The following is a 70,729-nucleotide window of genomic DNA, read 5'->3' as shown; positions in this document are numbered from 1 at the left end:
TATCTTCTTTGGAGAAGTGTCTGTTCATGTCTTTTGCCCATTTCTTGACTGGAATTTTTGTGTTTTAGGTGTTGAGTTTGATAAGTTCTTTGTAGATTTTAGATACTAGCGCTTTATCTGATTAGACATTTGCAAATCTCTTCTCCCATTCTGTCGGTTGCCTTTGAGTTTTGTTGACTGTTTCCTTTGCTGTGCAAAAGCTTTTTATCTTGATGAAGTCCCAATAGTTCATTTTTGCTTTTGTTTCCCTTGTCTTTGGAGATGTGTCTAGAAAGAAGTTGCTGTGGCTGAGGTCAAAGAGGTTTTTGCCTGTGTTCTCCTCTGGGACTTTGATGGATTCCTGTCTCACATTTAGGTCTTTCATTCATGTTGAGTTTATTTTCCTGTGTGATGTAAGAAAGTGGTCCAGTTTCATTCTTCTGCATGTGGCTGTCCAATTTTCCTAACACCACTTGTTGAAGATACTGTCTTTTTTCCATTGAATATTCTTTCCTGCTTTGTCGAAGATGAGTTGACCCATAGAGTTGAGGGTCCATTTTGTTCCACCGATCTCTGTGTCTGTTTTTGTGCCAGTACCACAGTATCTTGATGACTACAGCTTTGTAATACAGCTTGAAGTCCAGAATTGTGATGCCACGAGCTTTTCCTTCCATTTCTATTTTTGGAAACAGCTTCAGTAGAATAGGTATTATTTCTTCCTTAAATGTTTGGTAGAATTCCCCTGGGAAGCCACCTGGTCCTGGACTCAGATTTTTTATTACTGCTTCAATTTCTTTGCTGGTTATGGGTCTGTTCAGGTTTTCTGTTTCTTCTTGTTTCAGTTTTGGTAGTTTATACGTCTCTAGGAATGCATCCATTTCTTCCAGATTGCCTAATTTTTTGGCATATAGTTGCTCATAATATGTTCTTAAATTTATTGTATTTCTTTGGTGTTAGTTGCAATCTTTCCTCTTTCATTCATGATTTTATTAATTAGGGTCCTTTCTCTTTTCTTAATTTTTAATTTAAATTCAATTTAATTAACATGTACTGTACTATTAGTTTCTAAGATAGAATTTAGTGATTCAACAGTTGCATATACTACCATGTGCTCATTACTTCAAGTGCCCTCCTTAATGCCCATTACCCAGTTACCTCATCCCAACAATCTCCCTTCCAGCAACCCTCAGTTTGTTTCCTAGAGTTAAGAGTCTAATGGTTTGTTTCCCTCTCTGTTTTCATCTTACTTTATTTTTCCTTCTCCTATGTTCATCTGATTTGTTTCTTAAATTCCACTTATGAGTGAAATCATATGGTATTTGTTTTTCTCTGACTGACTTACTTTGCTTAGCATAATACCTTCTAGTTCCATCCACGTTGTTGCAAATGGCAAGATTTCATTCTTTTTGATGGCTGAGTAATATTCCATTGTATATATATTCCACAGGAGATATCTTCTAAAAATCCCTAAATGCTTAGGTTGGAGCAAGATGGCGGAGGATTAGGAGACCTGGATTTCGTCTCGTCTCAGAAATTCAGCTGGCTAGGGATCAAACCATTCTGAACACCTACGAACTCAACAGGAGATTGAAGAAAAGAATAGCACCAACTCTCTGAACAGAAAAGCGACCACTTTCTGGAAGGTAGGACGTGCAGAGAAGTGAATCCAAGGCAATATTCGGGAGGATAGACAGCGGGGGAGGGGGACTCCATCGGCTGCTTCTGGCAAGTGATAGAGCTGCAGAGCACAAAATCGGAACTTTTAGAAGTTGGCTCCGCTGAGGGACATCACTCTAATGGCTAAGCGGGGGGTGGAACCCTCGCAGGACAGTGTGGTCTCAGGACCCTCGGGGTCACAGGAAGACTGGGAGTGCCTGAGTGTGGCAGAGCAACCAGGTATCAGAGCAGGGAAGCCAGCTGCAGAGATGGAGCCTAGGCGCGGGCTCGCAACTCAGGGTTGCCATAAACTGTGATCGGCGACACAGTCGGGCTACTGCTCCTCCAGCAGGGACCCAACAAGCGGCAGATCCAGGGAGACTCCCCTTCCTCCCCTGGGAGGAGCGGCACACCGCAGGGATCTGCTGGGTTTGGAGACTCCACCCTGAGTCGGGTGCCAGAGATAGAAACGCTCGGTCACAGGCCAGGTGAGCACAGAGTGCAGCAGGAGACCAGGGAGACAGGAATGGTTGACTGTTTTTCTCTGGGGGCGCACTGAGGACCGGAGCCCCGAGTTCTCGGCTCCTTTGGGGCGAAGATTGGGAGGCTGCCATTTTCACTCTCATCCTCCAAAGCTGTACGGAAAGCTTGCAGGGAACAAAAGCTCCCAAGAGCAAACCTGAGCAGATTACTTAGCCCAGACCGGCAACGGCAGGGCAATTCTGCCTCTGGCAAAGACATTTGGGAACCACAGCAACAGGCCCCTCCCTCAGAAGATCAGCAAGAACAGCCAGCCAAGACCAAGTTTACTGATCAATGAGAATGGCAGAACTCCAGAGCTAGGGGAATAACTGCACATAGAATTCATGGCTTTTTTACCATGATTCTTTAGTCTTTCAAAGTTATTTTTTTAAACTTTTTTTTTAGTTTTTCTTTTTCCCTTTTTCAACCAACATTTTATCAATCCCTTTTTTAAAAAACATTTTTATTTTTCATTTTTAGAGTCATATTCTATCCCTTCATAGTAGTTACCCTTATTTTTGGCACGTATATATGTTGTTCTCTCTTTAAAATTTTGAGATATAGTTTCTTCTAACAGATCAAAATATACAATAAATCTCTAGTGTATCTCTTTGTTCTAGTCTCCTGCCTGATCACATTCTCTCCCCTTTTTTCTTTTTCTTTCTTTCTTTCTTTCTTTCTTTCTTTCTTTCTTTCTTTCTTTCTTTCTTTCTTTTAAATCCTCTTTTCTTTTTTCAATCAACTTCTTATCAATTCATTTTATAACATTTTTTATAATTTTCATCTTTACAGTCATATTCCATCCCTTCATCGTATCAACCCTCATTTTGTACATATATAAGTCTTTCTTTCTTTCTTTCTTTCTTTCTTTAAAATTTTGGGAGGCACTTTCTTCTAACAGACCAAAATACACCCAAAATCTAGTGTGTGGCACTGATCTATGCACCAGCCGGATCATATTTGATCATATTCTGTTTTTTTTGTTTTGTTCTGTTTTTGTTTGTTTTTACCTTTTCCTTTTTCTTTTTTTTTTTCTCTTTCTTTTTTCTTTCTTTCCCTTTTTTTTTTCCCCCGGTTTCAGGTCTTTTCTGATTTGTTTAGAGTATATTTTCTGGGGACATTGTTACCCTGTTAGCATTTTGTTCTCTCATTTACCTATTCTCCTCTGGACAAAATGACAAGATGGAAAAAAATCACCTCAACAAAAAGAACAAGAGGTAGTACCGTCTGCCAGGGACCTAGGCTAATATCATTCTCAATGGGGAAAAACAGAGCTTTCCCACTAAAGTCAGGAATGCGGCAGGGATGTCCATTATCACCACTACTATTCAACATAGTATTAGAAGTCCTAGTCACAGCAATCAGACAACAAAAAGAAATCAAAGGCATCCAAATCGGCAAAGAAGAAGTCAAACTCTCACTCTTTGCAGATGATATGATACTTTATGTGGAAAACCCAAAAGACTCCACCCCAAAACTGCTAGAACTCATACAGGAATTCAGTAAAGTGGCAGGATATAAAATCAATGCACAGAAATCAGTGGCATTTCTATACACCAACAACAAGACAGAAGAGAGAGAAATTAAGGAGTCGATCCCATTTACAATTGCACCCAAAACCATAAGATACCTAGGAATAAATCTAACCAAAGAGACAAAGGATCTGTACTCAGAAAACTATAAAATACTCATGAAAGAAATTGAGGAAGACACAAAGAAATGGAAAAATGTTCCATGCTCATGGATTAGAAGAACAAACACTGTGAAGATGTCAGTGCTACCTAGAGCAATCTACACATTCAATGCAATCCCCATCAAAATACCATCCACTTTTTTCAAAGAAATGGAACAAATCATCCTAAAATTTGTATGGAACCAGAAAAGACCCCGAATAGCCAGAGGAATGTTGAAAAAGAAAACCAAAGCTGGTGGCATCACAATTCCGGACCTCCAGCTCTATTATAAAGCTGTCATCATCAAGACAGTATGGTACTGGCACAAAAACAGACACATAGATCAATGGAACAGAATCGAGAGCCCAGAAATGGACCCTAAACTCTATGGTCAAGTAATCTTTGACAAAGCAAGAAAGAATGTCCAATGGCAAAAAGACAGTCTCTTCAACAAATGGTGCTGGGAAAATTGGACAGCCACATGCAGAAGAATGAAACTGGACCATTTCCTTACACCACACACAAAATGGACTCAAAATGGTTGAAAGACCTAAATGTGAGACAGGAATCCATCAACATCCTAAAGGAGAACACAGGCAGCAACCTCTTTGACCTTATCTACAGCAACTTCTTCCTAGAAACATTGCCAAAATCAAGGGAAGCAAGGGCAAAAATGAACTATTGAGATTTCATCAAGATAAAAAGCTTTTGCACAGCAATAGAAACAGTCAACAATATCAAAAACAACCAACAGAATGGGAGAAGATATTTGCAAATGACATATCAGATAAAGGGCTAGTATCCAAAATAAAAAGAACTTATCAAACTCAATACCCAAAGAACAAATAATCCAATCAAGAAGTGGGCAGAGGACATGAACAGCATTTTTCCAAAGAAGACATCCAAATGGCCAACAGACACATGAAAAAGTGCTCAACATCGCTCGGCATCAGGGAAGTCCAAATCAAAACCTCAATGAGCTACCACCTCACACCCGTCAGAATGGCTAAAATTACCAAGTCAGGAAACGACAGATGTTGGTGGGGATGCGGAGAAAGGGGAACCCTCCTACACTGTTGGTGGAAATGCAAGCTGGTGCAACCACTCTGGAAAACAGTATGGAGGTTCCTCAAAAAGTTGAAAATAGAGCTACCCTACTCCTCAGCAATTGCACTACTGGGTATTTACCCCAAAGATTCAAATGTAGGGATCCGAAGGGGTACATGTACCTCGATGTTTATAGCAGCAATGTCCACAATAGCCAAACTGTGGAAAGAGCCAAGATGTCCATCGACAGAAGAATGGATAAAGAAGAGGTGATATATATATATATATACAATGGAATATTATGCAGCCATCAAAGGAATGAGATCTTGCCATTTGCAACGACGTGGATGGAACTGGAGGGTGTTATGCTGAGTGAAATAAGTCAATCAGAGAAAGACATGTATTGTATGACCACACTGATATGAGAAATTCTTAATCTCAGGAAACAAACTGAGGGTTGCTGGAGTGGGGGTGGGGTGGGAGGAATGGGGTGGCTGGGTGATAGACATTGGGTAGGGTATGTGCTGTGGTGAGCGCTGTGAATTGTGCAAACTGTTGAATCACAAATCTGTACCTCTGAAACAAATAATGCAATATATGTTAAGAAAAAAAAAAAGAAGAAGATAGCAGGAGGGGAAGAATGAAGGGGGGGAAATTGGTGGGGGAGATGAACCATGAGAGACGATGGGAGACGATGGACTCTGAAAAACAAACTGAGGATTCTAGAGGGGAGGGGGATGGGGGATGGGTTAGCCTTGTGATGGGTATTAAAGGGGCACGTTCTGCGTGGAGCACTGGGTGTTATGCACAAACAATGAATCATGGAACCCTACATCACAAACTAATGATGTAATGTATGGTGATTAACATAACAATAAAAAAATTTAAGAAAAAAAATCCCTAAATGCTTGGTCTTGGTAGGAGACATGTGCTAGCAGAGGATGGAACAGAAAAATGGGTATTTTTTTTCACTGATTTTATCCTGCTGGATTTATCTGAGTGGCCTCAACTGGAGTTAGTTCTCTTTTTGGTTCTTCTGATCTTCTATATGTTCACTTAGTTGGGAAACACAACCATCATTGCATTGTCCCACTTGGATCCACATCTCAGCCCTGCTGGCTTCTGCATCATGGTCCACTGGTTTTGCCAGCTCCTCATTTGAGACAGTGCTCATCTTCCTTTTACCACTTTGTGGGAGAAATAAAATAGACCCACCTCTTTTGTGAGGTCCCACTGATGTTCAAGCTTGCCTGTGTTGGCAACAATGTGTATGAGTCAGAGATATTCTTTTTCAGCATGATCTTTCTTTTCATACCTGTGGCGTTAAATCATCTCCTATGGTCGATTGTCAGGGCAGTCCTAAGATGAAAGTCAGCTGCAGGGCAGATGAAAGCATTTGGGATACGTGGGTCCCAGCTCACAGTGTTCTCCCTGTTCTATGGCATGACCATCTCTACCTTCCTCCAACCCAGCAACAACTAATCCCAGGAATAGGGCAAGTTCATTTCTCTCTTCTACACCATGGTCACTCCCATGGTCAACCCCATCATATATACATTAGAAAATGGATGAGATGGGAGGTAGGAAGAAGGATCTTTGGAGGACCATGACTTCAGATGACTGGGCAGGGAAGACCCTTTGATGGAAGACTTTGAATGCCAGAGCTGTTAAGATGTTTGTGTCTTGCATATGTCATCCAAACTTTCCCTTGACAACTCTCAAGGGAATTTCCTTACCTCATTGTTTTATGCAAATGAGTGTTCAAAATCTAAGTTCATGGATTCATGTAGCCTCCCCAGATGGTAACTTTGTTACAACTGATGAGCCCATATTGACCCATCATAACCCGGGGTTCACCCCGATGGTTCACTCTTGGTGCTGACATTCTGTGGGTTTGGACAAATGAATGATTATCTGGACTCACTGGTTCCCTGAACTCTAAAGTCCTAGTCAATTGTTTAATTGATGCCTACATTTATGTGTCTAGTAAACATCTCAAATTTCACCCAGACGATGCTGCATGCCACCACCCAAGCCCTCTCAGAGGCTTCCCATCTCCTCAGTGTGACACCATCCTTCTGGTTTCCTAGAACAACACCATGGACACATGCCACACTGCTCTTCTTCAGAGCCCACACTGGTCAACATGAAAATCTCTTTTGCTTTGTCATCAAATACATCAGAAATCTGAGGACTTCTCCCTACAACCTTGGATGCTACTACCCTGATGCTGGCCACCAAGGTCTAAGTGCAATGGACTCACACCAGTCTCCTTGCTTCCTCGAGGGCCTTCTTTAAGATGTAGGTCAGATAATTTAACTCCTCTGTTCCAGCAGGCTGATGATTTTCCATGGCTTGCTGAAAAATGTAGAGTTGGGATAATCCCCTTTGGGCCCTTGCCCCAATACTGAGGCCTGTTTCCTGCCTGATGGCATTTGTGCCTCTGTCTTTCCTGGCCCTGCTGCAGACACCGTCCCCACAGGAGTCTCAAGGGACATTTCCTTCCCCTCTTCTCTGAGTGCTCTCTGCCTAGCTATCACCAAGCCTTTCTCCCTGGCTCCAAGCCTGGCTCAAATGACCTTCCTGTGCAACCTACCTGACCCCTTACCATCCCACTTTGGACCTGCTTCACCACACTCATATCCATGGGACATGCTGTCTCTCTCAGTTCATCCTTTCCTGTCTCCTGTCATCAGACCTTTCATCACATGTCCTCAGCATCTTGAGCTGTGCCTGACACGTTCAGACTATGGGGAAATCTATTTTCCAAGAAGTAAATTCAAGAAGAGGGATCAACAATAAATCAGCCCCCAGCACTACCCCCAGTGACCTCCTTGAGTGATGTCTGCTACCCCCAGGCTTCTTTCAGGCCCTTGACAGAGTGGCACTGGATGAAATCCCACTTGTTGACTATTCTCCTATCACACCATGTTGACTGTCACTTGCTCACTGACATAACTTTTAGCAAACATTCAAACTGGCAGCTCTGGGCAGAGTGTCATGCAGCTGTGTGGCCACAGCCACATTTAATCTTCACCCCAAGGGCCTCCTGAACCAGGGACTGTGAATAAGCCTGTCTACATATGAGAACGCTGAGGCTTAGTGAAGAGTTGTGACATGTCCAAGATCACCCAGCTGGCTGGTGGTCTGGTTCTAAAGCCTGTTCTGCCCTTCCCACACAGAACAGTACCTGCCAAACTCAACTGAATTCAGACACCCAGGAACCAGTGCTCTATCTCTTTAGGCAGCTCATCTCAATTCTAGGCACAAGATTCTGTGAGTAGATCTATAGGTAGGGTCAGTCAGAGAAAGGGAGCCACTAGGAGACAGATATTAAGAGATCTGTTGCAGGGGCTTGGCTTGTGGAATGTTGGGGTGGCTGGGAGTCAGAAATCCCTAGGGCAAGCTGTGAGGCCACTGACTGGAGCTCTCAGGCAGGAACTGAACCTCTAACTCTGCATAGGTGTTTCTTGGGTTTTCTGTCTCTGGAGAACCCTGGTTAATATAACTGTTCCTGTTGCTCAACATCCTCATTAACACTTGCTATGGTCAGTCTAATTTTAGCCATTCTTGTATGGGTGTGATGGTATCTCATTGTGGTTTTAATTTGTATTTTCCAGAAAATAAAACTGTTGAGCAACCTTTCCTGTTCTTATTGGCCATCAGTAAATCTTTTGTGAAGTATTCGTTTTAAAATACTGTCTTTTTATGGTTGAAGTGTAGGAATTCTTCGTTGACAAGTCTTTGTCAGTGTGTGTATTGTAAATCTTCCAATTCTGTGGCTTTCCTTTTCATTTTCTTAATGGTCATGAGATCAGCAGGAATGTCACATTTTATGAGGTACCACTGAATCCTTTTAAATGGTCAGTGCACTTTGTGTCCTACCCCAAGATCGACATTTTCTGCATTTTCTTCCAGAAACTAATTTTCAGCTATGATTCATCTCAAATTTCTAAATTCTATTTTTAATTCTACTAGTGTATTTATAAACTATTTTGGATTTTCTATGTGTACAAGCCTATTATCTGTGAATAGTCACATTTCCCCACCCCTTCAATCCTTATACTTTTTGTTTTGCTTGCCTTATAACACTTGGTAGATTCTCTAATACAGTGTTAAAGAGAGTAGCAACGTTTGAAGATTTTAATATACCTTTCTCAATATCTGAAAGAAAAAGCAGACAAATATGTTCCAATATGTGACCTAACTGACATATTTGGAACATTACATAGTAAGTGTGGAATATGTTCTTTTCAAGTGGTCATAGAATATTTACGCAAATAGACAATATGTTGGGCTATGAACCAGGTCTACAAATTTTAAAAACCTGAAATTAACTAGATTATATTCTTAGACCACAGGGGAATTGAGCCATAGTTATAACGAAAAGAAAACCAGAAGTCCCTCAATGTTTAAAAATTAAATGTAACTTTGCTACATATACTAAGGGTCAGAGAGGGAATCACAATGGAAATTCTCAACCATTCACACATCAGGGCTCACAGAAAATGGCACTTTATCTGTGAAGAGCACTACAATAAGTTAGACAGGAGTTGAGCCCTAAGTCAGAGTTCTACCTACCCCAGCCCAACTGGGCAGCTTTGGCCTGTGGTCCCACCCACCCCAACCCCACAGGAGGCAGTGGTGAGCTACAGTTGGCCACAGAGGCAGGATGCCGTGATTGTGCAGCTTGCTGCCACAGGAGACAGTCATGAGCTGTAGTTGAGAGAGACACAGGAAGTTGCGGCAGTACAACTTGGCACCATTGGGAGGTAGAGGTGAGATGTAGTAGGGAGAGATGCCAGAAGTTGTGACAGAGCAGCTTGCTGACATAGGCGGCAGTGGTAAGCTACACTCGGCCACTGAAAGGTAGTCGTAACAGTGCAGCTTGCCCCAACTGGAGGCAGTTGTGAACTGCAGTAGGGCACTGAAAAGGAAGTCGTGACAGTGCAGATTGGGGCCACTGGAGGCAGTGGTGAGCTACAGTGCAAGAGACAATGGAAGACGTGCCAGTGCAGCTTGCTCTACAGGAAGCAGGGGTGAGCTGCACTCGGCCAGTGTAGGAAGTGGTGACAGTGTAGCTTGCTGCTGTAGGAGCAGTAGTGAGCTGTCATCCATCACAACGGCAGTGAGGTGTGACAGTGTACCTCCCTTCCATAAGAGGCAGTGGTGAGCTGCAGTGTGAGAGACGCTGGAAGACCTACCAGTGCATATTGCCTTCACTGGAGGCAGTGGTGAGCTGCAGAGTGAGAAACGCTGGTAGACAGGGCAGTGCAGTTTGCTGCCACAGGAGGCAGTGGTAAGCTGCAGTCAGAGAGAGGCTGGAAGACGTCTCAGTAGAGCTTGCTGCCACTGGAAGCATTGCAGAGCTGCTGTGCGAGAGAAGGCGGAAGACGAGACACTGCAGTTTTCTGCCACTGGAGGCAGTACTGAGCAGTGTGAGAGACGCTGGATGATGTGGCAGTGCAGTTTGCCACCACTGGAGGCAGTGAGGAGGTGCATTTTGAGAAACACTGGAAGTGCCAGGGCAGCTCGCCACCATTGGAGGCAGTGGTGTGCTGCAGTGCAGAGACTCTGGAAGACACGCAGTGCAGACCTTCACTCTGACTCTGACCTTGACTTTGACCTGGAACCCACTCTCACCCTGAACCTGAATTAGACCCAACTCTCACAGTAATCCAGACCCTGATGTTCAAACCGAGTCATAATTTGACATTTACTCTGACCATTTACCTAAAACTGACCCTGACATTAACCCTGAAGCACTGATTATGACCTTGACCCTGCCCACCCTGATGCTTACCTTCACACTACCCTTGACCTTTGGGGTGACCTTGACCCTCACCCCCACCCTGACCCTACACCTAACCTCAACAGGATTCTGACCCTAACCCTCACCTCCACGCTGAATTCATCCCTGCATTTGACCTTCACCTTCACTCGTGCATGGGTTGTCTATGGCTGGCATGATGAACTACCATCAATGTAGCAGCTTAAAGTAGCTGAAGTGTATTTGTCACAGTTTTATAGGCCATAAGTTGAAACTAGGTCTTGCTGAATTAAAATCAAGGTTTCAGCAGAGCCACATACCTTTCTAGCAGGAAGGGATTGTGAGCCATGGAATGCAGGAGTCATTCACAAGGTGGAAAAGGCCTAGAGGGATTCTCCCTGAAGCCTCCACACACAGCCCTGCCCACCCATACTAGACTTCTGAGAGGCATAGCTGTAAGATAATAAGTTTCTGTTGTTTTAAGCTACTAAGTTTGTGTAAATTTGTTCAAACTTCAGTTGAAAATTAATACAGTACTCAATCTCTAGGTTAGGGTTAGGGGTTAAGGGTTAGGGTTAGGGGTTAGCTTGGGTTAATTTATTTGCCTTTTAACAAAAGATGTCAATGCTTAAATAAGACATTTTTTCTTAGACCATTTCATCGTGAGGAAAAGTAAGCATGTATCCCAAAAAGTTAGGGAGAAGAACTGAAGGTCCCAAACAACACCTAAGTCAAAACATCTCGACATTTATGTGTTGTCTTTAAAGTTAATAAGAAATGTACTTGCTCTGTTGTTCTTCTCACAGATGAATTTGCTCTCCCTTTCATTCTGGTCTTGGCTCAAATGCCACCTTCTCAGAGGGGCTCCTTAATGGGCCTCTCTGAATATGATGGCCCCTTTAGCCCACACTGTTCTCTTTTTAGCCAGCATTCCTTCCTACTGTTGATCCATTTATTATATCCCATGCTGTTTGCAAGTTCCCAGGTGGAACTAGAGCTATACATTTGCACAAAGTAGATACTCAATAAATATTTGTTAATTAAACCAGTTTTACTCTGTGATATGTATAGCTTTCTTTTTAATTAAAAATATCATTGTTTTATCAGTGAATTTTTGACCTTTTTCAGAATGTATTTGGAGAAATCCATTGCTCCATGAATATACATCTGTCAGTGCTGTGGCTTTATCATGTCGTGTGTCATCCTACCTTGAGCTGTCAGGAGTGTTCATGACCTGTGTATGAAGCTCAGCTTCAAACCTTAGGAGTGAGTTTTGTGAAGGCTCTGGGGGGCATTTGAGGGGCTCTTCCTGCTGGACACCACCATGTCATCTGGGGCCAGAAGTGAAGTGTGAACCCACCTCTTTTGCTCTGCTTTTTCCATCTTCCTCTACCCTCTGTCAGCATGTGGGTTTCCCACCAACCATATCTCTGCAGACAAACTCTGATATGGCCTATGGCTTGGGACTCCACTGACCTCACAAAATCTTATTATAACCAGTGTAAGAGGTTTCTGTGACACTGACATGATCTTCGTTCCCAGAATATGCCACATGAAGAGTCACATGAGAGCCTGGGGGTCCAGAGATGTTAAATGGGTGATTGTGGCTCTAGCTAAAGCCACTCTGGGGGATCATGCTGGAGGCCATCTCAGATCTCAATCTGGCTCTGTCACCAATTTCCAATACAATTTAGTTGAGTCACTTAATCTGAGCTTCAGGCTCATCATTTCTAAAATTAGGAAATGTTTTTAGATTAATTTATTTATTCAAGAACTATGTAATGAACTCCTATTAAGTGCTAGGCAGTCTCCCAGATTGATTCTATCTTAGGAATTCTGACTCCCACCCTCCCTGCTCACACTGACTTCCCCCATTTGACACAATGGCTGTTCCATGGGAATTCCGTAGGGCAACATTGGACCAGCAAGTGTCTTCAGGGTGTGCCCTCAGGCCGTTTGATGTGGCTGAGGGGCCATGAGCAATTCTGAACCCAAACCCAAGGTTTTGGCTAATTTGCCTTGTGCTGTCTTACTTGCATGAAAACAGCAGTGCCTGGATCAGGCCTTCAGGGCAACAGCTGCAGGATGAGCCGGCTTAGTGAAGACCTTGCCCAGGACACTAGCCGCATGACACTGTGAGGGTATTCCTAGTCCCCACTTAAGTCATGCACTGCAACAAGTGATTATACATCAGGGTGGATGATGCAAAGTATAGTGCACCGAGAACATGACAAAAACCATTAAATGACAGAATAGTATATAGGTAAACATACTATATACTGTGTAAGTGAAGGGAAAAGTAAACAATGGGGTCAGAAAGAGGAATGGGGGTTCCCAGAAGCGGGCTGGAGTAGTCAGGGCATGGGGGGGTGTCTCACGGAGGAAGTGACCAGGAGACTTGTTACTGGTTACAACACTGCAGCGTCAGGGCTTGAGCTCTGCCTGACCCGCAGCCCCCAGGGGCACTGGGGGCATTCTAGCTCCAGAGGATCTGCAGACGGCAGATCAGCCTGAGCCTAGCCTCCGTGGGCTGCCTTCTTTGCTCCTGGGTGTGGCTCTTTTTCTGCCCCTTGAGGCTGTTGATTCTTATTTTGTTTTCCTCTGAACTGCACTATTTTGTGTGGGTTCAATACTGTTAGTTGACACAAATTCTTTGTGAAAATAAGTGGAATATAAATCATACTTGTTTCCTAATTAGATCTGAACATATTCAATAGTCATAGCCTTTTCCCAGGCCCCTAGGTCTTCATCCGCTCGCCAACTCCGAGATTTTTTAAAACATATTATATTTTTAACAGTTTCAGAGAATTAGTTTGGTTTTTAAAAAATTCAGCAAAGTCACACTTTTGATAATCTATAGAATGATCTGTAAACATTGAATGAGCAAGGTTTTACAGGATGAAGGAAGAATTGGCTTTGTGGCCAGGTTTGCCCTAACGTTTACTCACTGTTTCCCCCGTGTGGCCACTCTCCAGATAGCATGTGTCAGAATGTGTGACAACCTATCAAATTCAAGGGAGAGTAAGAATAGGTTGGTCCCTGGATTCCCTAGCTCCTAAAAACCATCATATAATTTATAAACCATATTCTAAATCGAGTATATCTTAAGTAGATATTAGGGTTAGGTTCAGGGTCAAGTTGCATACATTAATTATGTACAGCTTTTTGTATGTCTGTCATACATCCGTAAAGTGTTTCTAAAAAATAAAACGGGAGAGAATATAGTCACTCAAAGCACTGAGCACCTTTCCTGTCACAGCAAATATGTAACTAAACATCATTATTGTTTAACCTTAGCCTGTAGGAGCTGTTCCTACAGGTACTTGGCAGGTAGCATCTGTGGCCAACTGCCCATCTCCCTGCTGCACCCACACCCAGCTCAGCACTTCCTGTGCTAGGCTCAAGGGCAGCCCAGAGAGACCAGGTCCTGTCAGGCATGGCTTCCTTCCAACAGGTAGAGAAGGTGGCCAACTCAGACACATGACATCTTTTCGCCTCCCCTTTTTGTCACCCTGGTCCTTAACCTTTAGCTCCTGTGAGAACCTGGGTTTGCAGGTTCCTGTTGACATTTCAAAGTGTGCAGATCTGTGTTGCCTTTGTTCCCTGTCAGTGGGTAGGAGATAAAAGCAGGAAAAGTCATCATATTGTGAAAGCCACAAAAATAAATATCAAGAGTGCTTTGCGCCCGGTACCTCAGACTGGAAAGAAATGGCAAACTACAGACCTCATGTCATACACAACCAGCTTTAGGGGCTCATATAAGCATGTAAAATGAAATTGTACTGAAAGAAATCTCATTACTAAACTTTTGCCTTACAGAAGACAGTTCAGCGACAGCCCCCCAACCCTGCCCTGTCATTTCCTGTCTGGCCAATGCCCGGTCACACTGACACGTGTAGCCACACAAGGACACAACGGTGATCATCCTTCTGGAGCATTCCTGGTCCCACTGCCCCCTGCTCTGGCCAAGCCTGCACACCCCCAGTCCTCCTGAGCATCCCCTGTAGTGGCGCTTGTCACACCATGCTGTCATGTGTTGTCTCTCGATCTGTCCTTTGCTAGGAGTAGATCTCTCCCACAGCTGCCTGGCTGGATGACAGGTGAGTGGTGTCGGGATCTTTTGTCCTGGGATAGCAGGTACCCTTCAAAACCCTGATGGGCAGGGTGGGTCTCTGTCCCTCTGTGTGCCCCCAGCCTCGGTGGAGCATAGTGCCCAGGACAAAGGTTTTGAGAGTCTTCCCAGATGAAGTTTGTTCTGTGAAGGTGGATTCTTTCTGATACCATTATGTAACCACATAACGTGGCCATCCCTGTGAGACAGAAACCATGCCACTGTATTGTATTCTACTTGCATACCGTGGCTAACAAAGAGTAAACACATGCTCACATTCACACGTTCACACTTACACCTCCGTTTCTGAGCATCACGACCATGTAAACTGCAGTGAATTCCCATTGGGCTGCAGACATGTAGATGTGCCATTAAAGGTAGAAATAGAGGAGGGTGGATATGGAGTTCTGGCTAAAATGATGGAAGTCCTTACCTGTGGGGGTGAAGAAAATCAGATTTTACCCAGAAGGCGCTACATTCTAGTCAAAGGCGTGACATGATAATATTATCTTTTAGAACGGGGATCAGCACAGAGTTTTCTGTAAAGTCTTCTCTAAAGATTTGCTGTTAGGCATTGCAATCCACGTGGTCTCTCTGACGATGACTCCACTCTTGCACCGTGGCTTGAAAGGACCCACAGACCATCCATAACTAATGTTCCAGCCACACTGTATTTACAGAATACAGGGGGAGGCCACATTTGGCCCATGGGTGGCAGTTTCCCACACCCCAGATTTGCAACCTGATGGACGATGGGGGAGAGGGCTCTTATTTTCAAAGGGCAGCGTGGGCATACACTGGGATCTATCCTGCCTGACCCCGGCCCCTAAACTTGAAAGGAAAGATGATAGTGAGACTGGCCAACAATTAAGGCATCAGGAACTCCCCCACATTTATCTGAATGCCTAGAGCTTCCCACAAGATGTTTGTCTGTGGTTGAAGTACACGTAGGTATTGTTTGGCTGAATATGTCCCCATTGCCTAGTGGGTGTATCTTGTGGGGTATATACCACGCAGACAGTCATCTTTTTCAGGCCAAGACCATGAGCACATGTATGGTTCTCATGAGTCAGGAGAGGACCTAGCACGTGTGGGCTTCAGGATGAGTTTGATTCAGCCCACAGCAATGTTTTCGAGCCCCTGGCTTCCTGGGCCCTCTGTGGTGCTGGCACTGGCCTGGCCTAGGCCACTTCTACAGTCGTGATGGAAAAGCCCCTGTACTGGGTGGTCCACCCCATGCTTTGCTCTGCAGGCTGAGACCCAAGTTTCCTGCCACCTCACTGGCTGGGACCAGGTCACATGCCCATGGACGAGCCAATCCCTGGAGCCAGGGAGTGGGGCCGTGGAGATTGGTACAGGTTGTTAGGTCCTCTGTTGTAATGACTTTTCTAATTGCTGTGGTGGCAATGTCTTCTGTGATGCATCTGTTGATAAAATGAGTGTTGATTTCTGGTAGTGAGTGGGTCCAAGGTGCTGGCTTAGTACCTAGCACCTCAGTCCCTGCACCTCGGTACTACTCTACTATTCTGCAGAGACAATGGCTGAGAATGAGCAAAGTTGATAGAAACTGGTCGGGAATGCACAAGGTAGGGGTGTGTGTTGAGGGGGGTATGGGGATTGGGGATGATAGCTCTGGCCAACCTGTATCTACAGTTTACCCAGGTTCAAGAAGGTGCGAGGAATCCGTGGTGTTTCATAGTCAATAATGTAGATGAAGAATATGCCTTTTTGCATGGAGTATGGCAAGACTTGTTCCAAGTATATTCTAGTTGGTACAGAAGTCAGGGAGAACAGCACCCCCATCTGCTAGGATAGGCGTGAGAGGCTGAGTGCTCTCAAGAAGGTGTCTAGCTTTCGCAGGGCTCACTGTGAGCCTGCACGCAGGACTGACGAGGACAGTTAAAGGTTTTGTTCTAAGGGTGGAGTATTGGAAGACTGTGGCGCACCTTGTAATCCTGGGGAGAGCACAGATCCTGAGTTGACTGTGGAGTGACTTCGTGAGAGTGGTGGTGATCTGCAGCCTCCAGCTAACCAGATGCCTGTCCTTTATTAAGTTGTGGGTGTGGTTTCTGTGACTTTGTCCTAATGGCTGGGATTTCCAAGGAGTGGGATTTTTATGTCAGAGTGGGCAAGTCCTGTGCTGCTGCTGAGAAGTGTGTCTCTAGTGGTTGGAGTGTGTATTACAAGCCCATAGGTAAATGGCGGGGTGGTTACAGTGGTCGGCAGGCTATTGTTATTGATGATTTTTTTTTAAAGATTTTATTTTTATTTATTTGACAGAGAGAGAGAGACAGCCAGAGAGGGAACACAAGCAGGAGGAGCAGGAGAGGGAGAAGCAGGCTTCCCGCAGAGCGGGGAGCCTGATGCGGGGTTCGATCCCAGGACCCTGGGATCATGACCTGAGCCGAAGGCAGCCGCTTAACGACTGAGCCACCCAGGCGCCCCATTATTGATGATTTTTATGGATGGATTCCATAGGATGAGATGTTAGATCTTATGGCTAAGGATCCTCATTAAGTGCCCATAAAGAGTGCTTTTTCTGAGTTTAATAGTAGATATATTTTTATTACCTCTAATAGCCCTCCTTCTTGGTATCCCAATGAACAGTGTATTACAATGTTGCCTGCATTTTATCCGTGTGTTGATGAGTGTTTGAGAGCGGAAAATGTTGGCAATGCCTCTACAAATTGTACACTGGAACATCCAAAGAATAAAATTTTATTTTTGACAACAAAATAGGAAGTATCCTCCTGTGATTCTTAGTTTAAACCGGGGGGGGGGTGTCCTTTTTTGTGGTATCGGTAATGAGTACTGTAGTCCTTCCTAGGGAACATTATCAGACTCTATTGGGAACTTGGTCTTTGTTGTTGTGGAAGAATCAGGAGTCGACAAATTATTTGTCTCCTCTTTCATTTTCCATGAACATTTCCACAGTATTTGGTTTCACACCTCTACCATTGTGAAATCATCCCAAATTTGGCACCAGCTCACCCTTCTTTGCAAAGGGTATGTTTAAACCAAGAGAAAAGCAGCTTCTGGGTGACTGGGAGACTCTAGGATCAGAATGCTGTTGGTAGGCAGTTACTGGGACCCTAAATTCTGAACAAGCTCCTGACACCCAGACTAAATAGATTTCAGATTTAGAAATTTCAGATAGAAATTTTGTGTCCATAATGACAACTGAAGAACATGTGTGATCCCTAAACCTAACTCTAACCCCTAACTTTAACCCTAAAACCTAACATGACCCTAAACCCCAAACTGGAACCCTGAATCTCAAACCTGAAATTGAACCCCACACCCGAACTCTGAACCCAAGCCCTGAATCCAAGACCTGAACCACGAACCCAAACCCTGAACCAGAACTCTGAGTCATGAGCCCTGAACCCAAACCCCACCAAGAACCCAAACCCCAAATTTGACCTTGAACTTTATCTCCTAAGCCCTAAGGCTTAAACCCTAAATCATAAGCCTAAGCCCTAAACTCTAACTCTAACCATTACCCTCACCCTCACCCTCACCCTGACCCTGATCCTAAACCCAAACCCTGATCTAGAACTCTGACCCAAAACTGAGCCTGAACCTAGACCCAAACCTTTAACCACACTTTATGAATTCACAATTGATGGACATTTGCATGGTTTCTACCTTTTGATTATTGTGAACACTGTTCGGGTTGGGGGCTAGGGTTAGGGTCCTGGGTTAGGGTCAGGGCCAGGCTTGGGATCAAGTTTGGGTCAGAATCATGTTCAGTCAGGGCCAGGGTCATGTTCAGTGGCACTGTTTGAGTCAGGGACTGTTGTCATCCATATTGTTTCCAAGTATTTGTTCCTTGGCTATTTTTGGAGAAGTTTTGGGGATATTGGGCTCCATTCAGCTTGAATTTTCAGAATTTAGTGGCTTCAGCTGGACCCAGGGAGCGAGCAGGTGCTTCCACTGAACGCTGAGCTCACCTTGTCCTGCACTGCCTCCCCCGCCTGCAGAGGGCGCACGACCCCAGCTCCCGCCCGGAGCCCAGAGCCCGGCCTGCGCAGCCGCCGTGACAGGGGCGGGCCTCCTCAGAACCTGAGGTGGAGGCTTCTGGGGGACGTGGGGCCGCGTCCACGCTGACAGGAGCCCGGCCTCCTCAGGACCCGCTCTGGAGGACGTGGGGTCGCGTCCACACTGACAGGAGCCCGGCCTCCTCAGGCCCCGCCGCGGGAGGAGAAGGTGAGGAGAAGCCGTCTGAGCGGGGACCGCGGAGGGGGCCCGAGCTCACAGGACGCAGCGGAGGAAGGGCGGGTGCGCAGACCGTGGGGTGTCCGTGGCTCTGTGTGCGGTGACGTGGGGTCCCCGCGGTGCCGTGCGCGGGGCTGTCGGGGCTCCGCTCTCCGGCCTCGGATCCGCTCGGCGGCCCCCGCGTCCGTGTCCACGCGCACCCGGAGTCGGTTCCTGGGCTGCTCCCGCGGTCTGCGGTCCGGGCCGGCCGCCCGCCGCTGTGCTCCGGCTCCCCCGCCTCGGCCCCGCGGCTCCTCCCCGCGTCCACACCCGCGTCAGGGCTGTGGGTTCCGTGTCTGCGAAGACCCCGCTGGAGGCCCGTAGCGGCGGCGCGGACTCTGCGGACGGCGGGGGGAGAGTAGACATGTCCGCAGCGTGCGCTCTGCCCTGAGCGCAGGGCGTCTTCCCGGCGTGTCTCCCTCGACGTCCGCGTCCGTGTCTCACGGGGTCGGAGAGCAGGTGTGTCGGCTCCTGGGGACGTGTGCTGCTCGGTGTGTGGTTCTTCTCGATGCGGCTGTGAAGGAGCCTGTGCTCCGCGGGTCTCGTCCTGACGGTGTGTGAGGAGCGCCTGGAAGTGCACCGGATTTTTGTCTCTCGGTTTTGCTCCTTGCCAACTTACCGAGTTTATCCGTCCTGTTGACCTTAAACTGAAAGTGCCGGTCGTTTTACCGGCAAAATGGGTTTCTTTGGGAAGAGCAGAGACTTGCCGTCGGGACAAGCCAGCTCCGGCCACATCGCGGACGAGAAAGGAAGGAGAGGAACAGCATGTCGTGGGGAAGGAGGAGGAAGCGGGGGGCGCTGTTCCGACGGGAAGTCCGCGGAGAGAAGCAGGCTTCGGGGTGACGGCGGCTCGCCCCCCTGAGCTGCAGGGAGCGTGGAGTTCCTGGAGGAGCGGACACCTGCGTCCTCCGCTCCGGGGCCTGCGACTGATGGGTGTCTGCTGTGGAGGCTTCCGACCCCGGGCCTGTGACTGACGGCTTTCCCGTCACTGACCCTGAGCGGCGGGCTCCCCCCTCCGGCCTCCCCCGCTGGCGTCCCCAGTCCCCTCTCCTGAGGTGCCCGTCTTGCATTTTCACAGTTCTAACCAGGTTTTGGGGGAGGGTTGTGGAAAATGGGAATTCCAGATCCCACTGCTTCTGCTGCACCCGAGACACGGGGGCTGCTGATTGAATCCTCCCGCGAGTCTCTCGCTACCACGTGGCCTCCTTCAAGGGCCAGTGGCCTCTCCGCGGTGGGGGAACCGGGTCTGGGAGGGCGCGGCCTCCGTCACAGTCTGGTGTCGTCTCTGCTTCCGTGACCTGGTGCCGACGTGGTGGTTTGAAGAGTCGTGGACTCTGCGGTGATTTCAGAGTGCGGTCAACCTGTCACCGCAGCGCAAATACACTTTATCTCCACCACTCACCCCCAGCTGTCGTCTCCTTACCACATTTACCACTTCACACGGGGTGCTTCAGGGCGTGTTACCCCAAAGAGGGACACTGTCCCGCGGAACCACCACATACCCGTAAATGAGGAAACCATTACACTCTCCACATTATAACCCAGACCACAGGCCCACTTCCACTGCCACCCCCTGCCCCACATCCGAAATGTCCTTTTCCATTCAGATCCAGTTTTCTTTTTCTGGAACTGCTCCGAGACTTTCCCTTATTTTCACAACCCTGATGGGTTTAAGGATTTAAGGATGGATTTCGAGCCATTTACAGACGGCGCTAATCTGAGTGGCATTTTCTGTCTGGCTTCTGTCACTTGGGCTGTTTTCAGTGTCCATCCACGTGGTGACATGCATCAGTCCTTCATTCACTTTTCCACCGTGACTAAACATAAATAACCTTTACCATCTGAAACATTTCAGGTACACAACGCTCTGGCCTTAGCTGAGTTCCCACGGTTGTACCTCATTCTCCAGAACATGTTCATTCTCCCCGAGGGAGACTCTGTGCATTAAACACCCAACTCCCTGTGATTTCTCTGCAGAAGGGTCATCCAAGTCCTTTGTCTATTTTAAAATTAGGTGGTCTTTTTGTTGAGGAGTTGTAAAAGCTCTTTACATATTCTGGACAACAGACTCTTACTAGATACATCATGTACAAATATTTCCTTCTGGGGGCTGTCTTTTCACTTTCAGGATAGTCACTTCTGATGTACAAAGATTTGTAATTTTTTTTTTTTTTTTACATTTTTTTAAGAGCGAGGGAGAGAGAGTGTGTGAGCGGTCGGGGGCAGAGGGAGAGGGAGAGAGACTCTCAAGCAGGCCCTACACTCAGCGTGGAGCCTGACATGGGGCTTGATATCATGACCCTGAGGTCATGATCTGAGCCAAAATTAAGTTAGATGCTTAACTGACTGAGCCACCCAGGCGTGCTGAAAAGATTTTTAATTTTGAGGATCTTATTTTATCTATTTTTTCTTTCTTTTCTTATGCTTTGGTGTCAGAGCTAAAAGCATTGCTAAATCCAAGGTTATGAAGATTTATCCCATTTATTTCTTCTAGAGTTTATAATTTTACCTCTTACATTTAAGCCTTTACTTATTTTGAGCTAATGTTTCTATGTTGTATGAGGTAAGGGTCCAGTGTCATTCCTCTGCACATGGATAACCAATTGTCCCCCATTGTAATGTTGTCCACCCTTGTCAAAATTCAGTGGACCATAGAAGAAGGGGTTTATTTCTGGTCTCAGTTAAATCCCACTGATCTGTATGCATACCTTTTGAAAAGGGTATGCATAACAATAAAAATCGTTATTTATTTAAAAAATTTTTTAATTTAAATTCAATTAATTAACATATGTATTATTTACTTCAGGGTGAATGCATACCTTTACGACAGTATCACAACGTTTTCTTTACTGTTGCTTTGTATTAGATTTGAACTTTGGAAGTATGATCTTTCACCTTTGATTTTCTTTTTTAAGATTGTTCTGGCTATCTTGTGGTCCCTTGAAATTCCATATGACTGTTAGGATTAGCTTGTGCATTTCTTCCCAAAGATTTGTGAATTTTCTTGGGAACACATTGAATTTCCACATCGCCTTGTGTTCTACTGCCATCATATCAATTGTATGTCTTTTCAGCACCATGGGGTGTCTTCAGAATTATTTAGGTTTCCCTTACTTTCTTTCAGCAATGTTTTGTAACTTTCAGTGTACAAGATGTGCACCTTGATTATATCTATTCCTAAATATTTGGTTAATGTTGATGTTCCCTAAAATGGAATTGTTTTCTTAAATTCCTTTTTGGATGATTCATTGCTAGTGTATACAAATTAGAGAGATTTTTGTGTATTGATATTTTGTCCTGTCACTGTGCTGAATTAGGTAACTGGCTGTAATCATTTTTTGTTGATTCTTTAGGAAGCTCCATGTAAGATGATGTCATCTCTGGTCTCTGAATAGATAGAGTTCTAGTGTTTCCTTTCACATGTGGATGCCTTCTTTCTTGGCTTATTCTTCTGGGTAGAACGTTCAGTCCGATATTGAGCAACAGGTGAAAACCAGCATCTTGTCCTTGTTCCTGATTTCAGAGTAGAGCTGTCCATCTTCAGACTTAAGCATGGTGTTTGCTAGAGATTTAATGAGAAAATTACTCCTTATTCCTGCTTTCATGAGTATTTGTATCAGCAACAGACATTGGACTTTGGTTAGAACATTTTCTGCATCAATTAATATGACCACATGATTTATTAAAAATTCATTGTGCTGTATAACATTGCTTGTTTCACTCTATTGAATAACCTTTGAGGTGTTTGTGCAGAGCCACTTGCTTAGGGTGCACAGTCTATTTATGAACTTTTGGTTTTGCAATCCTTCTGATCTGGCTTCTTACATCTATTTTAAGAAAGGTACAGGAATGTATTTTGCTGATTTTGTCGGGTTGGTAATAGTGGTTAGGGTTAGGCGTTAGGGATTAGGGTTAGTGTTAGGGTCTCCCTGTCCTCTGCTGCACAGAACCCATTCTCCTCTGGTAACTAGAGTGATATTTTCGGAACATAACCTTTGGGCCTCTCTGTGGTCGGCTCCCCTCCTGCCCGTCCTCTCCAGCCGCACCTCTTCTACCACAGCCACCCTTCTGTGGGCCACCCAAGTGTGTGGTAGTCCCACATGTGCCCTGGGCTTGACTACAATGTGCCTTTGCTTTTGCTGTGCCCTCTGCCAGGATCACCCTTCTATCCCCCTGCTTCATATCTGGCTTGTTCCCCCATTGGCTGGGTCTGGGCTTGCCCTCTGGTGACCTGACTCATGTCTGCTGGTTGAGCGTGCTTATCCCCTATTTAAATGTAGTGCCCGCCTTCCCTGTGTGAGCGATTTACTAACCTGCCGGGTATGGGGCAGGCACAGGGAAGTAGCCTTAGCGCCTATGCAAAAAAATCAGTCTCAGAGGGGCTCACCACACTTGCTGATAATGGGGGAGCTGCTGTCCTCACAGGGGGGAGCAGGTAGTACTCTTAAAGGGGGACCAGCCATGGGACGTGGTTGGATAAGACTTTGAACCCTTTGGGGCTGGGGAGATGTAGACCTGGACCTGGAAGCTTACACCCTTGGATTCAAGCCTGGGGCCTAAGCAAGCCCCCTCTTCTTCCTGGTGTCGTCTTTTGCCTTCCCTGTCCAAGGGCTGGACCTGATTCCTGATGTGGCAGAGTTTGAGGGTGACCCCTCCTAGGAATACCAGTGGCTTACTGAGCACCTTGTCAGCAGGATGCCCAGCAGCCTTCCAGGGACGACCCTACAGGAAGTGGAGACAGGTCTGTGGGGGCCAGCGGCAGCCCACTCAAAGCAAAGTGGGACAGGTGTCCGGCCCTGCTGATTCTACCCACTCTGTAAGACATAGAAATGAGGGCTGTGCCCAAAGGTGCTTCCCTCCTGGAAGGTGGGGATGGGATCTGCAGGGGGGGCGGCCAGTGGAGGGCACCTGCAGGGTTTGCCCAGGAGCTCAGCACAGGGGGAGTGTTCCTGGCTCCAGCATGCTGACTGTGGGGCTGCATGGGTTTCCAGCCTCCAAAGCCTCAGGCTCCCCTTTGGAAGACGGGGTGCTGATGGCCCCCATCTCTGGGAACAGACATTAGGGAGGCCCTGCTGGCAGATTCCCTCAGGAAGGTCAGGAGGTGGCTGTTGCTTAAAGCAGCCCAGGGCCCACCCCCTTGAAGAAGGTGCACATGTCCATGGCCCCCAACTCTGGGGTCCTGCTGCCAGCCTCTGGCAGTGACCCTCTTCCTGCCCTGCCCACTGCCCCTGTGGATACGTGGTCTTCCTGGAGCTATTCCTGCAGACAGCAGAGAAGCACCTCATGGTGGGGCACGGGGTCAACTACTAGGTTTTCACCAATCAGCCGGCTGCCAGGCCCCGTGTGCCCCTCCAGGGAGGCCGGAGGGTGGTGGTCCTCATGGTGGACACAGGGTCACTTACTACGTCTTCACCGACCAGCTGGTTGCTGTGTCCCGTGGGCCACTCTGGGAGGGCCGGAGGGTGGTGGTCGTCGAGGTCCGCGGCGTCCTGCTCTGGCAAGATGTGTCCATGCGGCACATAGCGATGATCAGCTGCTTCTGCGAGCAGCGCTTCCTCTGTGACGTGGAAGACCTGGTGTGCGTGGACGTGGATGCGGGAATGAAGTTCTGGGACCATGTGGGCATGGAGATCCTGTCCCCCCTCTTTGGCACCCCACACCCTGGTTTCTACTGGGCAGCCCATGAGGACTTTAGCTACGAGCGCTGGCCACAGTCCCAGACCCGCATCCCCAGGGACCAGGGCAACTTTTACTACATGGGGGCCTTTTTTGGGGAATTGGCGGTGGAGTTTCCCCGACTGACCTCAGCCTGTCACCAGGCGATGGTGGTCAACTGGGCCAGTGGGATTGAGGCTGTGTGGCCCGATAAGAACCACCTGAACAGGTACCTGCTGGACCACAGGGCCACCAAGGTGCTGTCCCCGGAGGACCTGTGGGACCCCCGGCTGCTGGGCTGGCCCCCCCATCATTCCCTGGGTCATGAAGAAGCTGAGATCCATGGCTGTGCCCAAGAATCACCAGGACATCTGGAAGTCACGAGGGGCTGCCCCCGTCTCCATCAGGGGGTGCTGCCTTGAGCGGAGCTGTCAGAGCAGATTCCTACTTCTGTCCCCTTGAGGGAAACTGTGGAGCCCAGCACTGCTTGCACGGGCATGCCAACGCCCCAGGCACCCCTGTGCACAGGAGGCCTGCCTGGGGGCACACGTTCCTCTCTTTGTGGTCACTACATTTTGATCATTTCGGGGTCATTTGCAACTGTGAACGGCTCCAGTTTTATGTCAGAGGTTTTTCTGTGTCAATGCTGAGTAACCATCTTTAAAAAGAACAATTGAGGGAAAAGGTTTTCTCTCTGGTTCTAAACAGACATTGCCTGTTGGGGCTGGGAGCAGCCCTGTAGCAGCCATGGAGCCAGAACAGGTGCTGGCCGGGTCTTCCCTCCCAGTCCTTACACCTCACCGCAGCCATGGGGCTTCAGGGTCAGGGTGCGCCGAGTCACCTCTCAGACCCCCCAGTGCCCTCACCACCAGAGGCCTTGGCTGTGGCCACGAGCTCGGCCTCCAGGAGCGTGGAGCCCTCTGGGCTATATAAGGTTCCTGCCTTGGTTTTAAATGGCTATTTCTGGGCGCCTGGGTGGCTCAGTTGGTTAAGCGATGGCCTTCGGCTCAGGTCATGATCCTGGAGTCCCAGGATCGAGTCCCACATCGGGCTCCCTGCTCAGCAGGGAGTCTGCTTCTACCTCTGACCCTCTTCCCTCTCGTGCTCTCTGTCTCTCATTCCCTCTCTCTCAAATAAATAAATAAAATCTTAAAAAAAAATAAATGGCTATTTCTATGCTGGTGTTTGTGAAATGTGGGCACTCGCTCTGTCTGGATGCGTGTCCCCTTGGGATTCCTCAGTGCCCACCAGTGGGTTTGCACTTGTGCACTTTCTCTGGACCAGCTGCCTGCACTGTGTCTTAGCAAGCACTTACTGAGCTCAGTCACCCAACAAGGGGCAGAGCATGAGAGCGAGAACTAAGATACAGGCTCCCGGCTCCTGGGCCCTCCAGGGATTTGTGACGGCCCCGACGTCCTGACTCACTTCTTTTGTATTGTGGTATAATGGACATACAGTTGATACCATAAAGCGCGTTTCAGTGGCAATAAGTATATTCCCTGTTCTGCACCGGCTACTTCCGGTCCATTGCCACAATGTTTTCATCATCCCCAACTGAACCTCTACCCACGAGACCCTAACCCCCCATTCCCCTTCCCCAGCCCCGGCACCCAGCAGCTCCTTCCACCTCTGTGATGGGAGTGCTCTCCATCCCTCCCAAGTGGGGTCCTTCGGTGTCGGTCCTTTAGGGACTGGCTTATTTCACATGGCATAATGGCCTCAAGGTCTGTCCCTGTGAGCCTGAACCTGACCCCGCTTTTCCCCCAAAAGTGTGGCTCAGCCCTCTCCTGTCTGAGCCGAACCTCCTCAGTCCCCTCTGCTCCCCTCACCTTCCTCCTCAGCCTGAAGATGATCCCAGCCAGTCTGCAGCTTTGAAGACCTGTTCAGTCCGGATGCCAGGCACATACCTCGGGGGCCTCGGGCCTCACCTATACCCCATCTGTCCACGTCAGGTGCCTGCCCCCCTCCCCCAGCTGACCACCTGCACCTCCCGCAGGTGTCCCCATCTCAGGAGAAGGAAACACCAAGTCCAGACCCTTGGAGTCCTCTGGGACTTCTTGCTTGCTACCAACTTTCCCAGTAGTGAAGTGGCTACTGGAGGACATTCAATGTCCAAAACATTTAAAGGCATACGTGAGTCTCTGCTGCCTAAGGCAATGGATAACAGTTGGGGCAAATAGAAACCAAGCAGAATCACTGGAAGAAAGGCCGAGGAATGAGGAGCTTTAGGGAAGAAGGTTGTGGAAGCTCTGACTGCCCCTACCTGACCTTCAGATGCTCCTCAGTTACTCCTGTGCCTCTGGTATCTTCCTGGAACCCTGACATGGCTGTTTTCAGACAGCTCGTCCAGCAGCACCCTCAGTTTCTGGGAGGTGTATTTGCTGGAATCCACAGTGTGTCCTGCTGCCCCACCGGGATCGCGTTTTGAAGGTGCATCGTCCGGGCCATCTGAGGAGCCAAGACTGTGGGTCTGTGACCTGGAGGGATTCTGAGCAGAACTGGTGGGATGGGAGAGGTGCAAGGCCCAGAGGCAGGTCTCAAGAAAGCCGACTCGGGTCCCCGGCATCCTACCGTTTTTGAATCAAAGCCCTGAGATCTTTAAAATGCCAGCAATGTTACAGCATGGGCCAGAAAAGGAAATGTCCCTGTGCACCCAACCCCACCTAAACTATTGGACATTTCTTGTCACTTGAGCTGAGGTCAAAGGACTGGGTGTCGGGGCTTGAGGTGGGTCCTGGGCCAGACTTTGTATTTGGGGGACAAAGGCCATCCAGACAAGCTTGTGCTGAGCCTGAGGAGGGGGTCTGTGTGGAGACCCCAGCTGCAGGCACTGCTGTCCACGGAGGCCCCCTCAGCCTGCCCCAGTGCACCTGCTGCTGGGGGAGAGCCTGCCCCCTCCTCTCTGCCTGAGGGCTCTCTCCTGCACCAGGTGCCTCCTCCCCTGTCGGCCACTGCCATCCTGCAAGCTGGGAGGGTGGCTACCCCGAGATCCTCCAGCTGCTGGGGGAGCACCTGCCCCGTCCTCTCTGCCTGAGGGTTCTCTCCTGCATCAGGTGCACCTCCTCTCCTGCCAGTCACTGTCAGCCTACAGCCTCAGAGGGTGGATACCCTGACACCCTCCAGCCCTGGGGACAGAGCTGGTGTGGGTGAGATGTGGTCTCCCAGCAGGCCTGAGCGCCAAGTCCCCACAGTGCTCACTCTCCTCCTGCAGGCTCACTGTGCCACATCCTCCCTCAGTCTCCCTGGGCCCAAGTCTTCCTCTGCTCATGGACCATCCTTGACCCAGGCTCCACACGCTGGGACTGGGAGCAGGTCGTCTGGACCTTCTGGACTCTCACTTCCGTGCCCGTGACATGGGTAGAGTCCGGCCTCACAGACTGCTCAGAGGAGACCCAGCACAGGAAGATGCAGGCCACTGCAAGGGAGATGGCAAGTGACCCCAGAGGGAGCACACAGTCCTTGCAAAAAGCACCAGGCTCACGGGACCCAGCATGGGATGTGGGCGTCAGGCCAGGGGGCACAGGGAGTCCTGGTGGGGGTGGCCCTGGTTGGGAGGCCACGGAAGGGTCCCAGAAGAGGCAGGAGACAAGGAAGACGACAGGACAGAGCTTCCCAAGGAGGTTGATGAAAGGATCAGAGAATCGCAGAGACCCTTGGGAAAACTCAGAGGCCCTGGAGATGTTGGCTGAAACGTGTCATTTGGTCAGAAAAGTTGGGTCACAACACCCCAGTCGACACTGGATGATTTACTCTTTGTTGGTTCTAGGAATCAGTAGGTACCTGCCATTAGAACTCACATCGCATGGAGTCTAGGATATACTTACTTTTCATCACTTTTCAGGACTAGATTTTTCTAGAGGAAGTGCTAAGCATGGGTCTCTCCATTCTTTGTGCAACTGGCCTGTGTTTTCAGGAGCAGATTCCTGGTGCTCATCACCAGTGCTAGCCCTGAGGACTGCCCCCGTCACCTCCCACAGTGGACGTGACCATGTGGGTTGGGGGGTGCTCACTGATGAAGCCCCAGTGCTCAGTACACAGCAGGGACCCCAGATCCTCTGCTGAATGAGGGAGGAAGGAGGGAGGGAGGGAGGGGGAGGGAGGGGAGGGTTGGAGGTGGGGAATGAATGAGGGAGAGAATGAATGAGGGAGGGAGTAAAACCACAGAAGCTGGGTCCATAAATCAGGAGTCCTTAGTTGGGGTGAAGTCCGAGGGCATCACAGCCTGGGCCCTGGATGGTGGCTCAGGGCACGTCCATCTGTCCTCCCAGTGCTGACCTTCCTTCTCCTTGGACCCGCTGTCATCCTGGATCCTCTCCCCCTCCTCAAACAATTCCCAATGTTCCCAGGGGCAGGGTGGCAGGAGGGGTGGGTCTCAGGAGGGGCTTCCCGGATCCTGTGCCCCGGATGACACCGGGACAGTAGCTGCAGGGCATTCTATCATGAGAACTGGGACTGTGGATCCCATCCATCTCCTTGGGCATTAGTGCTGTTCCATTCCCTGCTCTCTCCAGCACCGCTGTGATGAACACTCCTGACAATACGTGTGTGAAAAACCGAGCCAGAGTTTCCGGGGCTGAGTCCGAGGCTGAGGATGGGTGCACCTGTGGCCTGGGATGGGTGCTGCTCACTGTTCTCCCAGACAGGGGTGCCTGTCACCCTTCTCTCCAGGGGACCTCTACTTCCTCACGTTCTCCCCAGGGCTGCTGGCCCCCAGACCAGACACCTGCCAGTCTGACGGTGACCAGCGCTGCCTCCCTAGGGTTTCCTTTGCCGGAGCCCTTCCCCAGGAGCTTCCGCATCTCTGACCCATATTCCCTGCGTGCCTATCCTTCCGCCTTGGACTTGCATGTGTTTGGTCTCCGTCCCTGTGGAACCCAGTGACTTGGAGCGTGGTTTGGACCAGAGTCAGGTGAACCCTTTCTTTGGCCTTGGGTTGTGAGCAATGCTTTTGCCCTTTGTGGTGTGTCTTCCAGCTTTCTGCATTTCCCTGGTTTCTGTGTGGGTCACAGGAGGAACCAGCCCTGTCCTGTCTGGGGTCAGGCTGTGGTGTCCCAGCAGGACCAGGGGTCTCGGCCCCGAGATTGTGCCCATAATTCCTAAAGTGGCCTCTATGATTCCATCTGATGTGTCATCCGTCGGGGATTTCAATATCAAATAAGGGAAATTTTATGACAAACACAGAAGAAAATGAGTCCCCTTTGAAAATAGGGGGGCAGACACAAAGGCCCCTATTGTGTGATTCCACTTACAGAAACATCAGAAATAGGTAAAGGAACAGAGAGAGAAAGCAGCTTAGGTGTCGCCGGGGTCTGGGCTTGGGAAAAAGGGGCAGGGAGGGCTTCTGGTTCGGGGACTCCTTTGGGGAATGAGATATTCTGCGGCAATGTTCTGGGGTGTGGTGGCACAGCGTTGGGCATGTACTTAATGCTCATGACGTGTTCAATTGAAAACAAGTAATTTTATTTAAAACAAATAATAAACAGTATATAGGACATGGAAGGATAAAATAACAGTTAATATGTACCAGAGAGAAAGAACACAGGGGGAGGGGATGAAACAATCGGGCGGGGTCTCGGGTTCCGGGGATGGAACTAAGGGTGATTGTACAAGGAGCTCTCCCTGCAGGGCTGTGGGCTCTGGATCTGCCTGTGGGAGCCCTGCAGGAGCAGGAGTAGGGGCAGGGCTCAGGATAGGGGCAGGGACAGGGGCAGGGGCAAGGGGCAAGGGGAGGGACAGGGTCAGCAGTAGTGGTAGGTGCAGGATCCAGGGCAGGAGCAGGGACAGGATCTGGGTCAGGGGGAGGAACAGGACCACTGGCAGGGGCAGGGGAAGGGGCAGTGGCTCTGGCAGGAGTACGGACAGGGGCAGGAGCAAGGGTAGGATCTGGGTCAGGGACAGTGGCTCTGGCAGGGGCAGGAGCAGGAACAGGGGCAGGGGCAGGAACAAGAGCACAGGCAGGGCCGGGGCTGGGGCAGGGGCAGAGGCAGGGGTAAGGGAAGGGGTGGGAGCAGGGTCAGGATCTGGGTCCGAGGCAGGGGCAGGGGCTGGGATGGGGGAAGGGGGAGTGGCAGGAACTGTAGCAGGGGCAGGGGCAGGGGCTGGCGCAGGAGCAGGTGCCAGTTCTTCCTGGACAGCGCCAGGCTCTCCGTGGGCAGGTGCCGGGTCACCTGCCGGCTCCTGGTCTCCTCCTGAAGTCACTGCAGGCACCAGCCCTCCCTCCAGATCCAGCTCTAGCTCCTCAGGTGATGGAGCAGCTGTGAGAGGAGAAAAGCTTACCCCCGTGCCTGCTCTCCGTGGGCCTTTGCAGAGACAGAGCCCAGCCCAGGGTCTCCCAGAGAAGCCACAGCCGGGAAGGAACCCTCACGGGGACGTGTCCCCAGCTGCAGTCCACCCGCTGGGTGCTCTGTGCCCAGTCGTTGCTCCTGGCCCCACACCAGCCTCTGGGGGCTCCTCCCTGTGGGGCCGCACCGACCCGTCCCCACACACCACAAACACCCAGCCCCAGCCTTCTCACCCTCGGCCTCGGCCTCCATGGGCTCCGGCTCCTGGACCACTGTCTGGTGGACAACCACCTGGGACGGTGGTCCGCGTGGTGTCGGAGGTCTTGCGCGGCAATCCCCAGCACCTGTTTTTCGGGATGCCTGTGGGGTCAACCCCTCTGTCAGGGAGGAGGGCACGTCCGCCAGCTGCTTCTCCATGTCCTCCGTGGCCTCCTGCAAAGACAGGGACCGGTAGCCGGCCCCAAGGCATCACAGCCCTGCCCGGCCATTAGCACTGTCCTCCTGCCCAGTCCCCCTGCTGCTCCCAGATCAGACACACACCTGTGCGCGCACAGCCCTGCACCCGGGATGCAGTGACCCATCCCTGCAGGGCTATCGGGATAAACCTTGGGCAGAAGGGGCAGTGCCCACACACCCCATCCCACACAGCCAGCCTTGACCTTGAACATGACCTGCCCACTGGGTATCTTACCCCTCAACAGCCTGCTCCTGCTCGGGGTGGCCCCACCCCATGACCCCTCTTTACACACACACTCACACACATATGCACACACTCACACACACGCGCACACACACACACAGACACACAGGGAGGGCACCTGGGGCTACACAGGTCATCAGAGTGAGTGGGGCTGGGTGGCTGGCTCTGGGCCTCTTGGTGTCACCTTTCTGTCCTTCCGGCCAAATGGCCAGAGGCGGTGGGGAGCCCTGACATGAAATCCCCAGCGGGGGACAGCATCCATAGGGCGCGCTTTCTTCCGCCTGCAGCCTGCAGACCTCGGCAGGCAACATGTGAACATCTTGCCTTAATGATCTCCAATGAAATGAGCTGGGCAGGGGGCTGTCTGTGGAATGTGGGTGCCTGGTTACCGGGGTTCCAAATTCTGTTGGGCTCTGTTGTCAGGGAAGTGAGGTCACCAATGCCTGGGTTCCCCTTACCCAACTTCCTCCTCACACAAGAGCCCCCCAAGGTCCCCCCTCCCCCGCTGCTCAATGCTCACCCTCCCCCCATGCCCCATCCATACAGTGACACCCCCACAGCCCCCGGGAGGCCTGGGTGCAGCCGGTGTCCCTGCTGTGAGGACACAGAGCTGGGTTCAGGCCAGACTCCTGCGCATGCCCAGGGCTATGACCCTGGACAGACCCCGTGCCTCTCAGGGCCTCCCCAGGCTCCCCATCTGCACATCGGAGTATTCTGGCTTCTACTTCTAGGGACGCCATCAGGGGTAGGACCTCTACACATGTTCCGTACCTGCTATCACAGGAGGCTGGGGCATACTTGGCAATGCAAGGATGAGCCAGGGGCTCGGCTTGGCATGGAACACAGCTCAGAGGGGCTTGGGTCTGCTCTGGGGTCCAGGCAAAGCCACCCCCCTCCTGCCTGTGTCCCAGCCCCCGTGGGAAGGTAGTGATGAACTGATTCTGACCTTGTCCCCTGGTGACACAGACTTCCAGGGGCTCCCATTAGGGTTAGGCTCAGGTCCCAGGGCCTCGTCTGTGTCCATGTGCTGGGCAGTCCCCACAGTGGCCCCTAATACCCCTGAATCCTGGTCACACATCCCTGTGGAATCCCCTCCCCTCCAGGGTGGATGGCCTGTGTGACGGCGCTCTCCGGAATAGAATGGCACAAAATGCCGGGATGTCATTTCCAAGCTGGTGGAGGAAAGTCTGTGACTTCTCCTGGTTCCCTCTGTCCTGTGTTCATTCTCTGTCTCCTTCTCTGTCTGTGTCTGTGTCTCTCCCAGGAGCAGGATCTGTGGGTTCCATGGGCGATGTGAGAAACCTCAGAAGCCTCCCTTGTCGCTGTTTCCCTCTCTGGTCCTGGTGCTCCATTCCTTCCTAAGGCCTCCTCACCCTGACCAGAGCAGTGATTCTGGATCCTCTTCCACATGGGGACCCTGAGGCTGCAACAAGGAGGGCCCTGACCTTGGTCTCCAGACTGGTGGCCCTGTGCTCTGCCCCGTTCTGCGTAGCCAGGTCCTCAGCCCCCCAAGCCCCGAGTCTGTCCTGTGCTGAGAAGGACCTCGAGGGGGTAGAAAACATTTTCCCCAGACTGGGATCACAGGGGGTCGGGGATGGAGATCCCAGGCCAACAGGCTCTTCTACAAGCCTGTGGGACCCTTGGGACACTGCATCTCTGCAGCCCAAGTGACAGCAGAGTAAGCTGAGGTCTTTTGGGCTGTAGCCCTCTGGACTTGGGGGTGGGTATCTCTTCCTACTCCCAAGTGCCCAGGGTGGTGGTGGACACCGGAACCCAGACCCTGTCTTTTCCCAGTGCCCTGGCAACCCCCTGGGTCCCTTGGGGACCCCTGACCATCAGCCTGGCCTGTCTCCCCTCCCCATGCTCTGGATCTGGGTCCTTGCCGGGAGTCCTGATGCCCTGCCCCATGGCCCAGCTGTCTCCAACCTCTTTCTTCTTTCCCCCTTGTCCCCCACCTCGCTCCCAGGGTGTCCTTCCCTTCTGACCCCCAGCTGGGCAGTCAGAGTGGTGCGTGTGGTTGGGTTTGCAGGTGCGCATGCCTCTACATGCCTGGGGATGCCAAGGTCATGTCCCCACATGGAACGTGGTGGGTAGCTCTCCCCGAGGATCTGAGGGGCTCTCACCCCCAAAGCGACCCTCATGGGAGGGTTGGGGCTGGCCTAGGACTGGAGAGCAGCCCTGCTCCTTGGGCTCTGCACCCCTCATTTGTCTTGGGCCAGTGCCTGCCTCTCTTGACCCAGGTTCCCAACTGTCCCTGAGGGTTGGACATGGAAATGCTTGAACGTGGCCGCTCCTCCAGGGGTAGGTGGGGGACAGGTGCACCAGGCACCCAGACCTCCCCACCCAGAGGGCCAGCCAGGTGTGTCATGGCCAGGTGTGCAAAGGAGACCTGCATGCAGCACCTGTACGGTGAACCAGCCCTGCAGCGGATGTACATGAGACCCATGGCTCTGCACCTGACCGGTCCCCCACATTCCCTCACCACAGCCGACTACTCTGTGGCCCCAAAGTCCACTGGGCCCCGCAACCACGCCCACCCTGGGCGGCAGGCCTTAGGGTGCAATGCCAGGTGGGTAGGACATCTGGGGATGCACAGGTCATTGAATACCCCTCCCACCCAGCTGCCCTGGAATGCAGACTCCCTCTCAGGGTCCAGCTAAGTGCGGGGCTGGGCCAGAGGACCTGGAGGCACCAGTGGAGGCCGACTCAGGACAGGGAGAAGATCAGTCTGCCCCTTCCCCTTCTCCTCTCCTCCTTCTGCCTTGTCTTCCTGGCAGGAGCCAGGACAGAGGTCCAGCCTGTCCCTGGCAGCAGCCCCGGCTGGAGTCAGAGGGGCGGGAAGGAGGCCGGGGAGGAGGGGCCTGCCAGCAGGATGCCCGAGTGTGAAGGGGGTCGTTACTGCAATGAGGGACCCCATGGGCATTCAGGGATTTCAGCCCTTTTTAGACATGAGCAGTGGCCCCAGGACTCGGCCCCTGCCCCATCCTTCACTCTCCACAAGGCCCTGCATCCTCCCCAGCCCAGTCCTGGTCCACAGCCAGTCCTCCCTCCGGCTCCAGGGGCTCCACGGGCTGCGAAATCATTACAAGCTGGAACCGAGCCATCCCTATGGGGCCTGGTTCCGGGTCCTGCAGCCCCTCAGTGAGGAGCGGTCAGGCCAGGCAGAAGCGGGGAGAGGGCAGAGTGGACTCTCCCTGGGGGCCATGGATCCCTGGTCAGTGCAGACCCTGTTGTGTGCTGGCCCCTAGGGCACTCAGATTCTAGCTCCGGGTCAGGCTCCGGGAGGGAGACCAGAGTGTGGCTCCTGCTAGCTCAGATGTGTCACTCCGTCCTGTAGCTAAAGCCTGTCCCACCAGCTGAACTCCCCCTCCTAGTCGGCCAGCTCACCTTCAAGGTCAAGAACAGGCCATCATGAAGGTCAGGGGCCAGTGCGTGTCTGGTCAGGCAGGCGAGGGCTCACTTTCAACTCAGGGAGTCTCTGGCTGGTCTAGCAGGGGCTCTGGAGGCCTGGCTTTCCAGGTTCTCTGCTGACCAGCTCTGGGACTGGAGCCATTTACCTCCCCTCGCTGGGCCTCGCTCTCCTCCTCTGTGCAATGGGGTGATGCTGAATGATCCCTCCCATGGCCGGAACATGTGGAGTGCTGGTGATTGACGTAAGCTGGGCAGAGAGCCTGGATTACAGAGTGCAGAGGGGGATGGTGAGTGGTGTGGGCAATGAGCACTCCTTCCCCCAAAAGCAATTCAGCTCTTTGATGCAGCCACCAGGCCCCTGGCTGGGAGCCCAGGAGCAGTGGCCGACCACACTCCTGACATCAGGCCCCTGCGTGTGGCTCTTCCTCAGCACTGGGACACGGTGGGGACCCCGGCACACGGGGCCAGCTCCTCTCTCTGAGGGAAGGAGAACAAAGACTTTCCTTGGGGTCCCACAAGGCCCCGTAGGCCTAAGAGGGGAGGAGGCTGCCCCCAAACAGTACATTGAAATTCTGCTTGTGTTAGAACCTGAGCATTGGGGTTTGGTTCTTTCACTTGCTGGGCTGACGAGTCACACTTGCTCTCCATGACTCCTCCTCAGATGAAGAGCTCTTGCAGGTCCCGGGAGTCCTGGACCTGGGGAGGGGAGAGGGGCCAGTCCCCTCCCTGGCTCCTGCAGGAGACCTGTCCTCCCAAAGACAGGATGGTTTCGGGTCGTGATCCTGGGCCAGGGTTGGACACAGCTCCTCACTGCTCCTGACTCTGGGGCTGAGGGGGCCTTTCGCTGGCATAGCAATGCCCACGGAAGTCAGGGGCTTCAGAAAGAACACACTCCTGGACCCGGTCCCGCCCCAGGATGGTGGCTGCCTTCCCCAGCTCCGGAGGAAGAGGGATATCCTCTGCTTCTTTGGCGGTGGTCCTCTGACCCATGAGCAAGCCCTGAAAAGTCTCTAGTCCTCCTCTGGAAGTGCACCAGCCCTGAGTGGGCCAGTCACTGTCCACACACGAAGACGGACAACGTTTTGAGGAAATGTGGGAGGTGATCCTGTGCAAATGGCATGTGGGTTGGTGGGGCTGGCTGCTTCACTGCCCTCCAGCGGGCCCCCTTTCCCTGGATAGGCATCCTCCTGGAGTCTGGTCTCTGCCCTTGGAGGTCCCTTCCTGCTGGTTTCAGAACCAAGGGAGAGACTGTGGTGTGGCTTGGAAGGCTCCACCCCAGCCTCCTCCCTTTTGCACACATCACTGCTCCCCAAGAAGCAGGGGCTGTTGCTCCCGCATGCCCCACACAAGGCTGGTTTAAGGCACTCATTCCCTCCAAGTCCCAGCCGCTCTGGCTCCGTCACAAACATCATGGCCACAGCTGCCTGGCTGGGCAAGGAGTCCAGGAGAGCTCTCCTTTCCTGGGATCAGGGTTCACACTCCTGGCCAGAGAAAGAAGTCCCATCTGTCCTCTGCTAGAGAAAGTGAATTCCTGGGCCGGGTTGCCCTCAGGTACCTGAGGACATTGGGGTCCCCTGCAGGTCCCCTGGAAAGAAGGGTGTTGGGCACCCCAGGCCTGGAAAACAGTGAGCAGCACCCATCCCAGGCCACGGGTGCAGCCATCACCTGGCAGTGCTTGGCCTCAGACTCTCCCCCGGAAACTCTGGCTGGTTTTTCACAGATGTGTTTTCAGGAGTGTTCAGCACAGCGGTGGTGGAGAGAGCAGGCAATGCACCAGTACTAATGCCCAAGGAGATGGATGGTGGCTCAGTCCGTTAAGCCGCCGACTCTTGATTTTGGCTCAGGATGTGATCTCATGGTGTGGGATCGAGCCCCACGTAGGGTCTGTGTTCAGGGCAGCGCGGGCTCACGATTCTCTCTTCCACCTCCTGTGTCTACTACCACTCTCGTGCCACGCTCTCTCTCTAAAATAAATTAATAAAATCTTTATAAAAATGGAATCATACAGAATGTACTTTTAAAAAATGGTAAAAAATCTATCATAAGATCTCACTGATATGAGGAATTCTTAATCTCAGGAAACCAACTGAGGGTTGCTGGAGTGGGGATGGGTTGGGAGAGATGGGGTGGCTGCGTGATAGACATTGGGGAGGGTATGTGCTATGGTGAGCGCTGTGAATCGTGTAAGACTGTTGAATCACAGACCTGTACCTCTGAAACAAATAATACATTATATGTTAAGAAAAAAGAAGATAGTAGGAAGGGAAAAATGATGTAATAGATGGTGATTAACATAACAATAAAAAAGGAAAAAATTGTAAAAATCATAACATTGATTTTGCCATTTTAAACATTTTCAGTATAAAGTCCGGTAGTGTGAAGTCTATTTACACTGCTGTGATACATATCTTGAGAACATTTCATTTGCAAGTCTGAAATTCTGTACTCATTATTATTTGTTTTTCATGTAGAAAGCATATTTATTTATTTACTTATTTAATTAGGTTCAGTTAGCCAACATATAGTACATCTTTGGTTTTTGATGTAGTGTTCAATGACTCATTATTTGCATATAACCCAGTGCTCATCACAACATGTGCCCTCCTTAATACCCATCACCCCCAGATACCCCATCTCCCCACCCCCCTCCTTTCTGTAACTCTCAGTTAGGTTCCTGGAGTCCAGAGTCTCTCGTGATTTGTCTCCCTCTCTGATTTCTTCCCATTCAGTTTTCCTTCCCTTCTGCTGTGGTCCTCCACACTATTCCTTATGTTCCATATATGAGTGAAACCATATGATAGCTGTCTTTCTCTGCTTGACTTATTTCACTTAGCATAATCCCCTCCAGTTCAATCACGTCAGTGCAAATTGTAGGTATGTATCCTTTCTGATGGCTGAGTGATCTTCCCTTGTATATATGGACCACATCTTTATCCATTCATCTGTTGAAGGGCATTTCGGCTCCTTCCACAGTTTGGCTATTGCAGACATTGCTGCTGTGAACATTGGGGTTCAGGTGCCCCTTCTTTTCACTACGTCTGTATCTTTGGGGAAATACCCAGTAGTGCAATTGTTTGTTAGTAGGGTAGTTCTATTTTTAACATTTTGAGGAACCTCCATACTGTTTTCCAGAGTGACTGTACCTGCTTGCATTCCCACCAACAGTGTAAGAGGGTTCCTCTTTCTCCACATCCTCTCAACATCTGTCGTTTCCTGACTTGTTAATTTTAGCCATTCTGACTGGTGTGAGGTGGTATCTCATTGTGGTTTTGATTTGAATTTCCATGATGGCTAGTGATGGTAAACGTTAGTCGTTTTTATGTCTTTTTTGGAGAAATGTCTGTTCATGTCTTCTGCCCGTTTCTTGATTGGATTATTATTATTTTGTTGTTGTTGTTGGGGTGTTGAGTTTGAGTTCTTGATAGATCTCAGATACCAGCCCTTCAACTGTAATGTCATTTGCAAATATCTTCTCCCATTCCATGGGTCGCCTCTTAGTTTTGTTGACTGTTTCGTTTGCTGTGCTGAAGCTTTTTATCTTGATGAAGTCCCAAAAGTTCATTTTTGCTTCTGTTTCCCTTGCCTTTATAGACATGTCTTGAAAGAAGTTGCTGTGGCTGATGTCGAAGAGGTTACTGCCTCTGTTCTCCTCTAGGATTTTGATGGACTCCTGTCTCACTTTGAGGTCTTTCATCCATTTTGAGTTTATCTTTGTGAATGATGTAAGAGAATGGTCGAGTTTCAATCTTATGCATGTGGCTGTCCAGTTTTCCCAGCACCATTTATTGGAGAGACTGTCTTTTTTCCATTGGACATTCATTCCTGATCTGTCAAAGATTGGTTGACCGTAGAGTTGAGGGTCCATTTCTGGGGTCTCTATTCTGTTCCATTGATCTATGTGTTTTTGTGCCAATACCATCCTGTCACAGATTTGTAATATAGATTGAAGTCAGGCATTGTGATGCCCCAAGTTTGGTTTTCTTTTGCAACATTTCCCTGGCTATGTATCCTTGGCTGCATGTTCTCATTTAGTACTGTGAACATGTCTTTCCAGCCCTTTCTGGCTTGCCAGTTCCCTGATGTTATTCTGACGTTATTCTGATGTTCCTCCCTCTGTACATAAGAAATCTCTTCCCCCTGGCTGCTTTCTGTTTTGCTTCCTTGGTTCTAAGATTTGCAAGTTTTCCATTTTTAATTCTAATAGTGTATTTATAGACTACTTTGGATTTTCTATGTACACCATCATCTTATCTGTGAATAGTCACAATTATCTCCTCAATGGGTATTCTTTTTGTTTCTCTTGGCTTATAACACTTGGGAGATTCTCCAAAGTAATGTTGACTAGAGTAGCATTGTTTGAAGATTTTAGTATACCTTTCGCAATACCCGATAGAAAAACAGACAAAACGTTGGTAAGAAATGTGACCTATTTGACATATATGGAACATTACATAGTAAGTGCAGAATACATTATTTTCAAGTGGTCCTAGAATATTTACCCAAATAGACGATACGTTGGGCCGTGAATCAATCTACACATTTTAAAAGCCTGAAATTAACTAGATTATATTCTTCGACCACAGGGGAATTGAGCCATAGTCATAATGAAAAGAAAACCAGGAAGTCCCTCAATGTTTAAAACTTAAATGTAACTTTGCTACATATCCTAAGGGTCAGAGAGGGAATCACAATGGAAATTCTCAATCTTTCCTACATCAGAGCTCACAGACAATGGCATTCTATCCATGAAGAGCACTATAAATAAGGTAGACAGGAGTTGAGGCTTAAGTCCGAGTTCTGCCTGCCTCAGCCACACCTGGCAGCCTTGGTATGTGGTCGCCCCCGGCTGCCCTTTCTGGCGGCCCTGAGCTAAGGGAGACAACATGGCCATGTGGAAATGGGAAGCTCCACACTCCTAGTGATGATGGTGTCTCCCACCCAAGCTGCCCTTTCTGGTGGCCCTGAGCTAAGGGGGACAACATGGCCATATGGAAATGGGAAGCTCCACACTCCTAGTGACGACGGTGCTATTGTATTGTCCTCACCAGTCCAACAACATGATTTCTGAGTGAAAGATGACACAATAGCAGCTTCTTGACCTTCCTTAAGGTTTGAAAATCATCTTGTGAGTCATCTATTAGAAATAGGGTTTCAACACGTGTTCATTTATCTGGAAAAGAAATAGATCCAAATAGTAATTATGGCTTCCTGAGCACCTGCCGTTGAGTGCCGTCACACTGGCTCTTTGTGGAATTCTCCCTCTTAAACTTCTAAACTATGAGGTAGGTATTATTAGTCACATTTTCTAGATGGTTAGACAGGGGCTCAGAAACGATACGAGTCACAGAGGATTTGAGTGTCAGAGACCTAAGTGGGATCTTCAAACTGACTCCAAATCCCTTGTTATTCCATACAGGGTACTATTTCCCTCTTTTTTTTTTTTAAGGTTTTATTTATTTGAGAGAGAGAATGAGAGAGCGCGAGAGGGGGAGGGTCAGAGGGAGAAGCAGACTCCCCGCCGAGCAGGGAGCCTGATTTGGGACTCGATCCTGGGACTCTAGGATCATGACCTGAGCCGAGGGCAGTCGCTTAGCCAACTGAGCCACCCAGGTGCCCTGCTATTTCCCTCTTATCTCTGGTCTTCTCTATCTGGAACATATCAAGGATCAGGAATTTTATGTTGTGTGGCCAACTGGAATGAATTCAGTTGGCCTTTTAACCTCTGCCCATCGTAATTGAAGGATCTTTGAGTGAGATACTCCAAGATCTCTAGGAATAGAGACATTATAATATTTTTCTAATATTACAGTTAGTGAAAGAACTATCTTTTTTTAATTGGTTCAGGCTCTGGTATGATCAGAGTGTACCATAAGACAGGTCTGAAATAGTATTTAAAAACACTCAGCTCAGCCTCTTCTACAAAGTGAGACAGTGCTTATAAACACAGCTGAAATAGTCCCTTAGCTACGATTATTTCCTTCCCAACCATCGTAGTGTTTATATGGTATGACTAGGACTTACATTAGTCAAAATCAGCAAGGAAAGAACTGAGACAGTGTATCCAAGCTTTAGGAGCACTTCATGTTTCCATTAGTGCTGTGAAAATGAGCTACTCTGTTTTCTTCTGTAGTCTAAGGGAATGGTGCCAGACATCTCTAAGATGTCTAGTCGTTCTAAAATTCTGACTTTAGGTTATCTGTGTGCTTCAGAGATTTGGGCAGGAGAAGGGGAGGAGCCCAGCGTCTCTGAACCCCTCTGTTACCTGTGTGGACCATGGAACAGGTAAACTTCTGTAGGCATCATTTTGATTTCTTGGTACTATCGTTAAAGGTACTTTTGTCTCAAGTTCCTCCCTTGAGTAGTAGTTCTAATGATAATGGAAATTTTAATCTTTTACCATCCGTGGGCCCGGATCCGGGGCTCCCAGAGAAGCTATCCTTTAACATTTTACCAAGCTCCGAATGGGCAAAACCTCAGAGCGTGGGTCCTATTTCTGTCCCGAGCACATATTGTACATCTGGTTTGAGAAGAAAAAGATAACCCAAAAACGCCATTGCAAACATGAGGATAAGAAAAACGGAAGAACCTCTCTGGCTCCCATAAGATTAAAGTCATACTGACTTGCACAAACAGAAAACGTAGGAAGAAGTCTATAAGTTTCTGGAACGTTCTCCCTCATGACGATGTGTAACTCTGTATGTAAAACAACACAGAACAAATATATAAACCTGCCCCAGATGTTCCTTCCCCGGAGCACTCCCTTCTTTCTGAAGATTGTGTCTCCCAGGCAGCTGTCCTGCGGTGGGTTTGAATAAAACTCTCTTCCTTTCTCTCTCAGCTGTTTAAAAGGGTTTGCTCATTTAGTGTCGACAATAACAATACGTTTTCTTTTTAAGTGAAAAATAAATGTTCCTGGTTCACGACTCCAACAGCACAGAAGGGCGGCTGTTCTTCATCCTGGAGCTTCCCTGCAGAACCAAGCATATGTATATATATATTCCAGCATAAAAGAGCTCATCCTACAAGGATGCTTTGAAGGTCCAAGAAGCACTATCCACTCCATGGGTGAGACCAGAAAGTGAAGCTCTTCCAGCTTAGAGAATTACTTTTTGGGTTTAAAACTGCCTTGGAAATGCGTGAAGCCATTGCATTTCCTAAAGCCCAAAGCCTCGGAAGGTCCGAGTGTGGCTGACCTTGCGGGGGGCCAGGAACAGCTCTGCAGGCAGGGTTGGTGCAGGAAGGGAAGGGGCAGGGCTCTGGGGGTGGTCTGTAGCCAGAGGCGTCCGCGGAATGGGCCGGGTGTGTGCCTGGGGCGGACCCTGCCCATAACCCCCGCCCATGCCTGCACCGCCAAGCCAGGTGCTGGCTTGAGGAGGGGCCTCCTGGACCACCTGCGGTCGCGGGGAGCCCCGGGCGTGAGGGCGGGTTGGCCGGTAGAGGCAGGCGCGCCATCCAATGGGCTCGGGGCACCACCCTCCCCGACCAGTCACCGCGTGGGGGTGGAGATACCTCTGCGGGAGGACCCGGAGCTGCCCCGGGGTTGCAGAGGTCGGGCAGCTCGGCCCGCTCCCAGAGAGTTCACCTGTGGCGTTCGCGGCTGGGTGAGAGCACGCTGTGGGCTGGGGTGGGGGTCCCGGGGGCAGGGTGCGCCCTGGATGGGAGTTGGGGGTTCTCGAAGGCGGCGGGGAGCGAGCTAATCCCACGAACTCAGATGAGTTTTCTTTTTCCCTTGAAAGCCCTTCAACTGGCCATATCCCCCAGCCCCGTGAACTCCAGGGCCCCGCTCACCCGAGTTTTTGGGGGATGGGTTGCGGACATTTCAGGTTTGCCTCGTTCCCCTGGAAGAGTGCACGTAAGGACCGCACAGTCCCCAACTTCAGTGGGGTGCCCCCTGTCCCCTGGCACAGTGCAGGTAATGGACCTTGAGCAGCACCCCGAGTTCAGCAGGGTGTCCCCTGTTCGCCCAGGCACAGGTGTGGTGGTAACAAGCCCCAGAGCCGTCCCCCAACTTCAGCATTGTGCCCCATGTCCTCAGGGGGATGGTGGTAATGGCCCCTTATGATCGTCTGGGAGGGCCCTCCGTGTTCCTGCTCCCCCAGGCACAGGTGCGGTGGCAACAAGCCCTAGAGTCATCCCCCAACTTCAGCATTGTGCCCCATGTCCCCCAGGGATGGTGGTAATGGGCTGACAGGATGGTGCAGGAGGGTCTTCCAGGTGGGGGCCTGGAGGCTGGAGTAAACCAGACCCCACTCAAGTTGCATGAGGAACAGATGAGTTGAGGTGTTCATTTGGAAGAGTAATTTCGCTTTTCCAAAAATGTCAAAGTCATTGGTCTACACTAGAATGAAGATAATGACTACTTAAAAAACAAGCATGTGTTTCCCCTTCTCCCAGAAACCAAAGCAGGTGTGCAGGCCATAGGTCGGAGGTGCCTTCTCATCCCCACCTGACAGCACTTCTCTGCTCTGGCTCCAGGAGACCCGAAGTTCTGAACATCAGCATGTGAGTCAGTGATGCAGCTTGTCACAGGACGTCAGCGTTCAGAGAAAGCAGCAGGTCCATTTGGCACAGTGTCATCATCATGTCAGGACAGGAGGTAAAACCTCTCGTGAACCCCAAACCTCCTGGGCTTTCCTCGTTTCTCTAGTTGAGCCACGAAGTAAAACTTCAGTAGCTGTCAGCATTCTCCATTTGGTGCAGGAGTTAGTTAATTTCCCTGCAGGTAGAAGATTGCAGGTGCAGGGGATCCCATTTTCTCTATTCACTTATTGCTTACAAAGTAGATTCTGATCATCTGTTTCCTAGAAGTAACCTTTATTAGAAAGGGAAGGTGAAATTTACTGTGTGTTTTTAACATATCATTTGTTCCTTCATCTAACAGCGTTTATTCATTTGGGCCTAGGATATGGTTGAGTGGCCAGCATCTAGAGTTAGTTGGCTTTTTGTCGTCAGATACAGACTTGGATGATGTCTTGTCATTTGTCAAAGGTGATGTTTCATAATTGATTAGTCTTTTCATCAGAAGAGTTACAATTAGGGTCGAGGGAAAAATCAAAATTATTCAAAGCAGCCTTTTACTGTTTAAAAGTTGAGCTTGAGGGGCGCCTGGGTGGCTCAGTCATTAAGCGTCTGCCTTCAGCTCAGGTCATGATCCCGGGGTCCTGGGATCGAGCCCCGCATCGGGCTCCCTGCTCCGCGGGGGACCTGCTTCTCCCTCTCCCACTCCCCCTGCTTGTGTTTCCTCTCTCACTGTGTCTCTCTCTGTCAAATAAATAAATAAAATCTTAAAAAAAAAAAAAGTTGAGCTTGACTTTCTAGTTTTTCTAAATGTGTCATCTAGATATTTTGACATGCCGATTTTCTCTGTAGCTTTTTTGGTGGTGGAGTCAGAAGGAGAGTCTTTGAGAATTCTGGATGCTGGTGGCATCAAGGAGCTTGGCGTCAGGAGCACTGGGTTGAGTTCTGGAACTGCTTGCCCAACCCTAGGTGAGTCAGGTTATCCCACAGAGCTTCCATTGACTCCTTATGAAATTGCTGGCATCTAATATCTATGGAAAGGCTTTTTCCACAGAAACTGTTCTGCCTAATGAAGAGCAATTAAAAATGAGGTGATTTGGGCTGTATTATTCTGTGAATAATAGTTTTAAACCCCCCCGTCATAGGATATGGTGTTTTATTGTACAAGGAGTCCTCAGAAGGCTGCAATGAAAGAAGCAGGTCTCAGAGCATGTCCATGTTCCATTGATACGTTCCTTACAGTTTGCCCAGGTAGGAAGGTAATTGGAGAGAAATACGACAGAAGGGGAAAGTAGTGAACCATTCATTAGGTAGCCTTCCACCTTTCTCATGAAAGCCTTGGGCCAGTGTCATTTTGGAAGAAGAGGGGGAGTCCTGGAGCTCTGCAGTGGATGGGGGAGTTCCAGGTCTGGGTAAAGCTGACAGGGGTCTCAGAAGAGAGCTGAGTGCATTGAGCAGGAGGGTGTGGGCAGGGCGGGCTCCAGGGGTGGCTTTGGGTCTCCCGGGTGAGAGTGGTGACAGGTGGAGGGCCGTGAGGAGGTTCCTGGCCGAGGACAGGTGAGGCCCAGGTGGAGAGCTGGCCGAGCACCTTCTTCTGTGCCACCAGCCTCACCCAACATACACGACGTCATCGTCTGTCCCTGTCACTCCAGTTCAGACGTCTCAGAGGTGCCAGGCCAAGACGTTTGTTTGAGTTTCTTTCTTTGAGTGTGTGTGAGGTTTCAAAATTTTGATTATGGAAATGACGGGTCATCTGAACATCTGTTACTCTTTTATTTCCTGCTCTTCTTTCCATCACCAAAGTGAATCATACCTGCTAGTGGAAGGGGCTATCTGTGTGTTTTTATATCCCGATTTAATTAAACAGTGGGAAAATAATCTTCCGAAATATGATCAGAATCCTTGGTGGGTGTTCATGTTTTCCTCTTCCATGAACCACATTCCGATACTAGAAATCATGTTTTAAAGTAAAACACAGCCTCAGAGCTGTAACAGGGTGCCCTGTCCTTTGTGAGAGGGGCACATGGAGGAGTGTAGGTTCTTTAGGAGCTCAGGGAGTGGTGCATCGTGCTCCCAACGGAAATCGAGCCCCCTGTTAGCCTTCCCTGAGGGGGCTGCTTACCTGGTGGCCCATCCTAGGCTCTGGAAGCTTGACCCGGTGAGTCACTTGTGACTTGAGCTGGGGAATTTATGAAGAAAATGGAAGGAATCCTGGAGGGTGCCTGCATCCTTTGTACTCAGACAACTCCATGTAGCAAAGGAACTCATCATACCGTGAGGCATGTCGGGATCCCTGAGGGAAAGGGCTTCGCTTCGTGGGCTGAGGTAGTGTCTTCATCCTTATCTGGACCAGAGCCATGTTGTGTGGCTATGGAGATCCAGACCCTTATGTGACCATGTCATTATTATTATTATTATTATTATTTTAAGAAAACAATATAGACATTGACTTTGAGATACAAATATCGTAAGGAAAAACACAAGGTCAAATATATATATATATATAATGATTGAACTCGTGGCCTCTCTCATTAGTATGGGTAATGTAGGGCTGCCCGTATGAGAAAGACCAAGGAATTATATTTCGATTAGAAGTGTGCTGTGCACGCGTAGTGTTTTATTCTGTCATTTGCCTTATTTTTCTGGAGGGAAAATGGAGTAGTGACTGGAGCTTGGTTTCTGATTTTAAGGAATGGGAGACAAGTGAATTGCAAGACCAGTGTTGATGCTGACATGGTGCTCAATGCCCAGCGAGCGAAGGTTTGAAGCTCGGACTTGGAAGCCTTGGTGTTCAGCGAGGATGTTGTCCGAGTTTCCAGCACATCGAGTCACTTGGCTGGTGTGCCTAATCGAGCTAGTTCCTGCCTTTCTAAGGGCAGTTTGAAAGTGGCTTGAAACCCTAGGGTACTTGTGGAGTGGTCTGGATGGGACACCTGTGTGGGCCAGTGTAGACGCCACCCAGGGAATTCCAGAGCTAATGGTGAGCACATTTGTGAGGCTGGAGTTTGCTTCTCTGTGAGAAGCATTGAGCTGCAGTGGAAAGACGTCGCTGGGTCTTATGACTCACTGTGTGAGCAGGTCTGAGCCTGGCAGGGTAGTCGGATCAGATAGCTGGGAGGTTGTGATGCCGTGGTGGTGGACCATTGCTCATGATGGGCAGGCCAGCTTGCTACAGGGACAGGGACTGGGCTGTACTCCCTGGCCAGCCCTCCTGCTGCAGATGTGATGAGAGAGTTGCTTCCTGTTTGGTGCTTGAGCCCTCGGCTGAGCAGGGTGGTTGGTGGGAAGCAGCCCACAGGCAGCATTATCGATTCTTGCCCATTGTGCCCCTGCTTCCTCAGAGGAGGCACAGCAGATGTCCTCTGCCTGGTGTGTGTGAATTCAGCCAGCAGAAGCAGTTCTTCCAGAGCCCCACCCCTGAGAAATCCTCTCCATATTCCTGTGCTGTGTGCAAGAGGTCACTTTTCATCTGGAACTGAAATCTCAGCTCCTGCCATTAGGGTCTAAGGCCACACAGGACACCAGTATCCGTGCAGTTCTACTTCTGCATGGGGCCTGATGTGCGAGACTGAGGCCGAGCCTGGTCGGCCTGTTGATGCCGCTGCAGGCTCCTTCCTGGAAAATGTGCAGCACAGCCTGGTTTGTGATGATATCGCAGGAAAGAGGGACAGGTGCACCACTCCGCCTGACTGCAGGAGTATTCCGGACGTCAATCCCAGGTGGTTGGTGCAGGGAGGAGAGATGTCTGTTTCCCAGGACCTTGGCCAGAGGGAGAGTTGGATCCTGGGATGGGTCTCTGCTCAGCTTTCTCAGATGAGCACCTCAGGCAAGGAGAGAAAGTGTGAGTGCTCACCTGTAATTGAGGAAGGTGTCTGGCTTCAGGTCTCATGGGCAGGTGGATTCCTCGTGTGGCTCATTTTCCTGATAGTGTTCAAGGTGCAGTCCATGGACCCCTGGTCCTTGGCATCCTGGCTGTGCCAGACTCCTGGGGCACCTTTTCCCCCGGGGCTTTGGACCAGGAAATCGGAGGGAGTCAGTGGTGAAAGCGTCAGTGTAGGCCTTCGTTTCTGCCCTGCCGAGACAGACTGGTGACTGTGATAACTGCTACGGAAATACGGAGCAGGAGACAGGGCTGGGGTGCTGCAGGGGAGGTAAGGGTGGTGCTTGCTATTCACATAGAGCCAGGTGGGACTTCACTAGGAAGGTGATCCTTGAGTCAAGATCTAAAGAAGGTGAGTGATATCACATCAAGAGCATTCTAAACGGAAGGAAAGCATGTGCAAAAGTCCCGGGGCAGGAGCGTACCAGGTATGTCCAGAAGTAGCAGGAAGGCCCTGTGGCCACGGGAGACAGCTTAGGACATGACCTCAGGGAGGTGACAGAGGGAGACAGAAAGCCATTGCAGTGCTGTGACCCCATGGGACCCTGTTTCCTTGGGCCATCCTGGCTACAGTGTTGAGAACAGATGACAGAGTGTTGAGGATGGGCAGGGGAGGTCCATGATGAAGCTTTTCCAGGAACTCAGGCAAGAGATGGCCTTTAGTATGGACCGGACAGGTGGCCTTGGAAGGAGTGGTCAGTCCTGTTCTGGGTACGTTTAAGAAGGAGCTCACCGGATTTCCTGATGTGTTAGATACTGGGAATGGGAGAAAGGGGGAATTGGGGTAACTCCCAGCTGTGGCTGGTTGTCCTGAGCGAGGGGAAGGAGGAGGTTTCTGGGGGTAGGAGGTCGTCTGTGTTCCGCATGCTCAGGAAGGTGCCTTTCACGGTGGATCTGCTGATGTGCGTGTCCAGGAGAACATTTAACATCTACTCCCTCAGCGACTTTCAAGTACAATATCCCCCACTTTTTAAAAGTTCACGGTACACATGTTTTTTTTTTTTTTTTTTTTAAAGATCTATGTCATTACCCGGCTTCAATAACAGGAGGAATCGCTCTGATGAAAAAAGTCGAAAAGTGAGCATCGTGTTCATCATCTGTTTTGCGGGGAGCCACTGCAGAGGTGGCGTGCACTTCAACCAGGTCTTTCCTGGGAACCGCTCTCCACGTCCAGGCCCCAGCACTTTGAATTGTGTCTGTGAGCATCTGCTGTGCTTCATCTCCATTTATTTTGGGGATCTGTTAGGAAGTCGTGTCCCGAGGCCTAGGAAAAGCCAAAGATAAGTCGTTTTTGGAGTCTGAGCACGCGATTTTTTTCTGTAGAAATGAATGGTAATTCCTCCTTTGGTCTACACCATTCTTGCTGTGAGAGGTTTCCTTCCTAGGAAGGAAGGAAACTACTTTCAAATAGCGGGGGAACCTGTACGCCATCCTGCAGGGTTAGCTTTAGTCTCCATGCTGCACAGAATGTTCCAAGACTTATGCATTTTATCACTCAAACATTTTGCCTTTTTTTTTTAAGATTTTATTTATTTATTTGAGAGAGAGAGAGAATGAGAGCACGGGAGGGAAGAGGGTCAGAGGGAGAAGCAGACTCTCTGCTGAGCAGGGAGCCCGATGTGGGACTCGATCCCGGGACTCCAGGATCATGACCTGAGCCGAAGGCAGTCGCTTAACCAACTGAGCCACCCAGGCGCCCAAACATTGTGCCTTTGACCACCTCCCCCATTCCTCCCCCATCCCTGGATCTGGCAACCAGCAATCTGTTCTCAGTATCTGTGCATTCAGTATTTTTTTTTCCATGTGGAACGTCCATGAACATCTGGTATTTGTCTTTCTGTGTTGAGTTACTTAGCATAATGCTCCCAAGGTCTCTGTTTCTATGTCTGGCTACTGTGAAGAATGCTGCAGTGAACATGGGAGTGCATCTATCTTTTTGAGGTAGTGTTTTTGTGTTCTCCAAATAAATCCACCCAGAGCAATCACTGGGTCATGTGGTAGTTGTATTCATTTTTCCAGGAACCTCCATACTCTTTGTCACCGGTGCTGCACCAATGTACATTCCCACCAACAGTGCACAGGGTCCCCTTGTCTACACACCCTTGACCACACCTGGTGTGTGTCTCTGGGACAAATGCCATCCCGACAGGTGTGAGGAGATAGCGGATTATGGGTTTGACTTATGTTTCCCTGACGACGATTAGTGATGTTGAACAACTTTTTCTGTGTCTTTTGGCCACCTGGGTGCCATCTTTGGAAAGTATTCACATATTCTCCCCGTTTTTTATACAGGTTTTTTTTGTCTGTTTTGATTTGTATGAGTGTTTTGTATATTTTGGATATTAGCCTCTTCTCACACATATGATTTGCAGATTTTTTTTTTCTCATTGGGTAGGTTGCCTTTTAAGTTTTGATGGTTTCTTTTGCCATGTAGAAATTTCAGTTTGATGTCGTTCCCCTTGTTTATTTTTGCATTTCTTGCCTTTGCCTTTGGTGTCCGATCTAAAAGACTCTTTGCCAAAACCAGTGTCGAGAAACTCACTACCTGTGTTTTGTTCTCGGAGGTTTATGGATTCCGGTCTTATATTCAAGTCATTCATCCATTTAAAATTTTTGTGTGTGCTGTAAGAAAGCGATCCAGCTCCATTCTTCTGCATGTAGTGTGCAGTTTTCCAGGACCGTTCACTGAAGAGGCAGTCCTTTCCCCGTTGTATATTTTCTGCTCCTGTGTCGTAAGTTAAGGCCATACATGTGTGGGTTAGTTTCTCAGGTTTCTTCTTCTCCTCCTCCTCCTCTTCCTCTTCCTTCTCCTCCTCCTTCATTTTTTTTGTTTTACAGTTTATTTTTTGGGAAAGTATTTTTTCCTGTTGGAATATATGCAGTGTGGACTTTATTGATTACATGTTCATACTATTTGTTAGGACATTTCTCTCGTGTGTTTTTGTAAATGACTTGCCGGATTTATAGCTTTCAACAGGTTTAACATTTGGGCAGAACTACTCAAAATGTTATATTCTTCCATCCGATAAGAGATTGTGTCTGATTGTCTTTTGTGATGCTATCAGTTGTGATAATTGATATGTTTCTTTTCCATGATAGGTTTATTAAAGTGATTTTAATATTTCTTAAAAACGTGGATTCTAAATCACTCTTATTTAATAATATGTGTTTATATAAAACAAGTTTAAAGAAATGCATTTATTGGAATCAGCTGTTGAAACAGGAGATAAATATTAATTCCCGTTCAGAGTTAATAATAATTATATCAGAGCTAAGTCTAAATATACCTTTAATGTACTGACTCTAATGAGTACACTTTGCCCAAAGTGCTATGATTATCATTTCCTGAGCTTTCTATTCAGTTCCATTGACCTGTGTGTCTGTTTCTATGTCAGCACCATACAGTTTTGATGAGCACAGCTTTGTAATCTAGCTTGAAATCCGGGCGTGTGGTGACTCCTGCTCTCTTCTTTCTCCAGGTTGCTCTGGGTATTTGGTGTCTTCTGTGATTCCATATGAATTTTAGGACTGTCTTCTATTTCTTTGAATAATGGCACTGGAATTCAGATAGGGATTTCATCACATCTGTAGATTGCTTTTGTTGCTGTGGACATGTGAACATGATTAACTCTTCCGGTTAATGAGCAGGACGTACGCTTCCGTTTATTTGTGTCGTCCTCTGTTTCTTTGACGCATACATGCCCCCTCAACATGCATGTGTTTTTCCTTCCTTTTCCAACATGTGTTCAGTGTACCAGGTCTTTCTCATTCTTGGTTACTTTTCTCCTAGGTTTTTTTTTCTTGATGCAATTGTAAATGGCATTGCTTTCTTCTTTTCTCTTTGGGAAGGTTTGTCATCAGTACACAGAAATGCAACAAGTTGGGACACCTGTGTGGCTCAGTCGGTTAAGCATCTGTCTGTGGCTCAGGTCACCATCCCGGGGTGCTGTCATCGAGACCCGCAGCGGACTTCCTGCTCAGTGGGGAGTCTGCATCTCCCTCTCCCTCTGCTGCTCACCCTGCTTGTCCTGTCTCTCTCTGTCAAATAAAGTCTTTAAAAAAAGAAATGCAACAGGTCTCTGTATATTGCCTTTGTATCCTGCAGCTTTACTGAATTTGTTGATTCTAACAGTTTTGTTGGAATCTCTATGGAATTCTATATATAGTATGTCATTTGCAAACAGTGACAGTTTTCCTATTTGGATTTCATCTTTTCTTTTTGTCTGAATGCTTTGGCTAGGTCTTTCAATACTGTGTTGAATGAAAGTGATGAGAGTGGGCATCTTTGTCTTGTTTTTTTGTCTTTTATATAGTATGTTTTATATTTATTCATGAGAGAGAGAGAGAGGCAGAGGCAGAGAGAGAAGCAGGCTCCCCGCCTAGCAGGAAGCCCGATGCAGGACTCGATCCCAGGACCCTGGGATTGTGACCCGAGCCGAAGGCAGACGGTTAACCATCTGAGCCACACGGGCGCCCTCTTTGTCTTGTTTTTGATCTTAGTGGAAATGTTTTCAGCTTTTCACCCTTGGGTATGATGTCAGCTGTGAGTTTTTCATATATGGACTTTGTTATTTTGAGGTGTGTTCCCTCTATACCCAGATGGTTTAGAGTTTTTATCATAAATGCATATCGAACTGTGAAGTGTTCTTGTTGAGGTACAGCGCAATGTGGGGGTTCGCCGGGATAGGCGTGCAGATTTCTCCAGGTCAGAGACCTTTCCGTAGTTCCAAATGACGCAGGATCCTTCTCGGTGGCAGCCTGAGTTCTCTCCTATTATTGAGGTGTCCCCAGTGCCCGGAGCTTTGTAGCCAGGAATCTGGGGAAAAACCCATCAGAACCCAAGCCAGGGTTAGGGTTCGGGACTACGGGCATGACAGGCCCGATCTGCTAGCACTGTGGCAGGCTTTCCAGGGGACTGAGTTGAGGGCGTGGATCAGGATGAATGTCATGCCAGGGATTTTGGCCAGGGGGCCGCTGAAAGTGGGGGTTCGCTAGGATGGGCATCCGGAGTTCCCAATGGCGAGGTTTCCTTCTGTGTGTCAGTCTGAGTCCTCTGGTATTGCTCAGTTGTCCCCAATCCCTGGAGTTTAGAGGAAGGCCTCTGGGGACAGACCCATCACAAGCCAAAATAGGTTTAAGGTTAGGGCTTATGTGCGTGGCAGGCCTGATCTACCAACACAGTGGTGAGCTTCCCAGGGAGCTGAGTTGTGGGCATGGGTCAAGGTGAGTGCCAGGCCCAGGATTTTAGGCCCGACCACTGAATGTGGGAGATGGATGGGGTGGACATGCAGGTTTCTCTTGCCCTGAATACTTTCTGGAGTCCAAACGGTGAGGTTTCCTTCTGGGTGTAGGCTGAGTCTTCTGGTACTTCTCAGGTGGTCCCAATTCCTGGGGCTTTGGAAACAGGCCTCTGAGGACCGACTCCTGAGAAGCAAACCTAGGTTATGGTAGGGCCTTAGGGGCTTGGCAGGCTGAATCTACGGCACTATGGCTAGCTTCCCGGGGGTGTGAGTTGAGGCCGTGTGTCGGGGTGAGTGTGAAGCTCATGGTTTGCGGCAAGGGGGCCAATGAAAGTGCAGGTGTGCTTTAATGTGCATGCAGTGTACTCCTGCTCTGAACGCTTCCCACAGTTCCAAATGGTGCGGTTTCCTTCTGGGCGACAGCCTGAGTCCTCCGGTATTGCTCAGGTGTCCCATTTCCTGGGACTTTGGAGCCTGGCCTCTAGGGACAGATCCCTCAGAAGCCAACCTAGGGTTAGGATAATGGCCTAGGGTTATTTCAGCCACATCTGCCAACACTGTGTCATGCTTCCCAGGGCTCTGAGTTGGGGGATGCGTCAGAGTGAGTGTCAGGCTCGGGGTATGCCGCCAGGGGACCCCTGAATGTGGGGTTTGGCTGGGGTGGGCAAGTAGGGTTCTCCTGCTCTGAATGCTTTCCAGGTTTCCAAATGGCACAGTTTCTTTCTGGGTGGCAGGCTGAGTTCTTTGGTATTTCCCATGTGTCATCAATCCCTGGGGCTTTATTGCCAGGCCTCTGGAGACAGAGCCCACAGAAGCAAACCCTGAGTAAGGGTTAGGGCCTACGGGTGTGGCAGGCCCAATCGGCTTGTGCCGTGGAATGCTTCCCAGGGGCATGAGTTGACCACATGGGTCACAGTGAGATTAAGGTCAGGGTTTGCAGCCACTGAAAGTAGGGGTACGTTGGGATGGGCATGCAGAGTTTTCCTACTCTGAATGCTTTCTTGAGTTCCAAATAGTGTGTTTTCCATCTGGGTGGCAGGTTGAATCCTCTCGTATTGGACTGCTGTCCCGAATCCCTGAGGCTTTGGAGCCAGGTCTCTGGGGAAAGAAACCGCAGAAGCCTACCTAGGATTAGGGTTGGCCGTAGGGGCATGGCAGTTGATGTGCCAGCACTGTGGCGAGCTGGGGTCTGAGTTGAAGGCATGAATCAGGGTGAGTGTCAAGCTCAGGGTTGGTGGCCGGGTGTCCTCTGAATGTTGAGGTTCGCTGGAATTGGCATGCAAACATCTCCTGCTGCGAATGCTTTCTGGGGTTCCAATTGGCGTGGTTTCCTTCAGGGTGGCCGGCTGTGTCCTCTTGTATTGCTCAGATGTCCCCATCTATAGTGCTTAGGAGCCAGGCCTCTGGGGACACCACCCTAAGAAACCAACCTGTGCTTATAGGGCCTAGGGTCGAACCGTACATGTCCACACTGGGGAGAGCTTCCCAGAGGTCTGTGTTGATGGCATTGTTCAGGGTGAGTGGCAGGGTCAGGGTCTGCCGCCAGGGGGCCAATAAATGTGGGTTATGACTGGGATGAGCATGCTGAGGTCTCCTGCTCTGAATCCTTTCCATAGTTCCAAATGGCGCATTTTTCTTCTGGGTGGCAGCCTGACTCCATTGAAATGGCTCAGGTGTCCTGAATCCTTGGGGCTTTGGACCCAGGTTCTGGGGACAGACCACTCAGGGCCCAGGTGCACGGCACTCCTGGTCTGCGGGAACTGTGGCGAGCTTGGGATGGGCTGTATGTCTTGAGGGTGGGGGGTGAGGGTTAGGCTTAGGGCTTAGGGCCATGACAGGCCTGATCTGCCAGGGCTGTGATGAGCTTCCCGGGGACTGAGTTGAGGTCATGGGTCAGGGAAGCGTCAGGCTCAGGGATTGTGGCCTGGGCACATTGCACTTGGGGTTCGTTGGGATGGACCAGCACAGTTCTGCGCTGAATGGTTTCCGGAGTTCCCAATGGCACGTTTTCCGTTGTAGTGGCAGGCTGAGTCCACTTGTACGGGTCAGGTGTCCTGAATCCCTGGGAACTTAGCCAGGCCTCTGGGGACAGACCCCTCAGAAGTCTCCATAGGATCACGGTTAGGACATGGGGGCCTGACAGGCTCGAAGTGCCGACGCTGTGGCAAGGTACGGGTGTTTTGACTTTAGGGCGTTCCTCAGGATGAGTGTCAGGCTCATGGATTGCGGCCAAGGGGCCGATGAACCTGGGGCATCCCTGGGATGGGCATGCAGTGTACTCCTTCTCTGAATGCTGGCCTGAGTTCCACATGGCGTGTTTTCCTTCTGGGTGACAGGCTGAGTCTTCTGGTCTTGCTGGAGCCAGCCTTCGCGGACAGATCCCTCAGATGCCTCCGTAGGGTGAAGGTTAGGACCTGGGGGCACCACGGGCCTGACCTGCAAGCACTGTAGCCTGCTTGGTGGGGGTTTGTCTAGAGGGCGTGGGTCAGGGTGAGTGTCAGGATCATGGTCGGCCGCCAGAGGGCGCCAAATTTGTGCGTTGGCTGGGATGGGCATTCCGAGTTCTGGTGTTCTGAATGCTCTCCGGAGTTGCAAGTAGTGTGTTTGAATTTTTTTCGGCAAGCTGAGTCCTCCGGTGTCGCTCAGGTATTGGCATTCCGGGGGCTTTGGAGCCAGGCTTCTGGGGACAGAAACTCAGAAGCCTACCTAGGGATAGACTTACGGCCTAGGGTCATTTCATCCCTGATCTATCCACGCTGGGGCAAGCTTCAGGGGGCGGGCGATCTGAGTCGGGGGCGTGGGATTAGGGTGAGTGTGAAGCTCAGGGTTTGCGGGCAGGGGCCGTTGAAAGTGGCATTTCGCTGGGATGGGCACGCAGAGTTCTCCTACTCGGAAAGCTTTGCCCCGAGTTCCCAATGGTGCGGTTCCTTTCTGGGAGACAGGCTGAATCCTCTGGTATTGCTCAGGTGCCCCTGATCCCTGTGGCTTTAGAGCCAGGCCTCTGGGGCCAGAGCCCTCAGAAGCCCGCGAGGGATAGGGTTAGGGCCTAGGGGCCCGGCAGGCCGGACATGGCAGCATCGGGGGTTTGTCTTGAGGGCGTGGGTCAGGTTGTGTGTCAGGGTCGGGGTTTGCCGCCATAGGGTGCAAAATTTGTGCATTCCTTAGGATGGGCATTCAGAGTTCTCCTGCTCTGAATGCTTTCCGGAGTTCCAAATGCCGCATTTTCCTTTTGGGTGGCAGCCTGAGTCGCTCGATATTGCTCCGGTGTCCCGAACCTGTGCGGCTTTGGAACCAGGCTCTGGCAACTTACCCCTCAGAAGCCAGCCGAGGGTGAGGGTTAGGATATAGGGGCACGGGAGTCCTGACCTCCCTGCACTGCGTCGAGGTTCCCGGGGGTGAAGGTTGAAGGCGTGGGTCACCGTGAGTGTCTTGCTCTTCTTTTCGGCCGCGGGGACCGCTGAAAGGGTGGGTGCGCTGGGATGGGCATGCAGCATTCTCCTGCTGTGAATCCTTTCCGGAGTTCCAAACGGTGGGGTTACTCACTGGGTGGCAAGCTCAGTCCTCTGGTATTGCTCAGGTGTCCCTTGCCTTTGGGACTCTGGGGCAAGACCTCCAGGAACAAAGCACTCAGGAGCCAGTCTAGGCTTGGGGTTAGGGCCCAGGGGCACGGCAGGCAGAGTTCTCCTGCTCCCAGTGCTTTCGGAAGTGCCAAATGGCGCATTTTGCTTTGTGGTGTCAGGCTGAATCCTCTGGTATTGCTCAGGTGGCCCAAATCCCTGGGGCATGGAGCCAGGGACCTAGGGAGAGAGCTCTCCAAAGCCAAGTGAGGGTTAGGTTTAGGGCCCAGGTGCACGGCACTCCTGGTCTGCGGGAACTGTGGCGAGCTTGGGATGGGCTGTATGTCTTGAGGGTGGGGGTCAGGTTGAGTGTCAGGCTCAGGGTTTGCCGCAAGGGGGAGCAGAAAGTGTAGTTTCACTGGGATGGGCATTCAGAGTTCTGCTCTGAATGCTTTCCAGAGTCCCAGTGGCGGGGTTTCCTTCTGGGTGGCAGCCTGAGTCCCTTGATACTGCTTGGGTGTCCCGAATCCTTGGGGCTTTGGAGCCAGGCTCTGGGGACAGACCACTCAGAAGCCAACCTAAGGTTAGTCTTTGGGCTTAGGGCCATGACACGCCTGATGTGCCGGCGCTGTGATGAACTTCCTGAGGTCTGAGTTGAGGCCGTGGGTTGGGGGAGCATCAGGCTCAGGGATTGCGGACTGGGCACATTGAACTTGGGGTTCGTTGGGATGGACTGGCACAGTTCTCCTGCTCTGAATTCCTCCTGGAGTTCCCAATGGCACGTTTTCCTTTTTAGTGGCCAGCAGAATCCTCTGGTACTGGTCAGGTGTCCCAGATCCCTGGGGCTTTGGAGCCAGGCTCTGGGGACAGAGCGCTCAGAAGCCAACCTAGGGTTAGGCTTACGGCTTAGGGGCATGACAGGTGCTTCCCTGGGTCTGAGTTGAGGCCGTGGGTCAGGCTGAGTGTCAGGCTCAGTGTTGGCCGCTAGAGGGCGCAAAATTTGTGCGTTCCCTGGGATGGGCATTCAGAGCCCTCCTGCTCTGAATGCTTTCCTGAGTTCCAAATGGCGCGTTTTCCTTCTTGGTGGCAGCCAGAGTCCCTCGATATTGCCCGGGTGTCCCAAATCTGTGGGGTTTGGAGCCAGGTTCTGGGGACTGACCCCTCAGAAGCCAACCTAGGGTGAGGGATAGGACATGGGGACACCAGAGGCCTGATTGCCAGCGCTGCGTCGAGGTTCCTGGGGGTGGGGGTCAAGGGCGTGGGTCAGCATGAGTGTCTTGCGTCAGTGTGAGTGTCTTGCTCTTCTTTTCGGCCGGGGGACCGCTGAAAGGGTGGGTGCGCTGGGATGGGCATGCAGCGTTCTCCTGCTGTGAATCCTTTCCCGAGTTACAAATGGCGGGGTTTCTCTCTGGGTGGCAAGCTGAGTCCTCTGGTCTTGCTCTGGAGCGAGCCCTAGGGAACAAAGCACTCAGGAGCCAACCTAAGGTTGGGGTTGGGGCCTAGGGCACGGCAGGCAGAGTTCTCCTGCTCTCAGTGCTTTCAGAAGTGCCAAATGGTGCATTTTGACTTGTGGTGTCAGGCTGAGTCCTCTGGTATTGCTCAGGTGGCCCAAATCTGTGGGGCATGGAGCCAGGGACCTAGGGAGAGACCTCTCTGAAGCCAAGCGAGGGTTAGGGTTAAGGCCCAGGTGCACGGCACTCCTGGTCTGTGGGAACTCTGGTGGGCTTGGGATGGGCAGTTAGTCTTGGAGGTGGGGGTCAGGTTGAGTGTCAGGCTCAGGGTTTGCCGCGAGGGGGCACAGAAAGTGTAGTTTTGCTGGGATGGGCATTCAGAGTTCTCCTGCTCTGAATACTTTCCGGAGTTGCCAGTGGTGCGGTTTCCTTCTGGGTGGCAGCCTGAGTCCCTTGATACTGCTCGGGTGTCCCGAATCCTTTGTGCTTTGGAGCCAGGCCCTGGAGACAGACCGCTCAGAAGCCAACCTAGGGTTAGGCTTAGGGCTGAGGGGCATGACAGGCCTGATGTGTCGGCGCTGCGATGAGCTTCCCGGGATCTGGGTTGAGGCTGTCGGTCGGGGGGAGTGTCAGGCTCAGGGATTGCGGCGTGGGCACATTGAACTTGGGTTTCGTTGGGATGGACCAGCCCAGATCTCCTGTTCTGAATGCTTACTGGAGTTCCCAATGGCATGTTTTCCGTTTTAGTGGCAGGCTGAGTCCTCTGGTAATGGTCAGGTGTCCCAAATCCCTAGGGCTTTGGAGTCAAGCCCCTGGGGACAGACCCTCAGAGGCCTCTAGGGTGACGGTTAGGGCCTAGGGGCACAGCAGGGCTGACGTGTAAGCACTGGAACCTGCTCTGGGGGGTGTGTCTTGAGGGCGTGGGTCAGGTTGTGTCAGGCTCAGGGTGGGCTGCCAGAGGGCGCCAAATTTGTGTGTTGGCTCGGATGGGCATTCAGAGTTGTGTTCTGAACCCTCTCTGCAGTTGCAAGTAGTGTGTTTGATTCTTTTTGGCAAGCCGAGTCCTCTGGTGTTGCTCAGTTATTGCCATCCCTGGGGCTTTGGAGCCAGGCTTCTGGGGACAGAAGCTGAGAAGCCAACCTAGGGATAGGCTTATGGCCTAGGGTCGTTTCAGCCCTGATCTGCCCACGCTGGGGCAAGCTTTGGGGGGGGGGGGGGTCTGAGTGGGGGGTGTGGGTCAGGGTGAGTGTCAGGCTCAGGGTTGGCGGGCAGGGGGCCGTTGAATGTGGCATTTCACCGGGATGTGCACCCAGAGTTCTCCTACTCGGAAAGCTTTGCCCCGAGTTCCCCATGGTGTGGTTTCCTCCTGGGAGACAGGCTGAATCCTCCGGTATTGCTCAGGTGCCCCTGATCCCTGTGGCTTTAGAGCCAGGCCTCTGGGGCCCGAGGCCTCAGAAGCCAGCGAGGTATAGGGTTAGGGCTTAGGGGCTGGGAAGGCCCACGTGCCAGCACTGTGGCCTGCTTCCCCGGGGTTTGTTTTGAGGGCGTGGGTTAGGTTGAGTGTCAGGCTCAGGGTTTGCCGCTAGAGGGTGCAAAATTTGTGTGTTCCTTGGGATGGGCATTCAGAGTTCTTCTGCTCTGAATGCTTTCCCGAGTACCAAATGGCGCATTTTCCTTCTGGGTGGCAGCCTGAGTTGCTCGATATTGCTCCGGTGTCCCGAATCTGGGGGGCTTTGGAGCCAGGCTCTGGGGACTGACCCCTCACAAGCCAAACGAGGGTGAGGGTTAGGACATAGGGGCACGGGAGACCTGACCTGCCAGCGCTGCGTCGAGGTTCCTGGGGGTGAGGGTTGAAGGCGTGGGTCAGCGTGAGTGTCTTGCTCTTCCTTTCAGCCGCGGGACCACTGAAAGGGTGGGTGCGCTGGGATGGGCATGCTGCGTTCTTCTGCTGTGAATCCTTTCCGGAGTTCCAAACGGTGGGGTTTCTCTCTGGGTGGCAAGCCGAGTCCTCTGGTCTTGCTCTGGAGCGAGTCCTAGGGAACAAAGCACTCAGCAGCCAACCTAGGGTTGGGGTTAGGGCCTAGGGGTACGGCAGGTAGAGTTCTCCTGCTCCCAGTGCTTTCAAAAGTGCCAAATGGCGCATTTTGCTTTGTGGTGTCAGGCTGAGTCCTCTGGTATTGCTCAGGCGGCCCAAATCCCTGGGGCATGGAGCCAGGGTCCTAGGGAAAGAGCTCTCCGAAGCCAAGCGAGGGTTAGGGTTAGGGCCCAGGTGCACGGCACTCCTGGTCTGCGGGTATGTGGCGAGCTTGGGATGGGCGTTTTTTCTTGAGGGCTGGGGTCAGGTTGAGTGTCAGGCTCATGGTTTGCTGCCAGGGGGCGCAGAAAGTGTAGATTCTTTGGGATGGACATTCAAGTTCTCCTCTGAATGCTTTCCAGAGTTGCCAGTGGTGCGGTTTCCTTCCGGGTGGCAGCCTGAGTCCCTTGATACTGCTCTGGTGTCCCGAATCCTTGGGGTTTTGGAGCCAGGCCCTGGAGACAGACTGCTCGAAACCAACTTAGGGTTAGGCTTAGGGCTTGTGGGCATGACAGGCCTGATGTGCTGGTGCTGTGATGAGCTTCCCACGGCCTGAGTTGAGGCCGTGGGTCAGGGGGGAGTGTCAGGCTCAGGGATTGCCCCCTGGGCACATTGAACTTGGGGTTTGTTGGGATGGACCGGCACAATTCTCCTGCTCTGAATGCTTCCTGGCGTTCCCAATGGCACATTTTCCTTTTTAGTGGCAGGCAGAGTCCTCTGGTACTGGTCAGGTGTCCCAAATCCCTGGGGCTTTGGAGCCAGGCTCTCGGGACAGAGCACTCAGAAGCCAGCTTTGGGTTAGGCTTAGGGCTTAGGGGCAAGACAGGCTTGATGTGCTGACGCTGTGATGACCTTCCCGGGGTCTGAGTTGAGGCCGTGGGTTAGGTTGAGTGTCAGGCTCAGGGTTGGCCGCCAGAGGGCGCCAAATTTGTGAATTGGCTGGGATGGGCATTCAGAGTTGTATTCTGAACGCTCTCCAGAGTTGCAAGTAGTGTGTTTGAATTCTTTTTGGGAAGCTGAGTCTTCTGGTGTTGCTCAGTTATTGCCATCCCTGCGGCTTTGGAGCCAGGCTCTGGGGACAGAGCGCTCAGAAGCCAGCTTTGGCTTAGGGGCATGACAGGCCTGATGTGCTGGCGCTGTGATGACCTTCCCGGGGTCTGAGTTGAGGCCGTGGGTTAGGTTGAGTGTCAGGCTCAGGGTCGGCTGCCAGAGGGCGCCAAATTTGTGAATTGGCTGGGATGGGCATTCAGAGTTGTATTCTGAAAGCTCTCTGGAGTTGCAAGTAGTGTTTTTGAATTCTTTTTGGGAAGCTGAGTCTTCTGGTGTTGCTCAGTTATTGCCATCCCTGGGGCTTTGGAGCCAGGCTTCTGGGGACAGAAGCTAAGAAGCCAACCTAGGGATAGGCTTACGGCCTAGGGTCATTTCAGCCTTCATCTGCCCACGCTGGGGCAAGCTTGGGGGACGGGGGATCTGAGTGGGGGGCGTGGGTCAGGGTGAGAGTGAAGCTCAGGGTTTGCGGGCAGGGGGCCATTGAAAGTGGCATTTTGCTGGGATGGGCACGCAGAGTTCTACTCGGAAACCTTTGCCGCAGGTTCCCAATGGTGCGGTTTGCTTCTGGGAGACAGGCTGAATCTTCTGGTATTGCTCAGGTGCCCCCAATCCCTGTGGCTTTAGAGCCAGGCCTCTGGGGCCAGAGCCCTCAGAAGCCAGCGAGGGATAGGATTAGGGCCTAGGGGCACGGCAGGCCCGATGTACCAGCACTGTGGCCTGCTTCCCTGGACGTTTGTCTTGAGGTCCTGGGTGAGGTTGAATGTCAGGCTCAGGGTTTGCCGCTAGAGGGCGCAAAATTTGTGCATTCCTTGGGATGGGCATTCAGAGTCCTCCTGCTCTGATTGCTTTCAGGAGAGCAAATGGTGCGTTTACTTTGTGGGTGGCAGCCTGAGTCCCTCGATACTGCTCAGGTGTCCTGAATCTTGGGGCTTTGTAGCCAGGTTCTGGGGACTGACCCCTCAGAAGCCAACCTAGGCTGAGTGTTAGGACATAGGGACACGGGAGGCCTGATGTGCCAGCGCTGCGTCGAGGTTCCCGGCGGTGGGGGTCAAGGGTGTGGGTCAGCGTGAGTGTCTTGCTCTTCTTTTCGGCCAGGGGACCGCTGAAAGTGTGAGTTTGCTGGGATGGGCATGCCGCGTTCTCCTGCTGTGAATCCTTTCCGGAGTTCCAAACGGTGGGCTTTCTTTCTGGGTGGAAGGTGAGTCCTCTGGTATTGCTCTGGAGCGAGCCCTAGGGAACAAAGCACTCTGGAGCCAACCTAGGGTCGGGGTTAGGGCCTAGTGGTTAGAGCGTAGCGGCTAGAGCGTAGGGGTTAGGGTGTAGGGCCTAGGGTTAAGGTTAGGGTTAGGGCCCAGGGTAGGGCCAGGGTTAGGGTTAGGGTTAGGGTATGGGTTAGGGGTTAGGGTTAGGGTACGGGTTAGGGGTTAGGGGTAGGGTTAGGGTACAGGTTAGGGTACGGGTTAGGGTACATACAGTATCTCAGACCCGGTTCGGGTCTGAGGCCTGTTGATCCCCTTTGTGGGGGCCATGTTTCACAATGCCCGACGTACCTTTAAATCCCTTAAATCTCGGACTCCTCACCGTCTGGGCACAATGTCCTAATGTCTCCATCTTGTGGATGAGGAAGCAAGGGGCTCAAAGGAGCCAGGGACCAGTGTACCCTCAAGGTGAATCAGCTACCACATTGAGAGGTGCGATGATGCATCTTTGGGGTGCTCTAGACCTGTCCTGATGCAGAGGCAGATGGCAATAAGGAAGGGCCTGGCTTTGAAGTAGTAGGGGAAGTAGTAGGTGCTCTCTGGTGTTACAGAAACCACGGACTCTGGGAGGATGGGGCAAGCTATGTCCATCTCCGAGGGGTTGGCCGAGGCCAGAGGCGACTATGCATAGCCGTGGGAGGCTGCCGTGTGCTTGCTGCCCCCTGCTCTCCTGCATGCGCTCACATGGCGTTGCCTGGCAGCTCCCGCCCTGGGCACAGCCACGGAGTGCTCTGCCCGCCACGCCATGCTCAGAGTATCTGTGGCTGCTGTCGCCATCTGTCCTCATGGCTCTCTAGGGCTGTCTGTCTGTTGCCACCCCCACCCCTCTCCCGAATGCCCACTGGAGCCCCGAGAAAAGACATCTGGGAGGAGGGGTGAGAACTTGAGTCTCAACAAAACGCAGCAGGTGACTTGTTGAGCTTTGCGTTCATGCACCATGTGGATGAACAGTGCCTTCCCCTGCCTTGTCTTCCATCCCTTCTTTCTCACCCAGACCCTAGATTTTCCCCAATATCTCCAGGAAATCTTCTCGTCTGTGCCAGTGGCCTGAGCAGAGCGCTTTGGGCTGGGCAAATGATAACTGTGTTATCACAGTCTTGGCCCCTCCAGACCCAAGTGAGCAGGTGCTTTAGAGGCCGGGCCCTTGGAAGCTCCCTCCCATTCCTCTGCTTTATTGTCTTGTACAAAGGATTTCCCAGCACTGTAGACAAAGTCTCCTTTCCATCTCTGTGCCCATCCTCCCAAAGTGACTGGCTCATTTGAGAACCTGGGGCCCACAGGGCAGGGGTGGATGTCTCTTGGCCATCCTGTACCACTGAGATTCTCTTTCCCCAGCACAAGCAGGTGAGGGAGCTCTAGGCAAACTGTGTGCCCTCCAGGGTCACACCTCAAGGTCCACTCCTGCCTTCTTGCTGCTCTGGACCACAGTCAGCACCTCCTTGTGACTACCAGACCTCCCACCCCATGGCTCCGACATCTAGCCCTCCAGCAGAGACAGTGTAGTCTCCAGCCACCCCGGTGGGAACTGAAGAGGCAGACAAGGGCTGGGTTGGGGCCACTGTCCTTAGAAGTAAGAGTGAGACCTCCCTCTCCACCAAAGGCCTCAGCCCAGCCTAGAGCAGATGGGCAGCCCTGGAGGGAGGGCGGCCAGCTCTCCCCAGGCTCCCCATGCCTCCTGCACGTGCTCTCCTACTGCTGCTCTCATTCAACACGTCGTGTTCTTTTCTCTTCATCTGACCACTGAATCTGGCGATATGATGTGTCTAGGCCTGAGCTGCTTGCATATGTTAAAACACCAAAGTGGCAGGAAGCTGCTGTCAGGCTGCGTGCGGGCACCTGGTCTCCAAGCAGACAGAGGGTGGGAGACTGCCCAGGGCCACAAGCACCCCCACGTCGTGGACACCGTCCAGAGCCGTGCTCCCTGAAAGGGATGTGCCAATAACTCAAGGCGCCCCTGGACCAGGGTAAGCCTCCCTCCCAGGTAATCTGTGGAGTCCAGAGTTTATTGCTTCTTTTTGTGCTTGATTTTGAACCTCTTGGATGAGGGAGCAGTGCTAGATACCCTGGGATCTCTGGAGTTGAGACCATTTGCGAATTTCATAAGTGGCTTCCGTGGTGTGGGCCTCAGGGTCGCCAACACTTACCCTTCCTATGGTGACTTATCTGCAGGCACCAGGAGCAGCCCCAGAAGAGATGTTTGCCCCTCTGCCAGGTCCCAGGCAGCAGGGGCTTTGCTAGCCATATGGAGAAGTGAAGGGCCCTTCAGAGGCTCTCGGTGAAGAAGCAGCCTTGCCCGGCACTTGGACGGCTTGGCTGTGTCTTGCCAGAGGCGGTCAGTGTTAGAGGCCCATCCACAGTTGGTCTCCTGGCTCCACCTGGCAGCAAGGAGCTGCTTCTGAGAATTTTTCTCTCTCTCCCTCCCTGTTGGGTGCAGGGGAGCCTAAAGCAGAGGGGTTTCTTTGATTTGCTGCATGAGAAGTGATTTGCAATGACAAGCTTTACTTTTGGAAGGTTTTCTGGTGGCCGATTGCTGCTTATACCATAGAGCAGTGACGTTTTGTTCAATCTCTCTTTGTATGCACTTTTCTTCAGGACCACAGCACGCCAGGGAGAGGTGGGTGGGGAGCAGCACCTGCAGTTGCAGGAGGCTGGTCTCCGCAGGTTAGAGAACAGCCTCTCTTCCCTACAGAACAATTTCATCAACCTCAGCTTTCTCCGCCTCTTCCGTGCTGCCCGGCTCATCAAGCTGCTGCGCCGAGGCTACACCATCCGCATCCTGCTGTGGACCTTCGTCCAGTCCTTCAAGGTGAAGCCCAGGCACGGCCCTCGTGCCCTGACCCTCCCCTGTGCGATGCACAGTGCTGTGGCCACCACCTCCTCCTCGCCACCAGAGCAGCCCCTCCTCGTGGAGGCTCCTTGTTGGCACCCGTTATCCTATTGTAGTTTACAAAGACATTTTAAGTGATCCAGAGAGCATCTTGGTAATGCTCACTGACTCTGAGGTGGGTTCTATGACTGATTATAGACGAAGGAACTGAGGCGGTCTCTTGGTGGAGGGGCTTCATGGTCAGTGGGGGTGGACTTGCGGTCACTGGGGTCTGGGTGGCCCCAGAGACCCGGCCACCGTCCACTCTGCAGATGAGGCCCGAGCAAGGTAGCTGGGCAGCCCTCCCTGGAGGTGCCCTGTCCTCTGTATGTCTCCACAGGCCCTGCCCTATGTGTGTCTGCTCATCGCCATGCTGTTCTTCATCTGCGCCATCATGGCATGCAGGTGGGTGCGCCTGATGGGTCAGGGAGCAGAAGGGGCCCCTGTGCCCTGGGGCAGAAGGGCACTGATCATGGTCATCAAATAGCATCAGTGACAGATTGGCACTTGGGGAACATTTCTGTGTTTGAAGCACTTTATGAACTTAATTCTCAGAAAGGCTGTTCTACCGATAAGGACACGGAGGCTGGGCACCACGGGTTTGGGCCTGTCACCCAGAGTCCACTAGTGAGGCGTAGCTCCACCGTCTGTGGGAAAATGCTCTGCTGTGCTCCTGAGTGGAACCCCATTGGGCTGTTAGGGTGTTGATGGGCATGTTTGATTGGGTGCCGGGCCCCCATGGTGGTGGAGCTTTTGAGCACATCTGCCTAGTTCTGAGTGGCCTGCAAAGCACCAGCTGGTCATTCTGTTAGTCCAGAGTGTTGACCTGATCCTTTACAGGAAGTTATATATTACAGAAGAAAAAAGTCAACAGGATCACAGCAGATCACTGTCCTGTCAAGTTCAGCTTGGATAAGTTAGATTGCCTTTATTTTGCCAAAGAACCCTTTGTCAGCTACTTAGAAAAACATTTAAAAGAAAGCAGTGTTCCAGTTTTAAATCTTTGGCATCTGGCCACTTTTCAACAGTAGGATGGGAGATAGATCCAAATGTTAAATTATGGTGGGAGAAGCCATTGTCTTAAAGGTTAGCTGAGAAGTGATTTTTAAACTCTACTTCAGGGATTGAAAAGGTTCTCTTCCTTTAAAATTTGCTGAGATCTGATCCTATTTAAAATATATATATATTTGTGCCTGCTTTGGTTTGGGAATTTATAAGACCAGAAGGGTCACTGATCTTTGTTTTTGGTGAATATGTGATAGTTCATAGATTTTTCAGCCAGATTCCAGATTTTAAGCCAAGTACAGTTACTGACTTGTTTGCATTCCTAACCCTAAAAATAAATCAATTAAAATGGATAAAAAGCCCATTGTGATATTTGCACAGAAATTTAGAAAGAAACTTTCAAGTTGACCTCATAGCTATTACCAATAAAATTATTGCTTCGGAGTCATTGATGACAAGGTGAAATTTCAAATGCTTCCTGTCTTATATATAGCGCAGCCCATGTAAACTTAGCTCCGGGTGGCATTTTTACTCGGCATGCGGATTTGCAGGTGTAGACATGCGGAACTGGGCAGGGGGGCGGGCAGTGACATGTTTGGCTGGAAGTGCTGACCCCTCCAGCCCCTGCCGCAGTGGTGGTGGCTAAGGGCAGCGTCCTGTGCCTTGTGGGTCCTCACGTGCAGACATCCTCTTCTGCCTGGCCACAGCTCCTGAGGACCCAACAGGACCAGCCTGCAGCGTTCTTTCTCATTTCAGGTTTTTGGAAATATTGCCCTGGATGATGACACCAGCATCAACCGGCGCAATACCTTCAGGACGTTTTTGCAAGCCTTGATGCTGCTGTTCAGGTGTGTTGTTTGGGGAGTCAGCGCAGGCTCAGAGGCTCCTCCGTTCAGGAGGGACAGGGCATGTGCCGACCCAGAGGGCCACCCCCCTCCGACCCCCAGCTTGTGCTGGCTTCCCCTCAGTGGGCCTTCCCAGCTTCTTCTCCCCTCTTCCTCCTTCCTTCCCTAAGGGTTCCTGGGCCTCGGGACAGATGGAAGGGAAGTCCATGAGGGAGGTCAACCTGAGAGCCCCAGGTGAGGCTGGCCTTGACCACCTCAGCTCAGATCCCTGGGGGTGGCCAGAAGGCCTCTGGTGAAGCTGCAGCCAAGGGTCTGGGAGGACAGAAGGTGTCCAGCAGGGCCTTTTTCGGTGTGCTGGCCATAGGCTTTGCATCTGCTCGCCTTGTTGACTGCAGGGTCTGTGGGATCGGGGGCAGGGGCAGGGGCGGGGGCAGGGCAGGGGGACACAGAATGTGCTACTTAGGGACCCAAGGAGCTCAACTGGCCAGAGTGAGTGCCTCCACCTGCCCCATGGCTCACAGGACTGCAATCCCCTAGGCTCCAGGCTCCAAGGCAGGCAGAGTAGCTTTTTTCTGGCTCAGGCGCCTCCCTGTGTGCTCGACAGGGCTGCATGTCAGCTTTTGTTCCGAGACGTGACACACTCTCTGTGGCCCATCCTGGTTTGGGGGCTGTGGGGAGGGGGTGAATGTGTCTCACTGCCTCCGTGTCCCCTTCGTTAAGGCAAGCCCACTACATGACCCTAGGAGGGAAGAAAGGAGCTCTTCGCAGGGACTTGTGGAGGAGGGGTGCTGACATAAAACCCTTCTTGAGGTGCCCACACGCGTGTTTGTTCATGCAGATGCACCAGGATGCTGTAAGGCCTGTGCTGGGAGATGCCCAGCACGGTTAATCCCAGGCAGATGCATTCCAGGGCCCGTGGAGGTTCTTCTTTTTATGGAGGGAGATCAGACCGATCTGCTTAGCTAAGCTGCCTGGAGAGAGTTGTCTGACTCTTGTTTTTTTAATCAGATGGACAAGTATCCTTAGGCTTACACTTTCTCCAAATGACATCATTTCTCTGGACTTTAGCTATTATGTTCATTTCATCTCTTCATTAATTAATGTCCTGCCTCGTGCTGCAAGAGTTGAGGCAGGCCTATGAAACCAGCCTCAGTTTTAAGTCTTTGTTCTCAAAGATCTCTTTTCCTCCCTGGTCTCTGTGTCACATGTGAGCACCAGTATCAGTCAGGCCTGGCATTGGACAGCTGCCCTGCAGGAAAAGCCCCCTACTCCTAGCCATTGTTAATGGGAAGTGGGCTCCACTTGTGCCGAGAGCTGGCCATGCAGGCACACCCAGTGTCGGGGGGGGGCCCAGGCCTCTGGTCTGCCTGCTAGTCTAGTGCACATCTGGCCCTCATGCTGGCCACACACCCAGGGACAAAAGTCCATGAAGAAAGGTCCTCCAGGGTGGCCACTCAGGCTGGTGGGGCTGTTCTTGCTGTGTTCAGGAAACAGCAGATGCTGGTGTGGCTGGAGTGGACTGAGCAGAGACCACGGGGAAAGAGCAGGCTGCGAGTTTCACAGAGCTGTGGGCAGTTGTGTGAATGTTGGCTTTTGCAGTAAGTGAGGGGTCATTGAGAGGAAAAGTGACCTGATCTCACCTGTGTGTAGTGGACCCAATTGGCCGTTGGGTGGGGCAGAGCAGGAAGATCCATGAGGAAGCTATTGCAGCAGCTCAGGGGAGGTGGTTGTTGCTTAGCCCAGGGTGCTGAGAAGTGGTAAGAGTCTAGCTGGTTTTTGAAGGTAGATGAGCTGATGAAGCTGGTGAGAAGGAATGGAGGCAGGGATGCCTGCAGTATACTTGGCCTAAGAAATGGGATGGAGCCCCCATTTCTTGAATCAGGGAAGGCTGGGATGGCACATGCCGGGTGAGGGAGGCCAGGAAGGGCTGTGTTGGCTTCGAGATGCCAGAGGTCCATGAAGGGGCGCTCACCATAGTGCTGACTTTTGGTGCAGTGTCTTGTTGTCAGTAACTAGTTCTTTCCGAGTTAATGATCAGTTTGAAAACCTAATGCCAGAGGATTCTTTTTAAGAAGCAGGCATCTCTTACCTAGACCTTACATATGAGTGGGTTCTCTGTGGGAGGGAGCCCAGGGAGGGTATGCACTTGAGCCAGCTCTTCTGAGATTTCTTCTCAGGCTGGCCTGGGCCTTCCTTTGTGGGTCTCATGGCTCTGCCCTTCTTCTCAGGGGTGCCACTGGGGAGGCCTGGCATGAGATCATGCTGTCTTGTCTCAACAACCAGGCCTGTGATGAGCACACCAATGCCAGTGAGTGTGGGAGCGACTTTGCCTACTTCTACTTCGTCTCCTTCATCTTCCTTTGCTCCTTTCTGGTAAGTCCTGGTCACTGTGCCCATGTGTCCACCTGTCTCAATCCATCCCAGGCCCCCCTTCCATCTCTCACTGATCCCTGATACTGATTCATGTCACATTACAAGCGGATTTTTCCTTCTCAGAAAGGGTTTTAAGTTTCCACGGGACAACTGTCCTTTAGTCTTTAGCCTCTGCCATGGTGATGAGTTACAAAGAAGCAGCACTCCAGCTGGTGTGCCTGGGGCAGATGAGCCTCAGGAAACTGGTTGTTGGGGCGGTAAGTGGACTAGGTCCAAGTCAGCAGACACCTCTGGGAAACTTTGAGCAGGGGCATGACACAATCTGGTTGATACTTTAAAACCTTGCTCTGGCCTCTGGTCAGGAGAGGCTGAAGAGTGGTCAGGAGATGGTTGGAGGTGACAGTGCCTAGAGAAGGGTGGGGATGAAGGGGGTTGAGCTGCACTTTAAAGACAGAGCCAACATGACTGATGAGTAAGCACAGGCATGAGGGAAAAAGAGAAAGAAAGCCGCACCTGCCATTCGCTGGGGTGCTGGAGAAACAGGCGCTGGTTCACGCCAGTGAGAATGTGACGAGGTGCAGCAGCTGTGGAAGACAGTCTGGTAGCTCCTCAGTAAACTGAAAATAGAATGGCAGTGTAATCCAGCAACTCCACTTCTGGGCGTATGCCAGAATTGAAGACAGGGACTTGAATAAATATTTGTACACATATGTTCATAGCAGCATTATTCACAATGGCCAGGAGGTAAAAGCAACCAAAGTGCCCACCAACAAGTGATTGGTACACAAAATGTGACATGAACATACAAGGGACTATCATTCAGCCTTAACAAGAGAGGCAGTTCTGGCCCATGCTTCAATATGAATGAATCGTGAAGTCATTATGCCAAGTGAAATAAACCAGTGACAAAAGGAAAAATAACTGTATGGTTTCACCTATCTGAGGCCCTCGAGTGAAGTTCACAGAGACAGAGTAGGATGTAGGATGGCGGGTGCCAGGGACTGGGGGAGGGGTGGGAGTTAGGGTTTAATGGGGTCAGGGTTTCAGTTGGGGAGGATGGAAGAATTCTGGAGATGGACGGTGGGGATGATTGCACAACAGTGTCCGTGTGCTTGATGCCACTGCACCGTGCACCTAAAAGTGGTTAAATTGGTCAGCTTTTTGCTATGTATGTTTTACCACAATTTAGAAAATGGTATTAGAAAAGAATTAACATCAATCCTATCCAAACTCTTTTTATTTTTTTAGAGGGGGGAGGGAAAGAGGGAGAGAGAGAATCTCATGCAGACTCCATGCTGATTGTGGAGCCCGACGTGGGACTCCATCTCACGACCCTGAGATCATGACCTGAGCTGAAATCAAGACTCGAACGCTTAACTGACTGAGCCAACCAAGTGCCCCCTATTCAGATTCTTTCAAAAAGTAGAAGAGCAAACACCTCCTGACACATCCTGGGATGCTGCCATTGTCCTAATACCAAAGGCAGGCAAAGATGCCACAAAAAAAGAAAACTACAACCAATGTCCCTGATAAATATATAGTAAGAATCC

At 50.9% G+C, this 70,729-nt stretch overlaps 1 protein-coding gene, 1 long non-coding RNA gene and 1 pseudogene across 2 annotated transcripts; all 3 read left to right on the top strand.

Annotated features, from left to right (window-relative positions):
- Positions 1-16,381: 16,381 nt before the first annotated feature.
- Positions 16,382-69,179, top strand: LOC118356074 (the record flags this gene model as incomplete). The annotated part of the gene is made up of 6 exons (XM_035722809.1): positions 16,382-16,430; positions 18,821-18,967; positions 64,780-64,896; positions 65,297-65,361; positions 66,718-66,809; positions 69,035-69,179. Coding segments are annotated over exons 1-6 (615 nt in total), but the record flags the coding sequence as incomplete, so codon positions are not given.
- On the top strand, positions 24,248-25,157 carry LOC113915722 (annotated as a pseudogene).
- Positions 41,963-44,538, top strand: LOC118356089. The gene is made up of 3 exons (XR_004819422.1): positions 41,963-42,127; positions 43,538-43,658; positions 44,432-44,538. It is a non-coding gene; the product is annotated as an uncharacterized LOC118356089 (long non-coding RNA).
- Positions 69,180-70,729: the final 1,550 nt, after the last annotated feature.

Source organism: Zalophus californianus, chromosome 11, assembly GCF_009762305.2.
Source record: "Zalophus californianus isolate mZalCal1 chromosome 11, mZalCal1.pri.v2, whole genome shotgun sequence".
Lineage (NCBI taxonomy): Eukaryota > Metazoa > Chordata > Mammalia > Carnivora > Otariidae > Zalophus > Zalophus californianus.
Note: the sequence above shows the minus strand (reverse complement) of the source record. Positions and strands in the feature narration are given on the sequence as shown.